The 72,089-nt window shown below is 40.7% G+C and overlaps 5 protein-coding genes across 6 annotated transcripts; 3 read left to right on the forward strand and 2 right to left on the reverse strand.

Annotated features, from left to right (window-relative positions):
• The first annotated feature begins 17,402 nt into the window (after window positions 1-17,402).
• On the forward strand, window positions 17,403-25,054 carry LOC107779942 (uncharacterized). 2 transcript variants are annotated; one of them, XM_075249793.1, is made up of 4 exons: window positions 17,403-17,748; window positions 23,194-23,341; window positions 24,401-24,471; window positions 24,544-24,681. In XM_075249793.1, the coding sequence occupies exons 1-4, from the start codon at window positions 17,542-17,544 to the stop codon at window positions 24,637-24,639; spliced, it is 522 nt and encodes a 173-aa protein (XP_075105894.1). In that variant the 5' UTR covers window positions 17,403-17,541; the 3' UTR covers window positions 24,640-24,681. The 2 variants fall into 2 exon arrangements, with proteins under 2 accessions (XP_075105894.1, XP_075105893.1); XM_075249792.1 differs by having other exon boundaries at window positions 17,405-17,748; window positions 24,591-25,054.
• Window positions 25,055-25,650: 596 nt separating this feature from the next.
• Window positions 25,651-26,229, forward strand: LOC107779941 (uncharacterized). Its single transcript, XM_016600448.2, has one exon. The coding sequence runs from the start codon at window positions 25,651-25,653 to the stop codon at window positions 26,227-26,229; it is 579 nt and encodes a 192-aa protein (XP_016455934.1).
• Window positions 26,230-27,288: 1,059 nt separating this feature from the next.
• Window positions 27,289-27,759, reverse strand: LOC142177015 (uncharacterized). Its single transcript, XM_075245456.1, has one exon. It carries the CDS (start codon window positions 27,757-27,759, stop codon window positions 27,289-27,291), a length of 471 nt encoding a protein of 156 aa, XP_075101557.1.
• Window positions 27,760-27,902: 143 nt separating this feature from the next.
• On the forward strand, window positions 27,903-30,791 carry LOC142177016 (uncharacterized). Its single transcript, XM_075245460.1, has 3 exons — window positions 27,903-27,914; window positions 28,058-28,480; window positions 30,771-30,791. Exons 1-3 carry the CDS (start codon window positions 27,903-27,905, stop codon window positions 30,789-30,791), a joined length of 456 nt encoding a protein of 151 aa, XP_075101561.1.
• Window positions 30,792-37,525: 6,734 nt separating this feature from the next.
• Window positions 37,526-41,653, reverse strand: LOC107779940 (adenylyl-sulfate kinase 3). The gene is made up of 8 exons (XM_016600445.2): window positions 41,428-41,653; window positions 41,057-41,326; window positions 40,495-40,635; window positions 38,923-39,072; window positions 38,722-38,840; window positions 38,540-38,624; window positions 38,177-38,223; window positions 37,526-37,871 (listed from the first exon to the last, which is right to left on the reverse strand). The coding sequence occupies exons 1-8, from the start codon at window positions 41,609-41,611 to the stop codon at window positions 37,773-37,775; spliced, it is 1,095 nt and encodes a 364-aa protein (XP_016455931.1). The 5' UTR covers window positions 41,612-41,653; the 3' UTR covers window positions 37,526-37,772.
• Window positions 41,654-72,089: the final 30,436 nt, after the last annotated feature.

Below are 72,089 nucleotides of genomic sequence, written 5' to 3' on the forward strand. Positions count from 1 at the left end.
AACTGCTCTGATACCAGTGTTGCATACTTAACAATGGAGGTCTAAAATTGTAAGTGAATCTAAGAGATTAGGGAAAGAATAATCCCTGGACAATACACTTCAATATACTACAGAGTAGTTGAGACTAAGAAGAGAGACAGTTTTATCGATGTCAACATATCTATCCTTTACAATGCATCTCGTATTTATAGTTATTGTCACAGCTAATGAGCTCAATCAAGTGGCTCTCTCTCTAACTAACTTCTGACAGCTAACAGTATAACTAACTTTTGAGTGAAAGTCTAGTATACCCCTTCTAACTATTTGACATATAACAAAATCACATGTGTAAATTTGAATTGAATTATATTGAGACATGGAGTGAAATTAGTTTAGTAGAGTCAACTTCATATACAATCAAACCTCTTTATAACAGCCTTGTTTGTTCCAGATATTTTTGGATGTTATAGCAAATTGCTGCTATAGAAAATATATATTATAACAGAACATGAAATTTGGTTCCGAAAAAACTTGACTTTTATAATGAAGTGCTGTTATATAAGGATGCTGTTATAGAGAGGTATGACTGTATACGATTTTAAATTCAATTACGGTGTCCTAAGTTGATTATAAGAACGTTAAATTTTAAAACTTCATCAATCTTAGATTCCTGAAATTTTGCTAATTGACTCTTAATAAATGACCTATTTTTTATTTCTCTTACAATTGACGAATCTTTTATACTACAATCTAAAGATATTTTTTGAACAAAATAAAAATTGTAAAAAAATATTAAACCATGACCTAAAAATTTTGTAAGTTATAAAAAATATTAGATCTGTTATAAGTAGAATTCTATTTAAATTCGTCTATATTTTAGAGAGATTTTATGGTTTGTTACTTGGTGACTAAGTCACTTTTACCCTATAAATAAAGGGGTACTATTCTATTGCAATTGATCACAAATCAATAAGAACTCTCTCTCTCTCTCTATATCTCTCTCTCTCTCTCTACTTTTCCCTTTAATACTCTTCTTCTTCTTTGATTATTTTATAACACGTTATCAGCACGAGACTCTAACAAATTGAGTAGAAGCTTTGGGATTGAGCATAATGATTGTCAATTGTTCCATGAACTTTTTTCATGATTAAATTCTGGATTTAAGTAAGTATTTTACTTTATTTTTCTCTTCTAAATTCTTGAAATTCTATAGTTTGATTTTAAATACCAGCAAAGACAATAAACTTTGATTATAACTCTAATAGAGTTGTAAGAAATTATAACCACTCGAAGTGGTAAAATTTTTCTGTCTTGCCATGATCAAATTCATGTATGATTGTGAGCACAAAAAGTGAAAACCTGTCCCCCATTGAATTTGCTTCATTCTCATTCCCTTAAGAGAATGTGGTAGCAATATGTAATAAGTTTGAAAGAAGACAAAATTATTTTCGTGAAGGTATCAATGGATGTGGACATGACAATAAACGAAATTATAATCGCCATCATTGTGGTAATGGGAATAATAAAAATTCTCAAAATAATCTTTCACTCTGTGAAAGCAATGTTTGTCATCAATTTGATATGAGATTTTGTAAAGCACATATAGATGATTATGGTCCATTCATGATGTGAATGTGACAATATGTAATTTATGAATATATATTCATTCTTGGAAGAATATGAATGTGCTAGTGGTAGTGAGTATGTTACACTCACCCCTAGAAAGAGGTTTGCGATTAAATAAGAAAATAATTTCATTATTATGGTATGAATGGTCATTGATCACGTACTTATTGTGATTAGCCAAAATATTATGGCAATGCGATTATTACATGGCAAAAGTAATAGAAGCAACATATCATGCCTATAATTATTTTGATCATAACCGTAATGGTATAACTTTTGTAACTACTCGGCCGGTCGTTTCATGAGTTACCGCTCAATTTCCCCCATTTCTGCTTCTTATTGCCTTGTTCAGCTGTATTATGTGTTATCGAGTTGGTTGACTCAGGTTCGGAGAGGTTTTGTTAAGGTTTGAGACACGTAGTCTCTTTTGAGTGAGCTTAAGTTGGAAAAGTCAACCGGATATTGATTTATATGATAAAGTGCTCGGATGTGAGTTTCGGTGGTTTGGAGAGCTTAGGGAGGTGATTTGGGACTTAGGAGCGTGATCAGAATGTATTTTGGAGGTCCGGAGTAGAATTAGGCTTGAATTGACGAAATTGGAATTTTGGCATTTTTCGGTTGATATGTGAGATTTTGATATAGGGGTCGGAATGGAGTTCTGGAAGTTGCAGTAAGTCGGTTGTGTCATTTGGGATGTCTGTGCAAAATTTCAGGTCATTCGGGCGTGGTTTGGTAGACATTTTGATCGAAAGCGGAATTTGGGAGTTTTTGGAATTCTTAGGCTTGAATCCGATGCAAATTTGGTGTTTTGATGTTGTTTTGAGCGTTCCAAAGGTTGGAACAAGTTTGAATGATGTTATGGAATATGTTGTCATATTTAATTGAGGTCCCGAGGGCCTCGGGTGAGTTTCGGGTGGTTGAACGGATCATTTCAAGTTGAAAAAGATTGCAGAAAATCTACTATGGTGTTGCAGACTTTTGGCCTTCGCGTTCGCGAGTGGGCCCTCGCGTTCGTGAAGGGTTAGGATGAGAGGCAGGAGGTTTGGCCTTCGCATTCGCGATGGAGGTCTCGCGTTCGCGAAGGGTTGGGGTCAGTGAGCTTCGCATTCGCTGGTGTGGTGTCGCGTTCGTGATGAGTGGGAAGGCTGAGGCTTCACGTTAGCATACGGGGTGTCGCGTTCACGATGAAGGAAAAGTGATCAACGCCAGGTTGTGCTTCGCAAACACAAGGTGTTGACCGCATTCGCAAAGAAGAGGTTTTAAGTGTTGGGCAGAATATTTTAAAAGACCAATTCCGCGATTTTTAGCCTAAGTTTCACCATTTTTGGGCGATTTTAGAGCTTTTTGAAAAGGATTGAAGAGGGAATCAAGGGGGAACACTTGGATGTAAAATTTATGGACTTAATACTCAATCCTAATGTGTTTTCTACCTAATTAATCATTGAATTTGTAGAATTTAAGCCTAAATATTGAAGAACTAGGGCTTGTAATTGGAGACCTAAAATTTGTAGATTTGAGGGGTCATTTGTGGTTGGATTTTGGTGATTTTGATATGAATGAACTCGGGGAGTGATAAGAAGTTTATTGATATAATTTTATCGGATTCCGAGATGTGGACCCGGGGGTCAGGTTTGGCCAATTTTGGGATTTGTGTTGTAATTTGATTACTTTCGAGTGAGCTTTGTTCCCTTAGCATATTTTGATGGTTGTGCACTGATTTTGGTTAGATTTGGAGCGTCTGGAGGTCGATTTGAGAGGCAAAAGCATCGCGGGCTAGAATTTGGACCGGATAGAGGTGAGTAATAATTGTAAATGTTGTCCTGATGGTATGAAACCCCGAATTTTACATCGTTGTGTTATTTTGAGGTGACGCACATGCTAGATGATGAGCGTGGGGTCGTGCACCGTTGGGGATCGTGACTTAGTCCGTCCCGTATGACTGTTTTACTGTGTATTTGATTGAAAATTGTTTGCTATCATCATGTTTTGGGCTGAATGCCATATTTGGGCCTCGTGCCAACTGTTTTGGACCCTTAGGGGATTTTTACTACTATTCCTCATTGTCTTGACTTTATATTTATACTCAGTCATGCTATATTCTACTGTTTTCATAACTCAGCCATGTTTACTCTGTTTTGACATTTTAAATGATATTTTGGGCTGAGCATCATATTTTACTGTGCCTGAGTGTCGTTTAGAGATTTCTGACTGAGTAGGGCCGAGGGCCTGTGTTGTGAGGTTAATATGGGATCGGGCTGCACGCCACAACGGTATTGTGCTAATTCATGATTATAAGGCCAAGGGCCTGAGTTGTACGCCACGAGGTGGCTTGATATGAGGTCGAGAGCCTATTAATTATGCCACGAGATGGCTTGATATTGTGCTTGGCCGTAAGGGGCCCCTCCCGGAGTCTGTACACCCCCAGTGAGCGCGGGTACCCAGTGTGAGATGTGATATAGCCCGAGGGGATGATGTTGTTCCATGTTATTGCCCGAGGGGCTGATACGAGTGATTGTGAGATAGCCCGAGGGGCTGTTTCTATCTTTTCTCCCTATTTTCATTTACTCATTTGAACTATTAAAAGATGTTTTAAAGAGGTTTTTGCTGAACTAAGGTGTTTCTATAAGTTTTTCATTGTTTTATTGCATTTTAATGGCTTTATACTGCCTCTTTGTAGCATGTTGCTGTGTTTTACGTGTTTTCTTATCGCTTAGCTGCTTTTACTTTTATTACTCACTGAGTTGGCGTACTCACACTACTCCCTGCATCCTGTGTGCAGATTCAGGAGCCTCAGGTCCTGCTAGTGAGGGTTGATTGCTTCCAGTAGGCTGTTCGAAGTTCACTAGGTAGTTGCTCGACATTCGCAGCCCAGTGCTTCTCCTTCCTATCTTTATTTTCATTTGTACTAGATTTGTAATAGACTTTGTAGTCTCTTCCTACTCTTAAACGGATATTTAGATGCTCATGACTGGTGACACCTCGATGTCGAGATGTGTTTATTTCCGCTTTTGTTCTATTTCACTTTATTTTTGGGATCTATCACTTATTAATGACTTAAATTGAATTATTATAACTGTTTAAATGGATTAGGGATTTGTGTCGGCTTGCCTTGTTTCACGATAGGCGCCATCACGCCGGGTCCGGGTTTAGGGTTGTGATAAGTTGGTATCAGAGCTTAAGTTACATAGGTCTCACGAGTCATGAGCAGGTTTAGTAGAGTCTCGAGGATCGGTACGGAGACGTTTATATTTATCCTCGGGAGGCTATAGAACCTTTAAGAAAAACTTCATATTCTTGAAATTCTTGTCGTGCAAATCTGTTAATCTGAGTACTAAACTTATGTTATTCTATTCTCTCACAGATGGTGAGGACACGTGGTATCAGTTAGGATGGACGACCACCAGTGCCACCAGCTGGGGCCACTAGAGGTCGAGGACGCGGTCGAGGTCGCAGTAGGGGCAGTGGTGTAGCCCGCACAACAGCTAGGGCAGCACCTGCAGGTCCACCAGTCGCCCCGGTTCAGGATCAGGTCCCAGTTGTGGACGCTCCAGCAGCACCAGCTATGCCCATTGTGATTTCGGGTCTTCAAGAGGCCCTGACTCAGATTCTATCAGTATGTACTGGCCTAGCTCAGGCGGTCTCAGTTATTACAGCCGCAACTACTTCTCAAGCAGGGGGAGGCACTTAAACTCCCGCCGCTCGCACACCTGAGCAGGTCATGCAGGGATTTCAAACACCGGGGGCACCTCCAGCCCAGTCGGTTGCAGCTGTTCAGGACTATGTAGCTCCTGCTATGCAAGGGGACGAGCAGTGCAGGTTGGAGAGGTTTGGTAGACTTCAGCCTCCGACTTTAGTGGTTTAGAGGGCTAGGATGCCCAGGGTTTCTTGGACAAGTATCAGAGTATTCTTCGTACATCGGGTATTCTGGAGACCAGCGGGGTCGCTTTCACTACTTTTCAGTTTTCTGGAGCTGCCTTCACTTGGTGGGAGGCTTATGAGAGGCGTAGGCCTATTGGTGCAGCACCACTTACCTGGTAGCAGTTCTCCGTTCTCTTTTTGGAGAAGTATGTGCCACAGTCTCGCAAAGAGGAGCTACATAGGTAGTTCGAGTGGTTGCATCAGGGAGAAATGACTGTGACGCAGTATGAGATGAAGTTCTCGGAGTTAGCTCATCATGTCGTTTGGTTGGTTCCTATGGAGAGAGAGAGGATTAGGAGGTTCGTTGATGGCCTCACATATCAACTTCGTATTCTCATGACCAGGGAGAGGGTGTCTGGTGCTACCTTTGAGGAGATTGTAGACATTGCTCGTGAGATTAAGTCAGTTCATCGCTAGGAGCGAGATGAGAGGGAGGCCAAGAGGCCTCGGGGATCTAGTAGTTATGGTGGTGCTCCTTCGAGGGGTCAGTTTCAGCATGGTAGAGGCCGTCCATTCAGGCATGCTCAGTCAGCTCGCCCAGGTTATCGTAGGGCATTATCGGGTCATGGTTCTCATAGTTCTCATCAGGGCCAGTCATCACTCAGTGCCCTTCCAGCCCAGAGTTCGTCCCGTGCTCCATCAGTTCAGGGCTTTTCTATGCCAGGTGCATCTGCTAGTCATTCTGGTGCTAGGGATTCCCTTCAGTTCCCGTTTCCAGCATCCAGGAGTTGCTATGAATGTGGAGAGTTGGGTCATATGTGGAGGCAGTGTCCTCGTTGTCTTGGGGGTTCATCTCAGCAGAGGAGTCAGCCATCGGCTTCAGCATCAGTTACTTCACCACCACCCACTGATAAGTTAGGATTTTAAATTGTTTATGTCCCTACTTGCCTATGCTTTGAGTATAAATTGATATAAAAACAGTCCCAAAATGCTCACAAGTTGTGCTTGATTGCAGGGTTATTGATAAAGTGACGAGATGTCAAAAATCGGCTCAAAAAGGAGTGAAACCTGCTTAAGTATCAAAGACCAAGAGAAGTGAAGAAAAAGGGGGCCTAGTGCGAACCGTGTAACAATGACCGCAGCCGCACTAGGAGGTTCAGAGACTGGACATTTTTCGATCAAGGTCACACGGCCGCGGTAGGATTCGCGCGGCCCGCGGAGAAGCTTCGCAGCTGCACTCCTTCTCTGTGCGGTCCGCGTTCATAAGGTTCAGCAAAGTGGCATTTGTTCTCATGCGGTCCGCAGTCACGTCTGCGCGGACCGCGCCAGTTGCCTTCGCAGCCGCGGTACACTCCCACGCGGTCCGCATCCCCCAGTTCAAGTCATCAAACAACTGAAACCCAAGAGCCAGTGCGGCCGAGGTCCGTTTTGTGCGGCCCGCACTAACCCCACAGTGGTATTTTTGTCCAGTTTTTCCAGCCTAGTATAAATAGCACATTTTACTATTTTTTAGGGAGGAGGTCAGATCTGAGAACAGGAGAATAGCTACGCTTGGTGTTGTAGCCATATTTGGCATATTTGCTCCCCATTAATAATAGATTATTGTAGTTTCTTCTTAGTAATTAATTAATATGTGTAGTTCTTCATCTATTTCTTCAGTTTTTTCTTTAATTATGTGTAGCTAAACCCATTAGCTAGGGTTGTGGCTCAACCCTAGTGTGGGTAATTGATGGGTGTTGCCATCTAGGGTTAGATTGACTATGGGTGTTTGTTATTTGGGTTGATTTTACGATTTAATTTAGAATTGGTGGTTGCAAACACTGATTCAAGCTTTGTGGTTTAACTCTTCTTGAGAAAAGAGAGTTTATGACCTCAAAATTGACTCAACAAGGAATTGGGATGGACTCATGAGAAATGATAGTTCCAATTAACGGGTTAAATCTCGAGAGAGTAATCACCCTACTTGAGCCCTAGTTGCTTGGTCTAATTTGCCAACCCAATTGGTCTCGATAGAGTCAATTGGGTAAAATCATTCTCTCTACCGAGAGGTGTGAGAGTGGGTAAAATTTGTGCAACGGTTATAACATAACCCCCAAACAAGTCAATCGAACCTAAGTAACATCTACCTGTCAATTAGTCACCAAGGTAATACCACAACCCTAGTGTTTTTCCTTCCCATTAATTACAACTTAGCAATATTCTCCTAGCATAATCTAGCTTTAATCCGTAGTTTTATAATATTAGTTATAAATACAAAACTCAAAAGATGATTGAAGTGACATTAGCAGCACAACCACAACTCTAGGCTAGACAGAAAATACAACTCCACTACTAGCTCCTTGTGGAAATTCGATCCAGGACCTCTATTCGGATAAAAGCTATTACGATCCGCTCTTCCTACCATAGTGTAGTGTCAAGTCGACAGCGATCACCCACCCAGCTAGCTAGGGGTAGAGGTCAGTCAGCTAGGGTTGCCCTAGAGGAGGAGGTCAATTAGGTGGCGGTCAGGCCCGTTTCTATGCACTCCCAGCTAGACCCCATGCTATTGCTTCAGATGCCGTGATCACAGGTATTGTCTCAGCCTACCACAAAGATGCCTCTGTATTATTTGATCATGGTTCCACTTATTCTTATGTGTCATCATACTTTGCTCATTATTTGGATACGCCATGTGAGTCTCTTATTTCATTTGCTCATGTATCTACTCCGGTGGGCAATACTATTATTATGGACCGTATGTATTGGTCGTGTGTACTCTTGAGCCGAGGGTCTCCTGGAAACAGCCTCTCTGCCCTTCGGGGTAGGGGTAAGGTCTGCGTACATACTACCCTCCTCAGTCCCCACTGGTGGGATTATACTGGGATGTTGTTGTTGTTGTTGTTGTTGTTGTGTACCGGTCGTGTGTGGTGACTATTGGGGGTTTGGAGACCCGAGTGGACCTATTGTTATTATGTATGGTGGACTTTGATATGATATTAGGAATGGATTGGCTATCTCTGTGTCGCGCTATTTTGGACTGTCATGCTAAGACAGTGACATTGGCTATGTCGGGTGTGCCACAGATTGAGTGGTGAGGTTCGACTAATTATATTCCCAGTAGGGTAATTTCATTCTTGAAGGCCCAGCGTATGGTTGGGAAGGGTTATCTTTCTTACTTAGCCTTTGTGAGGGATGTCGGTGTAGAGACTCCTAGTATTGATTTTGTTCCTGTTGTGAGAGATTTTCCCGATGTGTTTCCTGCAGACTTGTCGGGCATTCCACCGGACAGGGATATTGATTTTGGTATTGATCTGGTGCCCGACACTCATCCCATTTCTATTCCACCGTATCGTATGGCACCAGCGGAGTTGAAGGATTTAAAGGAGCAGTTTTAGGAACTCCTTGATAAGGGGTTTATTCGGCCTAGTATGTCGTCTTGGGGTGCACCTGTTCTATTTGTGAAGAAGAAGGATGGCACGATGAGAATGTGCATTAATTATAGGCAGATGAACAAAGTAACAATCAAGAACAAGTATCCTCTGCCTCGTATCGATGATTTGTTTGACCAGCTTCAGGGAGCGAGAGTGTTCTCCAAGATTGATCTCCGTTCAGGTTATCACCAGTTGAAAATCAGGGACTCGAATATTCTTAAGACAGCTTTCAGGTCCCGATATGGTCATTATGAGTTCTTGGTAATGTCTTTTGGGCTGACCAATGCCCCAACAGCGTTCACGCATTTGATGAACAGTGTGTTCCGGCCTTATCTCGACTCGTTTGTCATAGTTTTCATTGATGATATTCTGGTATACTCACGTAGTCAGGAGGAGCACGCAGAGCATTTGAGAGTTGTGTTGCAGAGATTGAGGGAGGAGAAGCTTTATGAAAAGTTCTCCAAGTGTGAGTTTTGGCTCAGTTCAGTGGCTTTCTTGGGGCACGTGGTGTCTAGCAAGGGTATTCAGGTTGATCCAAAGAAGATAGAGGCGATTCAGAGTTGGCCCAGATCGTTCTCAGCCATAGAGATCCGCAACTTTCTTGGTTTGGCGGGTTATTACCGCCGATTTGTTTAGGGATTCTCATCTATCGCGTCGCCCTTGACCAAGTTGACTCAAAAGGGTGCTCCATTCAGGTGGTCGAACGAGTGTGAGGAGAGCTTTCAGAAGCTTAAGACTGCCTTGACCACAACTCCAGTGTTAGTTTTTCCATCAGCTTCAGGTTCATATACCGTGTATTGTGATGCTTTGAGAGTTGGTATTGGGTGTGTGTTGATGCAGGAGGGTAGAGTTATTGCTTATGCTTCTCGTCAGTTGAAGTCCCATGAGAAGAACTATCCTATTCATGATTTGGAGTTGGCTGCCATTGTTCACGCATTGAAGATTTGGAGGCATTATTTGTATGGTGTGTCTTGTAAGGTGTTTACCGATCATCATATCCTCCAGCACTTGTTCAAGCAAAAGGATCTCAATTTGAGACAGCAGAGATGGTTAGAGTTGCTAAAGGATTATGATATTACTATTTTGTACCATCCGAGGAAGACCAATGTGGTGGTCGATGCTTTGAACCGGAAGGTTATGGGGAGTTTGGCATATATTCCAGTTGGGGAGAGACCTCTTGCAGTTGATGTTCAGGCCTTGGCTAATCGGTTCGTGAGGTTGGATATTTTGGAGCCCAGTCGGGTATTAGCTTGTGTGATTTCTCGATCTTCCTTATTTGATTGCTTCAGAGAGCGCCAATATGATGATCCTCATTTGCTTGTCCTTAAGGACAGAGTTCAGCACAATGATGTCGGAGATGTGACCATTGGTGATGATGGGGTATTGAGGATGCAAGGCCGGATACGTGTGCCCAATATGGATGGCTTTGGGAGTTGATTCTGGAGGAGGCCCATAGCTCGTGGTATTCCATTCATCTGGGTGCCGCGAAGATGTATCAGGATCTGAGACAGCATTATTGGTGGAGGAGAATGAAGAATTTTGTGGGATTTGTAGCTCGCTGTCTCAATTGTCAGTTGGTGAAATATGAGCATTAGAGACCGGGTGGCTTACTTCAATAGATGAATATTCCGGAGTAGAAGTGGGAGCGGATCACCATGGACTTTGTAGTTGGGATCCCACAGACTTTGAAGAAGTTTGATGCTATTTGGGTGATTGTGGATTGGCTGACCAAGTCCGCGCACTTCATTCCTATGTGTACTACCTATTCTTCAGAGCAGTTGGCAGAGATCTATATTCGAGAGATTGTTCGTTTGTATGGTGTCCCAGTTTCCATCATTTCAGATAGAGGTACTCAGTTTACTTTGCAGTTTTGGAGGTCTATGCAGCGAGAGTTGGGTACTCAGTTTGAGTTGAGCACAACTTTTCACCTTCAGATGGACGGGCAGTCCGAGTGCACTATTCAGATATTGGAAGACATGTCGCACGCTTGTGTCATTGATTTTGGAGGATCATGAGATCAGTTTCTACCGCTCACAGAGTTTGCTTATAACAACAACTACCAGTCGAGTATTGAGATGGCTCCATATAAGGCTTTGTATGGGAGGCGGTGTAGATCTCTAGTTGGTTGGTTTGAGCCGGGTGAGGCTAGGCTATTGGGTACAGATTTGGTGCAGGATGCTTTAGACAAGGTGGAGGTGATTTAGGAGAGACTTTGTACGGTGCAGTCAAGACAAAAGAGTTATGCTGACAGGAAGGTTCGGGATGTATCCTACACGGTTGATGAGAAGGTTCTGTTGAAGGTTTCACCCATGAAGGGTGTTATGAGATTTGGGAAGAAGGCTAAATTGAGTCCTCGGTTCATTAGGCCTTTTGAGGTACTTCGAAGGATTGGGGAGGTGGCTTATGAGCTTGCTTTGCCACCCAGCTTATTAGGGGTGCATCCGGTATTTCATGTTTCTATGTTTCGGAAGTATATTGGGGATCCGTCTCATATTTTGGACTTCAGCACAGTTCAGTTAGATGATGATTTGACTTATTATATGGAGCCAGTAGCTATTTTGGAGCGTCATGTTCGAAAGTAGAGGTCAAAAGATATAGCTTCAGTGAAAGTGCAGTGGAGAGTTCGGCCCATGGAGGACGTTGCCTAGGAGACCGAGCGGGAGATGCGGAGCAGATACCCTCACCTATTTGAGGCTTCAGGTATGTTTCTTGACTCGTTCGAGGACGAACGTTTGTTTAAGAAAGGGAGGATGTAACGTTCCGGCCGGTCGTTTCATGAGTTACCGCTCTATTTCCCCCATTTCTGCATCTTATTGCCTTGTTCAGCTGTATTATGTGTTATCGGGTTGGTTGGCTCAGGTTCGGAGAGGTTTTGGTAAGGTTTGAGACACTTAGTCTCTTTTGAGTGAGCTTAAGTTGGAAAAGTCAGTCGGATGTTGACTTATGTGGTAAAGGGCTCGGATGTGAGTTCTAGTAGTTCGGATAGCTTCGGGAGGTGATTTGGGACTTAGGATCATGATCGGAATGTGTTTTGGAGGTCCGGAGTAGATTTAGGCTTGAATTGGCGAAATTTAAATTTTGGCGTTTTCCAGTTGATAGGTGAGATTTTGATATAGGGGTCGGAATGGAGTTCCGGAAGTTGTAGTAGGTCCGTTGTGTCATTTGGGATGTATGTGCAAAATTTCAGGTCATTCGGGCGTGATTTGGCAGACTTTTTGATCGAAAGCAAAATTTGGGAGTTTTTGGAATTCTTAGGCTTGAATCCGATGCAAATTTGGTGTTTTGATGTTGTTTTGAGCGTTCTGAAGGTTGTAACAAGTTTGAATGATATTATGGGATATGTTGGCATGTTTGGTTGAGGTCCCGAGGGCCTCGGGTGAGTTTCGGGTGGTTGAACGGATCATTTCAAGTTGAAAAAGATTGCAGAAATTCTGCTGTGAGTGTTGCAGACTTTTGGCCTTCGCATTCGCGAAGGGTTAGGATGAGAGGCAGGAGGTTTGGCATTCACGTTCATGATAGAGGTCCCGCGTTTACGAAGGGTTGGGGTCAGTGAGCTTCGCATTTGCGGGTGTGGTGTCTGTTCGCGATGAGTGGGAAGGCTGAGGCTTCGCGTTCGCGATGAAGGAAAAGTAGTCAACGCCAGGTTGTGCTTCGCGAACGCGAGGCGTTGATCGCGTTCGCGAAGAAGAAGTTTTAAATGTTGGGCAGAATGTTTTAAAAGACCAATTCCGCGATTTTTAGCCTAAGTTTCACCATTTTTGGGCGATTTTAGAGCTTTTTGAAGAGGATTGAAGAGTGAATCAAGGGGGAACACTTGGAGGTAAGATTTATGGACTTAATACTCAATCCTAATGTGTTTTCTACCTAATTAATCGTGGAATTTGTAAAATTTAAGCCTAAATATAGAAGAACTACGGCTTGTAATTGGAGACCTAAAATTTGGGGATTTGAGGGGTCATTTGTGGTTAGATTTTGGTGCTTTTTATATGAATGAGCTCGGGGAGTGATAAGGAGTTTATTGATATAATTTTTATATGATTTCGAGACGTGGGCCCGAGGGTCGAGTTTTCCCAATTTCGGGATTTGTGTTATAATTTGATTACTTTCGAATAGGCTTTATTCCGTTAGCATATTTTGATGGTTGTGCACTAATTTTGGTTAGATTTGGAGCATCCAGAGGCCGATTCGAGAGGCAAAGGCATCGCGGGCTAGAGTTTGGACCGGATAGAGGTGAGTAATGATTGTAAATGTTGTCCTGAGGGTATGAAACCCCGGATTTCACAACGTTGTGCTATTTTGAGGTGACGCACACGCTAGATGACGAGTGTGGGGTCATGCACCGTTGGGGATCGTGACTATAGTCCGTCCCGTATGACTGTTTTACTGCGTATTTGATAGAAAACTGTTTGCTATCATCATGTTTTGGGCTTAATGCCATATTTGGGCCTCGTGCCAACTGTTTTGGACCCTTAGGGAATTTTTACTACTATTCCTCACTGTTTTGACTTTATAATTGTACTCAGTCATGCTATATTCTACTGTTTTCATAACTCAGCCATGTTTACTTTGTTTTGACATCTTAAATGATTGTTTAGCTGAGCATCATATTTTACTGTGGCCGAGTGGCTTTTAGAGATTTCTGACTGAGTAGGGCCGAGGGCCTATGTTGTGAGGTTATTATGGGATCGAGCTGCGCGCCGTTGCGGTATTGTGCTAATTCATGATTATGAGGCCGATGGCCTGAGTTGTACGCCACAAGGTGGCTTAATATGAGGCCGAGAGCATGTTTGCTTATGCTACGAGATAGCTTGTTATTGCGTTTGGGCCGTAAGGGGTCCCTCCCGGAATCTGTATACCCCAGTGAGCGCGGGTACCTAGTGTGAGATGTGATATAGCCCGAGGGGCTGATTGTTGTTCCATGTTATTGCCCGAGGGGCTGATGTTGTTCCATGTTATTGCCCAAGAGGCTGGTTCTATTGGTATTTTGCCCGAGGGGCTGATTCATGTTTCTATATTTTCTCCCTATTTTCATTTACTCGTTTGAACTATTAAAAGATGTTTTAAAGAGGTTTTTGCTGAACTAAGGTGTTTCTATAAGTTTTTCACTATTTTATTGCATTGTATTAGCTTTATACTGCCTCTTTATAGTATGTTGTTGTGTTTTAAGTGTTTTCTTATCGCTCAACTGCTTTTACTTTTATTACTCACTGAGTTGGTGTACTCACATTACTTCCTGCACCATGTGTGCAGATTCAGGAGCCTCGGGTCCTGCTAATGAGGGTTGATTGCTTCCAGTAGGATGTTCGGAGTTCACTAGGTAGCTGCTCGGCGTTTGCAGCCCAATGCTTCTTCTTCCTATCTTTATTTTCATTTGTACTGGATTTGTAATAGACTTTGTAGTGTCTTCCTACTCTTAAACGGATGTTTAGATACTCATGACTGGTGACACCCCGATGTCGCGCTGTGTTTATTTCCGTTTTTATTCTATTTTACTTTATTTTTGGGATATATCACTTATTAATGACTTAAATTGAATTATTATAACTATTTAAATGGATTGGGAATTTGTGTTGGCTGGCCTTGTTTCACGATAGGCGCCATCACGATCGGGTCCAGGTTTAGGGTCATGACAACTTTCTACTTGAAAGAGATATTCACCATATGGATGTTGATGAATATGTGGTAGTACAAAATTAATTGAAAGCTCTGGAAGAGACAATTATACCATTTTGGAGAAATAAAATTAATTATCAATAAGGTATTATGTCGTAGTAAGTCTCAAAGAAACTTATTTAGTTTCTAAAGTATTCGCGAAAACGGTTTGTTATATTGTGACTATAAATAAAGGAAAGAATTAATATCTTCTATTACTACAACTTATAGCGGGGTAATATGTATGTGAAAAGTTCCCGCTTTATTCTCCAGTTTGTACTACATAAATAAAAGAATGCCACAATAAAGTGGGAGTTTATTGATATAAAAACCCATATCATAATAAACTTGGCGTTTGTTGATAATTGCACACGTCATGGTGTAAACCTGAAGTTTATCAATATTAATAATTTATCCAGTTGACATAATTGATTTAGCCATGTTAATTTAAGTCTGATGTGCAAAAATAAAAGAGAAATCACATGGGTAAATTCTCTTACGTTGCTTGTTCTCATTAACTAATAGACCAACTGAAATTGGGATTGAATCCCATGAATGCTGAAAATATCAAAGGTGAATATGTGCCCATTCACCTGTCATGTATACCACATATGATGTATCTATGAGATGATTACATGTGCGATTATTATTAACCCACAACCTGATGTTTGCGAGGTAAATTGCTCAATAATTTAATTTAGAGCATAATTTTCAGATTTTCTATTCAAGGCAGTTCATCTTGATAAGTTGGTTTACATCACAGTTGGTTTAACAAAATAATTTATTGAGTGCCTCCACTTAATAGCTATACTATTACTTATGAGAACAAATTATCTATATCAGTTGATATACGTTATAAACGAAAATATATTACATTTTTCCCTCACAAGTGGTTCAGGGTCATGAACCAAATAATACCATCTTATTATTATTGATGTGCGGTGTATATTTTGATTAAAACCATAACACACAAAGATGAGTTTCAGAAAATTGAGAAAGAAAGTTAGTTTTTCTAACATGAGGGGGAGACAAGATAAAAGTTGAGAAAAAGTTACGTGGAATGAATTATCATTTGTATATCTAGATCCTCGAATATGGTAATATGAACTTGAAGTTTATAAAAAGATAATTCATCTGCAATTCAAAGCATGCCAGACGCATTTGCTGACCTAAAGAAAGCAACTATATTCTCACTAAAAATACTCCTATTAGAATAAGTCCTAGAAGGACAAAGTCTACAGTACACTTAAAGTGTATAGATAAATCGGTTTCAAATAAAATTCTTCATAAAGAAGATGAACAAATGATCATAATAAGGAGGCAAGTGATCTAGAAGATTACATGACATAACACTTCATAAAATCTCAGGAGAGGTTCATGTACCTGAAAATATGAATGAAGATATCTCTATGTTATGTATTTATGAAAAAAATATTGGTATCAATATAAAATGTTCGTCGACGACATCTATCATAACACTAAGTATAGATGAGGACCTCGAGTATGTCGAATATAGACACAAAAATATTGGCCAAATAGAAGAGACACAATTCATATAGAATTGGTTTCATATGAAAGACATTTAGTTTTGGACATGTAGTTCAAACACTTAAAAGTATAAAGTCAATGATATGTGCAATCAATTTTCAATATCTTATTTGTCTAACATGACATGAGAACTTGATATGCGTCTAATTAAAATCTATTATATGACATATTTATATGACAATCCATGAATGATTTGAAATGCTTATAGCATATACAATTCTTGGTGAATTTCTCGCTCCTGAATTACCACATCCTAAGTGTAATTTATGCACATATATATCCTGTTATAACTATATGCATAATAATATGATAGCAAGAGTTTTTACCCCTATGTGATGTTGTTGAAATGACGATTCCAACAAGATCATATGAAGACAATACATCTCTATCAGGAATGATGATTTCAAAGTACAACATATTCATTCAAGTTAATATATCTGATTTGTTTATCGAATCTCTACCAACAATCTTTTGAAGATGGTACACAAGATTGGAATGCGAACGCTCTAGGATGTGAATAAATGCTCTCATTAGGGGGAGTTAATACATGTTGTACTCTTTTTCCCTTACAAGGTTTTGTCCCGCTGGGCTTTCCTTGCAAGGTTTTTAACGACACAACCAAAAGGCGTTGTTAGATATGTGTACTCCTTTTCCTTCTCTAGACTTTTTTTCTACCGGATTTTATTTTAGCTAAGGTTTTAATGAGGCACATTATCTATTGAATATACATTCAAGGGGGAGTGTTATAAATAGAATTCTATTTAAGGTGAATGTCTATATTTTAGAGAGATTTTAGGGTTTCTTACTTGGTGACTAAGTCACTTTTCCCCTATAAATAAATAGGTTCTATTCTATTGTAATTGATCCCAAATCAATAAGTGGGCGTTTGGACATAAGAATTGTAAAATTCTAAAAAAAGTGATTTTTTTTTCAAATGAAAATGGTATTTGAAATTTAGAGTTGTGTTTGGACATGAATATGATTTTGGGTTGTTTTTGAAGTTTTGTGAGTGATTTGAGTGAAAATTTTGAAAAACAACTTTTTGGACTTTTTCAAATTTTCAAAAATTTTCAAAATGCATCTTCAAGTGAAAATTGGAAATTTTATGAACAAACGCTGACTTCGGAAAAAAGAAAAAAAAATTCTTATGTTCAAACGGGCTCTAAGTACAATATCTCTACTTTTCTATTTAATACTCTTTTTCTTCTTTTATTGTTTTATTACAAGATCACAATTAGTTTTTAAGTAAATTAAAATTATATAAGCAAACATTATCCGAAAGGAAGTAATGTTTCAAAAGTTATATTTATACCTCTTTTTAAAATAGGATAAAATCTAAACAGTAACGTAAAAAGGGGACATCTGCTTAAATCAGCCCCAATACATTAGTCTTTAGGCGCAGTACTAGTTCGCCGTCCAACGTTGGTGTCGCCGGAAACCCTGAAAAGTAACTCAGCAATCAGCGACGATGGGTGGTGATCGGAGCAATAGCACGAGCAGCAGTAGCAGCAGTGAAGAGGATGGAGATGCTGATTGGAGAGCTGCCATAGATTCTGTGGCTTCCACAACTACATTTAGCAAAACTACCGGTAAACCTCATTCCTCATCCGCTGCTATTAACGGAGAGGAAGTAGATACTAAACGACCCCAGAACCTCAAACATTATCAAATAAAGGTACTTTTGCCTTTTTCTTTCTCATTTGCTTACTTGAAGATTATTCATTGTAACCCTTGTTAACTGAATCAGCTAACGCTCCATTGATGTTATTCTAGAAATCCCCTCTTTTTGATAATTGCAGTCCCTTTCAATTACAAGGCTGGATAAAAAAAATTCAGAACTATATCTATGTAGTATGTACTGAGTCCAATCATATTGTGGTACAGTGATACTGTTGCGGAAGCCAAATGTATATAGTGTGAATAAGTCACAACTACTATACCAAAAAATTATGACAGCCACCAAATAATAAATAAGACAATAAAGCAACAATAAAAGGAACACCAAAATTTATGAGGTTCAGCTAATTTTGCCTACTCCTCGTACACAACCAATATTTTATTTCACTCTAAAAATACAAGTGAAATAATACTAAAGAGAGAAGATACAAATGCCTTAAGAAGATAAGAAGGCAAATGAGAGGTGTGTTTAAATCCTAAACATTAGGCCTTCTTTTATAGGGGGAAAAATCCCCCCCAACTCTTCTCCCAACCGATGTGGGACTTTGGCATTTTGCCAAACTTCAACAAATCTCCACCTTGGCAAAATTCCACATCTTCAATTCTCTTTCAATAACAAATTTTGGTTGTGTCTTCATCTTCAATCTTCAGTGTTCAACAATGTTGATCAAATCCAAACAATGTGAAACTTGATCGTAGTCATCACTTTTGTCAGCATATCAGCAGGATTCTCTGTAATATGAATTTTCTTCATCGTGACTCCACCTTCTTCTATGATTTCTCGTACAAAATGATACCGAACATCAATGTGCTTCGTCCTTGCATGATAAACTTGGTTCTTCGCTAATTGAATAACACTTTGACTATCACAAAAAATTGTGATACCTTTTTGTTCAACACCAAGCTCCTTTAGCAATCCTTGAAGCCAAATTGCCTCATTCACAGCCTCTGTAATAGCCATATACTCTGCCTCTGTTGTAGACAAAGCAACTGTTGACTGCAAAGTAGACTTCCAACTAACTGGTGCCTTTGCAAAAGTAAACACATAACCAGTAGTTGATCTTCGTTTGTCCAGATCACCCGCAAAATCTGAATCACAATATCCAACTACAGACTGATTGTCTTCCTGCTCAAAAACTAACCCAACATCTACAGAATTATGAATATACCGTAGAATCCACTTCACAGCTTGCCAATGCTCCTTTCCTGGATTATGCATGATGCTAATAACTCCAACAGCTTGTGAAATGTCAGGTCTCGTACAGACCATTGCATACATCAAGCTACCAACAACATTTGCGTGTGGTACCTTTGACATATACTCTCGTTCAGCTTCATCCTTTGGCGACATAGTAGTACTCAGCTTAAAATGGGGAGCAAGTGGAGTACTAACTGACTTAGTCTTGTCATCTATGCCAAAACGTTGTAGTACTCTCTTCAAATATTCTTTCTGAGATAAACAGAGTTTCTTTGAACGTCTATCTCTTATTATCTCCATGCCAAGAATTCTCTTTGCCTCACCCAGATCCTTCATCTCAAACTCCTTCTTCAGTTGAATATTCAACTTATCAATTTCTTCTGAATTCTTGGAAGCTATCAACATATCATCAACATATAGGAGAAGATATACAAAGGAACCATCTTTAAGCTTGCGCAAATACACACAATGATCGTATTTGCTTCTCTTGTACCCTTGCCGCAACATAAACTCGTCAAATCGCTTGTACCATTGTCTAGAAGATTGTTTCAATCCGTACAACGATTTTTCAAGTTTGCATACCATATTTTCTTTTCCAGCAACTTTGAATCCTTCTGGCTGAGTCATGTAGATTTCCTCCTCCAAGTTTCCATGTAAAAATGCAGTTTTTACATCCATCTGAACTAGTTCCAAATCCAATTGTGCTACCAAAGCCAACATAATTCTAATGGAGGAATGTTTTACAACTAGAGAAAACACTTCATTGTAATCAATTCCCTCCTTTTGAGCATATCCTTTGGCCACCAATCTTGCTTTGTAGCGAACATCTACTTGGTTAGGAAATCCTTCTTTCTTTGCAAATACCCATTTGCACCCAATTGCTTTCTTTCCCTTCGGGAGATTGGCCAATCTCCATGTATGATTCTGATGAAGGGACTGTATTTCATCATTCATGGCAATCCTCCACTTATCTTCTTCTGAACTTTGGACAACGTCTTTATAAGTGGTAGGAACATCATCAGCTACAATTGAGGTTGCACAAGCAACCGTCTCTATGAGACGAACATGTTTCGTTATTGTTCTTTTTGGTCTGCTGGTTGCTATTGATTCAAGTTGTTGTTGAGGTTCCTGAGTTGGAATCTCCTCTACTGGCTCTCCTTCCAGAGGGTAATCTTCATTTGTTTCCTCCTCTGCTTCTTGTGTAGGAAAAATAAATTTTCCCTCAAACTCCACCTGCTTAGAAGCACCTTCATTTTGTTTGGTATCTTCTGTTACCTTATTTACCATAGCAGATTCATCAAAGGTAACATCCCTGCTGAATATTACTTTCTTTGTCATAGGACACCATAAGCGATATCCTTTGACTCCAGAAGTAATTCCCATAAAAATAGTCTTCTTTGCCCTTGGATCCAATTTTGACTCTGTCACATGATAATATGCAGTTGAGCCAAACACGTGCAAAGAGTCATAATCTACAGCAGGCTTTCCATACCATTTTTCAAATGGTGTCTTGCCATCAATAGCAGCAGATGGTAGACGATTAATGAGGTGGCATGCATATGTAATTGCCTCAGCCCAAAATTCTTTGCCCAAGCCAGCATTGGACAACATACACCGTACCTTCTCCAGCAAGGTCCGGTTCATACGTTCTGCCACTCCATTCTGTTGTGGTGTATGTCTAACAGTGAAGTGTCGGACGATGCCATCATTTTCACAGACCTTATTGAAATGATCATTTTTGTATTCACCTCCATTGTCTGTGCGAATACACTTGATCCTCCTGCCTGTTTGATTCTCCACCATCGTCTTCCATTTGAGAAAAATTCCCAGCACTTCATCTTTGCTTTTCATCAACAAAGGTTACAAAATAGTGTTTCCCACCCAATGAAGGTGTTTTGGAAGGACCCCAAACATCAGAGTGTACATAATCCAAAATGCCTTTAGTATTATGGATCGCTGTACCAAATTTAACCCTTGTCTGTTTCCCTTTGACACAATGCTCACAAAACTCCAAGTTGCAAGCCTTTACTCCTTTTAACAATCCTTGATCTGATAGAGTTTTCAAGGATTTTCCTCCAGCATGTCCCAAGCGCATGTGCCATAGCTTGGTTGCTTCTGCCTCTTTGTCGTCACTGGATGTCACTGTCGCTGTCCCAATAACTGTACTGCCACGATAGCGGTACATATTATTATTCTTCCGATTAGCCTTCATTACCACTAGTGCACCAGAGCATACTCTCATCACTCCATTTTCTGCAATGATTTTGAACCCTTTTGATTCTAGGGCTCCTACAGAGATGAGATTCTTCTTCAAATCCGGTACAAATCGAACATCTGTTAATGTTCTGATCATTCCATCATGGTTCCTTAATCGTATTGAACCAATGCCATATGAGGTAAGAGGGCTGTTATCCGCTGTGTGGATGACTCCATATTCTCCTTCTTGAAATTCCACAAACCAGTCCCTGTTGGGACACATATGATAGCTACAAGCCGAGTCCATCAACCATATGTCTGATGATGTTGATGACTCTGTTGTAACTAATGAGAAGTCTGAATCATCACAATCAACTACATTTGAATCCATAATGGCCTTTCCATTGTTATGTTTGGCCTTATTCTTCAACTTCGGACAGTCTTTCTTCCAGTGCCCCTTTTCTCGACAAAAGGCACATTCATCTTTGCTGGGTCTGGATCTTGACTTGGATCTTCCCTTCTTTGTCCTCGTTTGATTTTGAGGACGACCCCTCACAAATAGTGCTTCTCCTTCTCCGCCCTTCTGTTTTTCTCGCTTTCTTTGTTCATAGCTGTACAAAGCCGAACAAACTTCTCTGAGAGAAACTTCGTCATTTCCATGGAGTAGAGTAGTTTCAAGGTGCTCGTACTCATCAGGAAGTGACGCCAACAACATCAAGGCCAAGTCACCATCATCATAAGTTGTATCCATATTTTGCAAATCTGTGACCAACTTATTGAAACTGGTGATATGTTCATTCATCGTGGTACCAGGAACATAGGTGAAGTGAAACAGTCTCTTCTTCATGTACAATTTATTTTGACTATTTTTCTTCAAAAATTTATCCTCCAGTGCTTTCCATAATTTACTTGCAGAAGTTTCCTTTGTGTATGGATATTTCTGCTCTCTAGCAAGGAAGGATCGAATGGTACCGCAAGCAACACGGTTGAGAATCTTCCAATCTTCTTCTCCAATAACATCTGGTTTCTTTTCTTCAATGGCCAGATCTAGCCCTTGTTGAAAAAGGACATCTAGAACCTCGCCTTGCCACATCCCAAAATGTCCGGACCCGTCAAATATTTCTACCGCAAATTTCGCATTTGACACAATTCTTGTCATAAGTGAAGATGCCAATGATGACGTATTGTTGACACTTGATATAGATTCTTCTTGTTTATTGTCTCCCATCTTTGACACAAATATTATTTAATAGCTGACGACACAATTCAAGATTATTTCCTTTCTGGTGTGGAAGGTCAGACTAAGCTGCAACCACAGAGCATACTAAGACAGAACCTTGACACAGTATCAAGATAAATCTTTTCTGATGTGGAAAATCAGACTATGCTGCAACCACAGAGCATACTTAGACAGTACCTTGGCTCTGATACCAATTGTTGCGGAAGCCAAATGTATATAGTGTGAATAAGTCACAACTACTATACCAAAAAATTATGACAGCCACCAAATAATAAATAAGACAATAAAGCAACAATAAAAGGAACATCAGAATTTATGAGGTTCGGCTAATTTTGCCTACTCCTCGGACACAACCAATATTTTATTTCACTCCAAAAATACAAGTGAAATAATACTAAAGAGAGAAGATACAAATGCCTTAAGAAGATAAGAAGGCAAATGAGAGGTGTGTTTAAATCCTAAACATCAGGCCTTCTTTTATAGGGGGAAAAATCCCCCCAACTCTTCTCCCAACCGATGTGGGACTTTGGCATTTTGCCAAACTTCAACAGATCAAAGGTTCCACATCTATCTTCAAGAGTAAGGTTGGACAGTTTAGGCTGTAAAGATACACTCTACCATTTATGGTAGATTTTTGTAAGTCCAAATACATAGAGAAAATTAAAACTAATGATGTTTTGAAAATACATGTCTTTCATGGTGCAACATTATAGTAATTTTCCCCAAGGGCCTTCAACCACTTTTTTGTCCAACATCTTTTTGCTTCTACGGTCATTGCTTGATGAATCATATTCAATGAACATTGACAGGCCCAGAAGACTTTGGAAGACATCTTAGACAAGACTATAGAAATAGTGAGAGACAATGATCATGCTTTGCAGGAAGCTCCCTCGACTAATGGAGGCGGAATCCGATTATTCAAGCGTGCTCCACTCGGGATTGTATTTGATCACACAGGTAAAAGAAAATAAAATCTCAAGCAAGTAATTTGGCGGTTGTTACATCCCTGTGCTGCTAAATTTGTTTGTTGGTTTTTCAACATGCTTAAATTCCAAATTTGACTGGATTAAAAAAAAATCATTGATGCCTTGTTTAATAGAAATAGAAGGCTAAGGTTGAGATTATGTTAATTTGCTTCCACTTATAGGATAAAAATTTATTAAATGCATAATGGAAAAGCCATGCTACAGTGTACAGGCATATTGCTAACCTATTTATTTATTCTTGCTAAATCAAAATAATGTGACTGATGAATACCACGTCGGTGTCAAAAGTATATACAATGTGGGTGCAGACAAATTTTTTACCAGCACCAAGAAAGGAGGTTGGACCTGCTTGACAATTACTCAAATAGTTGATAATAGTTTTACGCCTTTTTGTTTTCTAACAAAAGGAATAATCTGCGAAATTACTACCTTTATATGTTGCTGCGGCCAAATTCCATCAGAAAATTGTTTTGAGGAGCCAACTGACCAAAATACAGAAGTTTTTTTTGGGGGGGTGGGGGGTGACGAGGGGAAGGAGTTGTTTAGTGCATTCCTCTCTACTTAGTACACTAATATGCTTGGAATTTGTTTTGATGGTCACTGCTTAGACGGAGAAAGTCCATGATGTGATTGAAAGGAATTGATGAAAAATGCATTTAAAGCTGACGGAGTAAGAGGAAAAGTATTAGGCATATAGTGGGGTGAACACTTGATGTGTGGACATAAACTTGGACTTCTCCCTTTTCTGATTTTATTTTTGACAAGGGAGCATGGGAAGGACGGGCATGGAGAACTAACTGTACTTGGACGAATACGCAGCAGAACGAATTCTTTCCTCAATGACTTACAGGAGGGAGGAACTAGGTGAATGGGGTGGGTTTCAACCGTTACTTGCCCTCCTTCCTTCACACATTAATATGAGAGCAACTATAGCTGCATATTAATGAGAGAGTGCATATTATGTAAATCCCTCATATCGTAATAAGACTAGAGTCTAAAGCTAAAACATTAATGTCCTTCTTTTTGCTAGATCAACTCCAACAACCCAGAAAGAAACCAAGAATTCATCCTGGGAAGGGAATTGAGGAGAAGTCAAAAGAGGTTTGCCTTTTCTACTTGTTCTGATTCATAGTTCGTCAAAACTTTTATTTAGAATTCTCTTTCCACCTGCAGTGTTATGTTATTTCAGCTTCTCACTTCCCCAGTTATGGTTGCCTCAGTTTAAATACCAAATCAAGTCCGTTGCTGTTGATGGGATGGATATTTTAGCTGCATCAAAAAATGCTTGCCAGAAATCGTTGGCTAGACTAGAAGCAAGAGAAGCAGCAGTTAAAGCTGCTGCTAAAAGAGAGGAAGAAAGAGTTGCAGCACTAAAAGGAATTAGGGGGGAGAGATGGCTCCCTTCTGTGGCCAGAGATATGCAATTAAGGCTTCAACGACGTTGACACCTGTAGATGGACTAGGCTTCCATTATTCAGCACTCATATTTCATTCTTTTACTCTTCAAGGTTTCTATTGCTCATTTCAGCCTCTGTTTTATGTTAGGCTACCTGAGCCGTTGTCATTGTCATTTCCAGAAAAAGATAGTGACACTGTTCAGTATTGCCAAAAAAGAAAAGTTTCTTCTGATTAAGCTATTTACATTTCTGTATTAAAGTTAAAGTCTGGTTATTGGACTGCCAAACAATTGGTGTCAAGGCAAAGCATTTCTGTATTCATTTGCTTCTGAAGATCGCTCGTGATCATAAATGCCAGCCAGTGATTCGATGGTCTGTATAATGTGTCTAGCGTGCTTATAGTACATCAGAATTTCAGATCTAATTGAGCTGTCTTCTTGATGATTTAGGTAGTTGGTATATGTGCCTAAAGGCATGATATTTGAACGAGCAAAATGACTTGAGTTTCTGAAATAGAAGGAGCATCAATCGAAGGTTTTGAGTGCCATGAGAATATTAATAACGATGTCGAGCTTTGATAAGTAGACCATGTACAAGTCAAATAGATGGAAACAAGAAGCTAACAATACATGTGGAATCTCAACTAAACAACTCTTCTTCTATTGTTCCCATCTCTGTTACAATGACAAATCAGATACAGCCAAAAGTATCTCAGAAAACTTAAACAGAAAGTATTGAATTTCCTAATCCTTGGTTAATCCGAAACCACCTAGGAATAATCTCCGACTGGTGTTTCTTCAATGTGCAATCATCGACACTCATGGTGTAAATACCTTCAAAACCTCCCCTTAATTCTTCTCAGCATATCTGAAGAAATTGAACCATGGGATGCTGCACCCCAAAGATTAAAAAGGCCCTCAAAATAGGTTGTGGCATTACAGCAATTCTCCTAATTATTCTTCTAGTCGTTGGTATTATTCTATATTTCACAATCCTTAAGCCAAAAGATCCAAAAGTCACAATTCAGTCTGTCACATTAGAGTCCATTAGATTTGAGCCATTTCCAGCATTTCACCTCAACATAACAATTGGACTAATCCTCACTATCCATAACAGGAATTATGGAAGCTTCAAGTATGATAGTAGCAGAGCTTATGTGAGTTATCACGACGATCCAGCAGCTGAAGCACCAATTGAAGCAGACACCATCCCAGCTAGAAAAGATCATGATGTGAACACAACTGTGCTAATTAAATCAGATGGTTTCTCTAAGAATCCTAATTTCTTAGGAGATTTTATTTCTGGGTGCTTGAATTTTACTTCGTCAACCACTTTACACGGGAAAGTCACTGTGTTGAAAGTCTTGAAGCTCAAAGCCACAACTGTTAGCACATGTGACATCTCAGTTTTCACCAAATTCCAGAATGCAAGTTCTCTTTGCAAATCCAAAATTAAGTTCTGATTTTTTTTTTTTAATTTTATGATTCTGCTATAGTGCTATTGTTTTGTCTAATGTTTCCCGTTGATTGGTTAGATGAAGTATCCATATCAATAAAATAGCAAGAGCCCATTTTTTTTATTTGGAAACCAAACCCAAAGGCCAAAATAATCCGTCTTGCTTTTCGAAATTAAACAGGAATAGGTTCACTTCGAATAAGATCAGGGGATTAAGAAGACATCCGCAAAGTTTAGATGTGTAAGAAGTTTCAGAACTCAAGTTTAGGGAGCAAAATATCTATTTTTCCTTTCTAAATTCTACTACTGTATAACACTTTGAATCTAAGAACATTCAGCTACTTACGCTTTGCATGACTGCGTGCGTTCATGAGGATGCTTCTTTAAAAATATTTGTACATTGACAATTACTCGTGTTTCTTTTCGTGATACGTAAACTATATTGTGATTATTCGTATAACATTGATAGTTATCCATTCAAGCGTTTCGTCTAAAATATAGGAGGATATTCTGGTTGCCTTAAGCTGTTACTTGATACATAACACATAATGTCTGAGGGCTTTAGGGCATCTCCAAACCTTTACCCCCATTTTGGTTCTCAAAATGGGGATTTCCTTTGGTCCCCCATTTTGGGAACAAGTTACTCCAACCATTTCCCTATTTTTTCTTTCAAAAGAGAATATTCTTTTTTATATTCTTCTCTCTCTTCTATATTATATTATTATCTTTCATTTCAATTTTATTTTTTAATTTTCATTAAACAAATTCCATCTTTTATTTTCATTAATTTGTAATTTCCATTAAAATAATTCCATAAAATTTTAAATAATATTATTTGTAAGCAATTATTATAGATTAACTAATAATTCAAATAAAAGTAAAATCATTGCTATACAAGATTAATTAAATACATATTACATAACGATAAAATTCATTCGAAATACTACATAAATATCCAACTTCAACCTCTAGTATTCTCCCATAAATGATCTATTAATGCATTACGAAGTGCAAAATGAGCATCTTTGTCCTTAATTCTTCTATGTCGAGTTAAAAATTCATGAAATCATTCATTTTCATCTACTGCTATTTCTACTGTTGGAGGTGGACCTTTCAAATCATCTTGAATTGGTGCATTAAGATCACGTTCATTCTCGATTATCATGTTGTACAGTATAATACATGTAGTCATTATATCATGTAGCACTTCTTTTTGCCAAAAATGTGAGGGTCCTGCGACAATTGCAAAGCGTTGTTGCAAAACTCCGAATGCATGTTCAACATCTTTTCGACATGATTCTTGTTTCATTGCAAAATATTTCTTCTTTACCGAACGTGGCTCACGAATAGTTTGCACAAGGGCTGACCATTTTGGATATATACCGTCAGCTAAATAATAGCCCATATTATATTCTTGTCCTTGAATAACATAATGGACGGGAGGAGCAGTACCTGCAACAAGATCGAAAAACAAATGTGATGACTCTAAAACATTAATATCATTATTGGTGCCGGGCATGCCATATCCAAAGGTCATAATCAGCCACAACTTCAAGAATAATTGTTGGGGATCCACTACGACCTTCATATTGTCCAGCCCATGCTGTAGATGCATACAACAATACAAAGGAAGATTTTTTGGAGAGTCGCACCAAGAAATTGTTTCAACACCGAATGCAAATGATTGAGAAGGTAGTAAGAAAATTAAACGGATGCGTACGTCAAGTAGAAAATTTGCGTCCTAGTGGTGCTTCTGAGCAGGATATTGTGATTGTAGTTGCTTATATTTAATTTGTATAATACTTACTGTTTTTTAATTTTTTTTAATATTGCAGCTTACACAAGCAAAAGCTTTACTTTTGCAAGATCCGAACTTCAAAAAGGGTTATAAATTTGATCATGTGTGGGCTATAATGAAGGATTTTGAGAAGTTTAACGATGACGATTTTGGAAGAAAAAAACCAAGAAAGCAAGGCTATACTAATATATCATCGGAGTCTGAGAATTCTACCCCTGATTCACCCTATCTATCATCTCATAACTCATCATCATTTTTACTAAATTTAAATGAGGATGTTGCAGGTGATTCCACAACATCACAACGACCTAGTGGGGTGAAGAAAGCAAAAATGAAGAGAAAAATTGACGAAGATTATATGAAGACAATCCAATCAGAAAATAATGAGATGGTTGCGGTGATGAATAATGCAACCGAGGCAAAAAAAGAAGTTTTGACTGTTCAAAAAGAAAAACTAAGAGTAAAAGAAATGAAAGAAGAAAATAAAGTTCTAATGATGGATGTGGATTCTATTGTCGATCCGACTCATCGTGAATTTATGCGACAAGAACAACAACGAATAATGTATAAAAGAAGTCAACAATATCCACAGTCACAACCATAACAATCCTCGTCCCCATTCACTCAATACTATAATAATTTTGGTGTATCTGGAAACGACATATCTCCCTACTAAGTTATTATGCTATTTATCGTAGTTTTAATTTTTATGTATTTTAATTTAATGTATTTTCAATTTTCATGTATTTCCAATTTTAATGTATTTTCATTTAATGTATTTTCAATTTTCACTTTTATATTTTAGCAACATCTAATATTTTATATTCACATCTTTCAATTTTAGTAACGTCTAATATTTTATATTTGCACCATTCATTTTTTGAGATAATTATATATTTTTTGTACAATTATAACTTATAATAAATTTAACTTACAATTTTACATACAAATAATAAATGCACGAAAATTAATTTATCAAAATTATACGCCAAAGTTAAGATATAAAATTAATATTATAAAGATATTACATAAACATAATTAGGTATATATAAAGAGATAAATTAAAAGAGTTAAATAATAAAATAATAATAAAATATGCATGAATAGTAATGGGGGAAATGAATAGTGTACCCCCTTATTTGGGGGAACACTATTCATCCCCCATTTTGGGGGCAAAAATGGGGAAGGTTGGAGCTTCATTATTGCAAAAGTTGCTCCAATTATGGAAAAATGTGGGAGGGTTGGAGATGGCGTTATATTACATTCGATGATTAACGAAAAGAAACAAAATAAATGGAGTATATAACTTTGATAATTGTGCCAATGTGTTGTCAAAATTTACCATTTTGAATGCTTCCATAAGCCAGACATCACAAATCTTTTTACATGACATAACACAATATGGAGGAAACTTCTCAATCACTTGCTTACCTAGCGCACAACAAATGCAAATAGATTAGCTTTCCAGCACTGGTATTTTTTAGCAGTAAAAGCATATTCTAACTTTGAGGGTGTGTTTGGTATAATGGAAAATGTTTTTCGTGGAAAATATTTTTCAAAAAATTATTTTCTTGGAAAACAAGTCATAATCTTATTTATTTTTCGGTGTTTGGTATGCAAATTAAGGAAAATGACTTCTCAAGAGTATTCATAAATAATTTAGATATAATAAACATAAAGCCATAAACTTTCTAACCAACAACCTTCCGAACCCACCAATTTCATAAACTTTCGAACTACTAAACTTTCAAAATTGCAGAATTTCGAACCCGTAAACTTTATAATTTCTAAACCCGTAAACCTCCGAACTCATAACTTTGGAACTTATAAAATTTTGAATCTTTAAACCGATAAATAAAAAAACTAAAACTGAAAAATATTTTTTTCCCGGGGAGGGAGGGAGGCTCGGGAGGGGGGAGCAAAAAAACGAAAAAAATAAAAATTTAAAATTACAAAAAAAAAATTTAAAAAAAATTTTGTTTTACGGGGGAGGGGGGGGGGTGAGGGGGGGCGGGGAGTGCAAGAAAACGAAAAAATAAAAATTGAAATTGCAAAAAAAAAGGTAAAAAAATTATTTTTTTTGCGGGAGGAGGGGAGTTGGGGTGGGGTGGGGTAGATGAGTAGTAGGGTGGGTGGTAACGGAAAAACTAAAATTTGAAAAAAAGGAGTCTTTTTTGAGAGAGGGGATAAGGTGAGTTGGTGAAGGTGGGGAAGGTTGAGAAGGAGTTTTGGAAATTATTTTCCCTTTTCTTGATAAGGAAAACATTTTCCTCCAATTGGATGAAAATAAGTTCATAAGTGTATGGGTCAAAATTTGTCCACACGTGGATTAGTGCTAAAAGGAATGGTAAGGGGTCGACTGAGCCGTGGTCGTACTCACAAGGTATAATAACGATAAGCATCTCGGTCACTGCCGAGATCGAGCCATCATCGAGCTTGTACGGCAAAACATGTGTCGTAATGCTCGAGGGGAACAAAGAAAAGTATAATCAAGAGAAGGTATTCTAGCTAAAGACCGTTGGACAAAGGGGAACATTCATAATATAAATAGAAGGTAAGAAGGCAAGAAAAGGGGACCGACTCCCTCTGGAGAGAGAAGGATAGAAGAACAGGAGGAGACCTCCAACAACAAAGCAAAAGCCTAGGTTTTGACCGCAAACCCTTGTAATCGACATGGCTGAGCCAGAAAAGATATATCTCATAGCTATCGATGGAGTTCCATTCTTTCCTTCTTTACTCTTACATTACAGAACAATATATCAAAGATGTAAGCTTGTCATTTATGTCTGATATCTTTCAACAATCTTAAAAAAAGTTATATAAATTCGGTTGTATTTGATTCTCGTATTTAACATGCTTTGATCTAGAGCTAATTATCTTTGGTTAAGATTTGCCCTCCCTTTCATCATTAATTAGTTTAACGAAAAGCTTAACACTTTTTGGTCAAATAATATGGCGCCGTCTGTGGGAATTTCTTAGCCAAATCTTTAGTTTCCTTTAGATATAAAACCAGACAAGTATCATCTCCAGGTTGCCATAGCCTCACCATCTCGGCACAAACGCCAGCTCGAAAAAGTGACAGATAAGCTTTTGAGATGACCAAACCAATCCGGGTCAGATCTCTACATGAAATCGAAATCATGTCCGACGTCTGTGCAAAATCCACGCCTCATCTGTAGCGATGGGTTTGGCACGTCATATGCATGTTCAAAGTAAGACCACAATCACTATGCACCTAGCATGACTGCAGTCCTATCTAACATGTTTACTCTATATACCGGTCTGTACTCCCACCTCTTAGGAAAGGATGCATATTGAGTGATTCTCTGAGATAATGGGTGTATCTTGCCTTATTTTCGTACCCACACGCGCTGTGTGATTTATGAACGAGTATAACATGTTTCCCTTGTTGTTTGCACATATCGAGCGGGATCAGATTGGGACTCAGACTCGAGATCCCACAGGCGAAGTAGGTCCAGCCCACGAGAAGCCTAGATGTGACCAACGACAAAGTCAAATGCGGCTACCAAATTTGAAACCGCCATTCGAGCACGGGGCGAAGCTAGTAACCCTACAATGCCTCTCCCCCTTTACCGACTTTCCAGGTCAAGGTAACATGCAATTCCGTTCGAATTTAACTTATCAGAATCTCTTTGGCTCAGAACAGGAACACAAGCATTCTCATGGGTACATGAACATGGAACAAACGCCACCTAACACACCAAAAAATGTTCCACAATGTACCATCTCACAAGCAATGACCGAACAAAGACCTCTGTGCCATATCGTATCATAAATAACAAAAACAACCCAGAACAGGCCGACATTATTAATAAATAACCTCCGGAACCAGGGACTGAGCAACGGGTACATGAAACGTATAGTCTCCCCAATCGACAAAGCATGGGCTGAAAAAGCCTAGTGCCTAGTAACCCGAACAAGAAGTTCATCATCCGTCTCGCCAGCAGCCTTTCCGGGCCGAGCAACGAAGGGACTGGATAAACTGGGACTTCATCGACGCATACAAACTATGCAACGACGCACAGTACTCTCCAATGAGCAAAATTAAGCAAACCAGGACTCACCCCGATGCACGCATAAACAATGCGGTAACCAGTAATGATCTCTAATAAAAGCAATACAACAGACAACTCTCACCATCCCTCCAAACCCGCACATCGCCAAATGGGTTATAATTCGACCTCGCTCGAGTTAACACCTTCACGGCCATAGGCTATCTCCAAATGGGTTATAATTCGACCTCGCTTGAGTTAACACCTTTACGTCCATAGGCCATCGTCAAATGAGTTACAATTCGACCGCGCTCGAGTTAACACCTTCATGGCCATAGGCCATCGCCAAATGGGTTACAATTAGACCTCGCTCGAATTAACACCTTCACGGCCATATGCCATCGCCAAATGGGTTACAATTCGACCTCGCTCAAGTTAACACCTTCACGGCCATAGGCCATTGCCAAATGGGTTACAATTCGACCTCACTCGAGTTAACACCTTCACGGCCATAGGCCATCGCCAAATGGGTTACAATTCGACCTCGCTCAAATTAACACCTTTACGACCATAGGCCATCACCAAATGGGTTACACTTCGACCTCGCTCGAGTTAACACCTTCACGGCCATAGGCCATCATCAAATGGGTTACAAATCAACCTCACTCGAATAAACACCTTTACGGCCATCGTCAAATGGGTTACGATTCGACCTCGCTCGAGTTAACACCTTCACGGCCATTGGCCATCGCCAAATAAAAGGAAATTTCAACCTTTCTCGAATTTAGAACGAATCACAATTTTGATCTCTCAAATTTACATCCCTACGGCCGTCGGTCATCGCCAAGTAAAAGTAAATATTTGCCCACCCGAATCGACAGATTGAAGTTCGACCTCGCTCGAACATGTAAGTCAAAATTGACTTCGCCTAAGTTGGCAACTCCAAGTTTGACCTCGCTCGAACATATAAGTCAAATTGACTTCACCTAAGTTGGCAATTTCAAGTTCGACCTCGTTCGAGTATATTGGGCAAAATTGACTTCGCCCAAATTGGTAAGTCTAAATTCCATCCCACTCGAATATACAAGTCAAAACTGACTTCACCCAAGTCTGCAAGTCTGAATTCGACCTCGTTCGAATATCCAAACTGAGGTTGATTCTGCCCAAGTTGGCAATTCAGAAGTCAACCTCGCCCGAACTTACAGATCCAAAGTGACTTCATTCTAACTCACACGACGAGATCCTACTCGATCCGGGCAAGGTCGGATTCCCAATTAAAAGACCAGGGACTCATCATGGAAAAATTCAAAGATCTTCTCCCCAAGAAAGAAAAAAAAGCGGTAGAGAAGCATAAAGAAAGTCAAAAGATACACAAACAAAGGCGAAGCAACTATTTTGTTCAAATGTACATTCGCAACAGTCGCGTCTTACAAAATGGCCAAAATGGGCCCTTAGAAAAAAATGAAAACAAACAACAGAAAGGACACAAAAAAAAACTAAGTACAAAAGCTGCAACAAAATTTCACTCGGCGTCATCTCCACCGCCGTTCTCCCCATCATCATCATCAGGAAGCCTATCCTCAATATCAACGCCATCACCAACCTCCGGTGTCGCAGGGTCGTAACCGTAGGAAACACGAGCCTCGTATGCCTTCGCCCGAGCATCTTCAAAGGCAGCCTCAGGAACACTTCCAGCCTCCCACAAGCCCTTGTATATATCTTGTTGGGCCTCGACATGGACCTATAACTCATACAAGTGGCAAGGAACATCGGCAGAGACAGATTCAACCTGAGCCAACAGTTGCGCCTTCTATGCCTCGAGAGTTGGGACCCGGTCTCTCAGGTTCGAAGCTTCCTGGTCAATTTCACCAATACGCTCCTCAAGCCGCGCCTCCCTCATCGTGGTCGTCGCCCTCTTAGATTCCTACTCGGACCTAAGGACATAGATAGTGTCTTCTAGCGCCGCAGCCCTCGCCAAAGCTGACACTCGAGCATCCTCATCTTTCTCCAACTCAGCCACTTTCTTTTCCAGCTCGTCCACCTTCTCCGCCCATTCTGCACTGAGAGCGTCAACCCTAGAAGCATTTTGTTCAAGCTCAGCTCGTAAAGAAAGCACTTTTGCTTTAGGTCCTCACATTCTGCGACAACCCTTTTGCCACCTCGAGCTCCTCGTTCTTGACATGAAGTAGCTCCTCAAGCTCACTGCATCTGCGGATATACTGCATCAGGTCCTCATCTCTTTTCTCCAACTCCTCCTTGGCGGACTGGGTACTAGCGCCCGCTCTAAGATGCTCACGTATCTCCTAGAACCTGTTATGATACTGCTGATACTTTTCGACCATTTTCAGAAAAATCTCGGCCCGTGTCTCAGCCCTACGAGCGCTCTCGATCTCCATCATGTAAGTCTACAAAAAACGAGAGGAGAAAGAGTCAATTAAGATAAGAGTCGCAAAATAGAGAAAACAAAAGGGAGCTCTCCCTTAGGCCCATCGCGTGATAGTTGAGAATCACTGACTTCCTGAAGAGCTCTGCTTTCAGCGGCGGAGCAAAGAAAATCAAACTGCGGCACAAAATCCACCGTATCCTGCAACAGGTTGAGATCCAACGGGATTTCGAGTATGCGGGAAGGGCCTTCCGCCCTTACCTCAGTCCTAGTGAAGCCCTCCTCGAACATCCTCATGTCTTCAGGGTCAATGTTGGACTCAGTTTCATAATCCTCAACCATGACGCCTTTCCCTTTCTCATCGGCCGAAGAAGGGGTGCAGTTCTGCCGGGATGACGATGGTCTGCTCGGAACAACTACGGCGGCCTCGGGATTCCACCCCTCTGCTACATTAGCCTCTTGAATGCTCGCAACGGGCGTCGCCTCCACCTCCTAGCTAGCCCCTCAGGCGGTTTCAGGAACCATCGAAACAAGGTTGCCCCTCAAAGACATTTCGGCTATAGAAGCCCCTTTCAACACTACCCTTCGTCTCTTCGATGAGGCCTCTCCACTACCGATGTGAGAAGATTCGCCCGTTGAACAAACTGCGGGGACCAGAGTCTCCGGTTGAGAAGCAACCTCCAAGCGTACAGCTTCGGCCACGGGCGCGGTCTGATGAGCAGCCAGGCTCTCCACGCCCTCGCCTGCGGTAACTCTTGGCACAAGCCGGGCAGAGGGCGCCGGTTGACGGAATGCGAGCGGAGGAGCCCTTATCCTTCTCACTTCCCTCCGACCTGTTAACAAGAGAAGATTTGATCATATAATGACGAGGTTAAAGAAACTACGAAGCAGAGAAAAAAGCAAAACCACAACGAGCCAACTCACCAGTAAGAGGCTTGCGCCCAAACTTCTTATGGAAAGGCGCCAACTCACGAATCCCCATCGTGTGGGGGAGAATCGCGCTCGCCCACTCGCGGATATCGGAAACTAGAGGGGGAGGTAATCTCTCGGCTGCAAAAGCAAAAACAAATCCTCAGCAAAGTCGTTAAAGGAAGACGATCGACGACCGTCTTAAGAAAAATTGCATAAAGTAAAAAGGAAAACTTACGAGCGAAATTCCACGTCTCAAGGAACGCTGCTGGATTCAACATGATGTGCTCTGTTCGGACATAGAAGTAGCTCTCCTAAAAGCGGCAATTGGCCTTGTCGTCCATTTTCACCACCAAACTCTTGGTTCCTCGATGACGCATGTGAATCATCGTACCCCGAAGAAAATGGGGGGCGAAGAGGTGGAGAATGTGCCCTAGAGAAATCCCTTGGCCGGCTAGCTCCATGTACTTGATGAGCATGAGGAAGAGCTTGTAGGCATACGTGGAGAGTTGAGCCGGACACACTTCATAGAAGCGGCAGAAATCCGCCACCAGGGAAGGAAGAGGAAGCGTGTATCCAATAACAAAGGGATACACGTAAAATGCGCAATAGCCCGGGCGGTGTAAATGTACTATGTCCCGAACCGCCGACACCATTTCGATATGATCGGGGATTCCCCACTTGGACTTGAGCGCCGTAATCGCCGCAACATCCATAGTAGAAGGAACGAGCGTCGGTTCATCTCCGGAAGGGCTATTAAAATCAGTCCTCGTCTTTCCTGGGCGGGGAACCACCTCATCCACCATCGGTAACCCTTCATCTTCCACCACCTTCACTCCCTCTTCAAGTAGGGATACATCATTTTCTGGCACCGGAGCACCAACAGCCTTGTCAGAATAGGAAGAAGTACTAGTCATTTGTTGTCTTTGATCGAAAGAAACGAAAAGATGAAGGAAAAAAGACAATGGTCACAACGAATTCTAGCAGAAGCAGAAGTATGAGAGACTAGAGAAGGAGGAGAAAATTTGCAAAGCTCTTTCTTAAAACAATTGAAAAGCGCAACATTCAAATGAGAGGCTCCCCCTCTATTTATAAGGGTATAAATGTCCTGAACGGAAAATCAAGAGCCACCAGTTAGAAAATGGATAGGGCACAGGAAACGACACGATGCCTAGGAAACATGCGCCATAATGACGCATGAGAAGTATTTATGACATCCTGAATTGACGTGACGATCCAATCCCGAATTGACGTAACGATTCGACGCAATTCTTGAAGCGTCACGTCGCTACCTCGCCATGAGGATCTCGCCTATCGTGTAAGGCATTCAGATTTCTCCCAATTTTTGAATCAACAGAGTCCGCCCATCGAGCTTGCCAAGAGGCGACCCCAACGGTCGGGGGGACTAACTATATGGGTCAAAATCTGTCCACACGTGGATTAGCGCTAAAAGGAATGGTAAGAGGTCGACTGAGCCGTGGTCGTACTCACAGGGCATAATAACGATAAGCATCTCGGCCACTGCTGAGATCGAGCCATCATCAAGCTTGTACGACAAAACATGTGTCGTAATGCTCGAGGGGAACAGAGAAAAGTATAATCAAGAGAGGGTATTTTGGCTAAAGACCGTTGGACAAAGGGGAACATTCGTAATATAAATAGAAGGTAAGAAGGCAAGAAAAGGGAACCGGCTCCCTCTGGAGAGAGAAGGATAGAAGAACAGGAGGAGACCTCCAACAACAAAGCAAAAGCGTAGGTTTTGACCGCAATCCCTTGTAAGCGACATTGCTGAGCCAGAAAAGATAGATCCCATAGCTATCGATGACGTTCCATCCTTTCCTTCTTTGCTCTCACATTACGGAACAATATATCAAAAATGTAAGCTTGCCATTTATGTTTGATATCTTTCAACAATCTTAAGAAGAGTTATATAAATTCAGCTGTATTCGATTCTTGTATTTAACATGCTTTGATCTAGAGCTAATTATCTTTGATTAAAATTTGCCCTCCCTTTCATCATTAATTAGTTTAACAAAAAGCTCAACACTTTTTAGTCAAACAATAAGGAAAATGTTTCCAAAACATTTAAGCCAACCAAACATGAGAAAATTGAAAAATATTTTCCTTCAGACCAAACACACCCTGAGCCTATGGCGGACGGAATCTTTCCTCACAACTTATAGCTTATGGGGAGGGGATATCTCATTATTTTAATGTTTTTATCTTTGTTTGGGATGTCGACAGGGTGGATTGGCACATGAATGCAGTGCTTCTTTCTGCGATCAGATCCTAACCTTGTACAACAAAAGTGCTAGGGCCTATCGAACATAATGTCCGCAAGTTTAGTTTACAGATTAACTCAATCTACATATACATTATGATCCACTTATTCACAAGGGAAACACAGCTCTCTCGAAATCTCAGTTTGAGCATAAGGTCATGAGCAGTTATGCTTTCAGGTATCCATTTTTGTCCAAGTATGAGATCACTACATCAGCCAAGTCATTAGGAGAATCACATAGCCCTTGGTTCTGACGCAAGACTATCTGCACAATAAAGAGATACAAGACCAGGAATAATCAGAATTTAGAGAAGAGCCGTGAGTTCTGTTCCTTTCATCTTTATTAAAGCATGATGGAATTGAATCTGCTCCAAGAAAGCTGAGGTGATTGAAAGATTACATTAACTTATAGTATAAATTGCTTATTTGGTTTATCCCAAATTTAAAAATATAGGTGAAGTCATGCAGTCAGGAAATGCTTATTATCTGGATATTGAAACTGCCGAATTTAGCAGTCAATCCTCAATCAATGTAGCATATCATTTAAAGAAGAAGAGAGACTTGTCTTACCTCTGATTTCAGGGGTGGCTCATATGGATCATCAATACCAGTAAAACCTGCAAAATTGCGTAAGTACCATATTATGATAATCCTCAAGAGCTAAGACTGAAGCGGATGCAACAAAGCTGAAAACAACATAGGAGAGGAGGATCTCTGCCTACTACAGTAGGGCCACAAAAATTCGAGTAACAGGTAACTTAATAGCTAAGAGTGAAGCAAACTCAAGTCTCACCACCTATTTGACATGATCTTACTTTTCAAATTAACCAAATTCATAGGTGCAAGATCGTAAACAGCTAGTATATAATATATTCTCCTAGTTCACAAAAAAGAAAAAGAAAAAAGAGGAGATGCTGATATAACAGATAGCACCTTTTATCTTTCCAGCTCGAGCAAGCTTATACAATCCCTTAGGGTCCCTTGCCTCACATACACGTAGAGGAACATCCATGAACACCTAAAAATTAGCCAGCTCAATCAGCTTTTTAGATGTGCCAAACAAGCAAGCTCTCACTTGAGAAGCTAATCCTTTGGGTACCATTCCTATTACGAACCTCAATGAAATCCCCTTCAGGTAGTAAAGCACGGCAGGCATCTCGCTCCTTTCTGTAGGGAGATATCAAACTGGCAATGCAAATAACTCCAGCATCCGCCAAAAGCTTAGACACTTCTCCTGTGAAATAACCATATGCAATTGTCAGATCCCAGAAGGAACAACACGATGGGATTACAACATGGGAAAGGTAGAAACCAACCAATTCGTCTTATATTTTCTGCTCGATCTTCAGCTCCAAAACTAAGGTCACGATTCAGACCATGGCGAACATTATCACCATCAAGGATGTAGGTGAGTTTTCCTCTAGCATGTAAGCCACGACTTAGAGAACATGCCAAAGTGCTCTTCCCTGAAATCATGTTTAATATTTAAAAATGGAAAAATATAGTGTGTGAATTCAAACAGCTCATAGACTGAAGAAAGAAACCAGGCAATAAGAGCTATAAGGATAACAGTACTGCTTGATGACTTTTTCTTTTAAGGTTTTTTTTTTGGGGGGTGGGGGGTGGGGTGGGGTAATGTGGTTGGTGCTAATAAAAAAGAAAAAACAAAGAATTTAAGCAATGAAAACAAAATTAGTGGTCGTGTATTAAGATGGTTTTGCCACAATCATTCATGTGCTTCCAAGTATGTCTACTCGGATAATAACTTTAAACCAGCTTGTTCACAGATAATGTTTGAATTCAACAGGTTGAAATTGCATTCATGTGCACCATTTGATGCTGACATGTTTGACACACTGTTTTCCAGTATTTTAGCTACAGCTCCAGGTTTTCAGATACTTATTCCCTGGTCTACTGATGAATGGCTTCTTAGATAAAACAGTATTCATCAAGCAAAATGCTCGTAGGATAAATATCCAAATCTGGTAGACATATGATTCTGTCATTTCTTAATGTTGTATTGTAATTGGCTAAGCATGACCGGAGAAAATAAAACTGCAGGAGTATATTATAGCTGAATGCTGTCATGCTGATCTATGATTTCAAGTAGCAAAGCAGTTAGCATGACTTCCAGAATAACCATATAATAACTAAAAGAATAATAACCAAATATCAACATGCTATTGCAAATGAGATCGTTACAAATACCCTGAATGTGATGCCTAAAGAAAGACAGCCTATTCTTTTGATTTACAAAAAGCATTCTGAACTCTGCTAGTTTCAGATGAATCCATTGACCAATCCCGAAAAGAGAAAAAGAACAAGTAAATATAGAAACACAATCTAATTAGTACTTCAAAATCAATAAAATATGAGATTGCAACATTTAAGTCTTGAATTCACATTCAGACACACAGTATGTTGGCAAAATAGCTGATGGAGAAACTAGAAATGCTTTTCTTGGTAACAAAATGGAAGGTTAATTAGCACTTCAGACTTGTTCACTAGCTTTAAATAGATTTGTGGGGAACAACCCATTTAAAGGTCTCCCATTGTCTTTTTCCAAAGGAAGACATATCTCTAAAACTCCCCGACACATTGAATCCGACATTATCCTTAGTTTCTAAGACTTCTTCAATTTACTTCATTGGATATTTACCATTTGACTTAGTACATCACAAATATTTCAAGTCATATAGCACCCAATTGTGTTTCCTTGTACATAGTGCATTGTTCTGGAGTATCACACGCATGTACAGAATACAAAACAAAAAAAACAGAAAATACAGAAACGGCCAGTACATCATATGAAAAATATATCCACAAAAATATAAAGTGGCAGAGAGGAATTTGATAGCTGCCATGAGCTTATGAGATGTTAAACAAACCTGAACCACTGAGACCTGTAATCCATATAACACAACCCCTTTGCTGAAGCAACTCCTCTCTGTCACTTTTCTCTACAGAACATTTGTGCCAAACAATGTTCGTTGAATTCCCGTTTGTAGAAATCCGAGGTATACTTTTACCTAGTTAAATCATCCATTACATCAGTAACTGCAACTTTTTTGACACCAAAACTACCTTCACTCAAATCGTTGTCTCATTCAGGTAACCAAGGAAAAATTTATGTCCAAACAATCCAGGAAAATCAGATGTAAACAACTTCTAATGCTTTTACAGGACACAACAGGAAATAGCAATAAGGCAGGAATAATTTAACAGTTGTTCCATAGAAAGACAGATTCAAGATTTAAAGCCAGCACGCGAGTGCTAATTGCATCAACTACTTTTTCATGATAACGGGCTCAGATTTCAGATCATAGTTAAGTATACATTGTTAAATTTTCTTCTTCAACATGCATTGTTAATTTTCTTTTAGCTATATATAGTTTGTCGAAAATCGTGCCCTATGCTGAAAAGCTACAAACAAAAGCGAAATATAAATACCAGAAAAGCCAGGACAATCATTTGCAGTCACTTGATCGTTTGAATTGTATCCTGGCTGATGAACATTTTCGGCTTTTCCATTGATATGAGAAGTTCTAGAAGCCTCCATTGCCCTTAAAGGCGGTAAGCCCAATAACTTAGCTTTGCAAAAATTACATGCCCGAAGCTTTAGAACTCCTAACTTTTCAGACGAGGTGTCAGCACCATCAAATTTTGACGGAGTACGATAAAACAACGAACCATTTCCGATGGCACTCGTCATTGAAACATCTAAAATTCAACCAATATGCCTTTGAATTATTATACAAGATGTACAAATAATGCAAAAGAAAAAAAGAATAATCGATTGAATAGGAGAAAAATGTTATTACTATCAATTAGAAGACAGAGAGAAATGACGGTTTTATGACGAACAATTGAATTGATTTTGTATGTACAAAAGGGAAGGAGATTTAAGAAAAGAAAAATGGAAGTTGATGACGGTGTTTGAGTTTTTGGTGGTGGAGGGAGGAGGTAGGTGGAGATGAGATGGCATATAATATATAGCATATACATGTCGTGAACACGACAAAGAGGAATTGCTGGCAGGATAGAATCCTCTCTCAGATATACTAATGAAGTGCGGAACTGAGCTCATATGCCACGCTCCGTTGTTGGAGTGTTTTTTTTTTTTTTTTTCGTTTTGAATAATTAACCTAAACTACCATACATTCAATCACCTAAATTAAAAATAATCTCTTCTCCCCCCCATATATATATATATATATTGGGCTATCTCCGAGTCCGGGCGACTCGAGGTAGAGGTCAGACCCGGTTGGAGGATACACGCCTCGAGGAAGCAGATCGAAGACTTGGCGCGACCTACATCGAGGACAGTGCGATCTCGAGGGCACTCAAGAAAGAGCGGGAATTTCTCAAGGATACGTGGGTCAGGGCATAAATTAAAGGTTAAGATTTGTACAAAATGGTACAAGTCTGTACTAGGTTATTATACACATGTACCAATAGAATTCTTGACTATAATTAGGAATGTACTATGTTAGGATTTTCTCCTCCTATATAAAGGGGACCTCAACCATTTTGTAAAGAACATCTCACATTATTCACTGCAATAGAACATTCCATTCTGCTTTTCTTGCTTAACGTGCTCAACATTTGTTCTTCAGTTTTATTATCTTTACTTTATTGTCCATACTTGTCACGACCCCGGTTCGCCCTCCGTGAACCATCGTGATGGCACCTAAAATGTGCCACCCAGCATACACCATATTTAACTCTCAATATCAAAACATAAATCCAAGACCCGGAAACCCACGAATCACAAGCTAAGAAGTACGACATAGCTCTAACTCCGGAATGTCTAAATAGAACAGAAAAATATAGAAGGGCTAAATACTAAAAAGCAGGAATAGAAAGGGACTTCTCGGTCTGCGGACGTGGCAGATGTACCTCGAAGTCTCTAGAGCAGTCGCCTCCTCAAGGATGATAGGCCTGAGTAGCGGTACCTGGATATGCACATGAAAAACATGCGCAGAAGGGGCATGAGTACACCACAACGGTAATCAGTAAGTGCCAAGCCTAACCTCAGTTGGGTAGTGACGAGGAAGGTCGGGGCCCTACTGAGATTAAATAAGTATAAAGATGACAGGATAAAATAAGCAGTACAATTGAGAATCTACAGTAAGAATCTATACAGGAAAATAAGAGTACAATAACGGAAACAGAGATGAAGGCAAAGCACATGGAAGTACCACTCATAACAAGGATGATAACCGGGGATCTCTTGGTATCCCGAGGATCTCTTGGTATCCTCAATATATGCTAGGGATCTCTTGGTATCCCGAGGATCTCTTGGTATCCTCAATATATGCTAGGGATCTCTCGGTATCCCGAGGATCTCTTGGTATCCTCAATATATGTTCCAGGGGTCTCTTGGTATCCCACACCTCAGTTCAGATCATAAATATGTACAGGGGATCTCCCGGGATACCGTCCCGTAGTCCCAAAGTAAAAACACACAACAACACAAGAATACCCAATTAAGCTAAATTTCATACCAAGTAAACGGTTAATTCTAGCCTAACATGCTTCACGTAATGCAATTAAGGCAGTTTAAGCAAATAGACAATTACGCCAACTAAACATGCTTTTCTAAACTAGCAACAGGCTAAATTCACAAGTAGAATAAAACAGGAAAAAGAACTCAATTGAAATACTTAAGGAAAAATCGGATTTTCAATAATTAGCTCAAGTACGCGCTCGTCACCTCACGTACAAGGCATTTCAATTATCAAATATATCATATCCTACGGGGAAGGTCCCTCACACAAGGTTAGACAAGCGACTTACCTCGAACCGGCTCAAAATCAACCCGAAACCACGCTCTTTCCACGAGTACTCGACTCCAAATGGCCCAAATCTATTCAATTCAATTGCATAATGTAAATAACACTTCAAGTAACCGATTCTACAATTAAATCCTAAGCTAATGCAAAATTTTGTAAAATGACCAAAACGCCCCTCGGGCCCAAGTCTCGGAATCGGGTAAATTTATATTTCCAGAACCCTCGCACTCTCACGAGTTCAGTGACCTCAATTTGTCCCTCAAATCATCACTCAAAGGTCTCTAATTAGACAACCCTAACCCCCAAATTACCTCTGATTTTCCTAAATTTTTCATGCTTAGATTGATAAAAATCATTCCAATAACGAGTTTAGAGACCAAAGACCTTACCCCAATGAACTCCTCTGAGAATCTCTCTTGAAAAGTGCTCCCCAAGCTTTTTCCCGTTTTGAAAAAAAAGATGAAAAAAGAATTTTCGCGAAGGCAAGAATTTATATGTTCTGCCCAGCGATTTCCGCATTTGCGGGCCCTGATGCGGTCCCGCTTCTGCAGAACTAACATCGCATCTACGACCTTTCGCTTAATGGCCAATTTTCGCATCTGCGATTCCCAATCCGCAGATGCGGTACCGCTTCTGCGGAATTACCACCGCTTCTGCGGTTCTTGAAGAAGTCCCCAATTTCCGCTTCTACGACCATTGAGCCGCTTCTGCGGCGTCGCACCTGCGGAACCCAAACCGCATGTGCGGTTATGACAGAACCAGCAGCTGAAGCTGCAACTTAAATTCCAAAATCTTTTCGTCAACCATCGGAATTCATCCCGAGACCTCCAGGACCTCAACCAAAGGCACAAACAAGTCACAAACAACTATCCAAACTTGTACCAATCCTTAGAACACCTAAAACAACATCGAAACCTCGAATTAACCATGGATTCAAGCGTAAGTACTCCAAAATCCTCAAAATACTCTTTCGATCAAAAAGTCTATCAAACCTCGTCCGAATGACCTGAAATTTTGTACACACGTCAAATTCAACACTACAGATCCACTCCAACTTCCGGAGTTTTATTCCGACCCTCATATCAAAATCTCACTATCAGACCGGAAACTCCAAAAATTCAACTTTCAGCATTTCAAGCCTAAGTTAACTACGGACCTCCAAAACACAATCCGATCACGCCCCTAAGCCCGAAATCACCCAACGGAGCTAACAGAACCATCAGATTCCCATTCCGAGGTCGTCTTTACACTATTCCGACTACGATCAACTTTCCAATACTTAAGCTCTCATTTAGGGACTAAGTGTCCCAAAACTCTCCGAAACTCAAAATCGAACATCCCGGTAAATCAAAATAGCAGAATTAAACTTGGGAAAAGCAGTTAATAGGAGATCGAGGCGTAAATTTTTAAGACGATCGGCCGGGTCGTCAGAATACTTTATTGTGCCTAGCTGACCTCGAGGTCCCTGGGATAATCAAGCTCGAGGCCCCTATTGCTTCAACAACATTGATTTGGTTCATCAAATCTTCTTACTTAAGCTTAATACTACTTGTATAATCACTAACATTAGAATATATCACGTATCTTTAAAACCACAAATTACCTTTAATTGTTACTCACATTTTTCGAGGTAAATAGTTTGGCGCCCACCGTGAGGCTAAAGATAATAGTGATTATTTTAGTGCTAGTTTTCTGATAACACACGTTATTCTTCACACTTTTTCTTGTCAAAGATTTTTTGATTTCAGGCCAAAATATGTCTAGCACACAAAACACACCTGCTCATGACAGTGAGGGACTCGGAGAAACAGTGGTATAGGGGTTGGTGTACCACCCATAAACCCTGAGGGAGCACCAAATGTGGAACCAGTTGATATCAGTTCGCACAACGCTCTAAAAACTGATGCAAGCATAGACCCCGTAAGGAATGCACACAGGGAAGCCCGAGCAGGAGTCTAGGAAACACGAGGGATGGAAGAAGGATGAGTCAGCCTCCAAGTGATATTCGAGATGCTGCAAGCTCAAGAAATCGCCATCGTTCACTTCATAGTCAGAACAAAACTCCTAACACCGCCGAACCAGTAGACGCCCGGCACGAGCCAGCGCTAGGAAGGCCCGATGAAAGCGGCCCCCGAGGACTGACCCCACAATCATAAAAATGCTCGAGGAACTGACTAAAAGAATCGAGTTAGGAGAAAGAAGATAGAAGGCAACGATAAGAAGGTAGAAACTTATAACTCCCAGGTAGACCAAATACCGGGAGCACCTCCAGTTTTGAGAGGTCTAGATGCCAAAAAATTCATACAAACGATGCCAAAAAATTCATACAAAAACCTTTCCCCTCAAGGGAAACTCCGATGTCCATTCCCAAGAAATTTCGCATGCCCGATATACCAAAATACAATGGAACAACTGACCCTAACGAACATATTACTTAATATACTTGTGGAATAAAAGGAAATGACTTGAATAACGATGAAATCGAGTCGGTGTTATTGAAAAAGTTTGGGGAAACATTATCAAAAGGAGCCATGGTATGGTATTACAATATAGATCCTAACTCAATAGATTCATTTGCTATGTTGGCGGACGCCTTCCTAAAAGCACATGCTGGGGCTATAAAGGCGGTCACAAGAAAATCGGACGTCTTCAAAATAAAACAAAGGGATGGCGAGATGCTAAGAGAGTTCGTGTCCCGGTTTCAGATGGAAAGGATGGAATTACCACCTGTCTCTGATGACTGGGCAGTTCAGGCCTTTATGCAAGGTTTGAATGAAAGAAGCTCGATTGCATCTCGATAGCTGAAGCGGAACTTGATTAAATATCCAGTTGTGACATGGTTGGATGTGCACAATCATTATCAGCAAAAAAATTAGGGTATAGGATGACTAGTAATCATCCTAATAGATTTGCAGCCAAGCCCCTGAGGGACATAAACTGGGGATTAAGATTCAACAAAGAATGGTATCAACCATATGCCGATCGAAGGAACAATGGCCCGAGTCACAACACCTCTCGGAGCAATCGAAAAAGTGACCGGGGACAAGGTTCACAAGGGCTCATGATCAAGAACGAGTTCGATAAGCACGCCGACCCTGCCGAGGTCCCCCGATTATCAGAATACAACTTCAACATAGATGCATCAGGGATCGTCTCAGCTATTGGGAGAAACAAAGATACTAAGTGGCCCAAGGAATACAGACCGATACCTTCCAAAGGAACCCGAACTTAATGTGCAAGTATCATGGCACGCATGGTCATAGAACGGAGGATTGCAGGCAGCTAAGGGAGGAAGTGGCTAGGTTATTCAATGAGGGACACCTTCGAGAATTCCTGAGTGATTGGGCTAAGAATCACTTCAGGGAAAGAGATGCAGGTAGAAAGAATGAACTTGAAGAACCTCAACACGTCATTCACATGATCATCAGCGGAGTCGACATCCCATAGGAACATGTATTCAAACGTACCAAGGTATCCATCACAAGGGAGAAACGAACTCGGGATTACGTGCCCAAGGACACCCTCACATTCAGCGAGGAAGACATCAAGGTTTTATCTCAACCTCACAACGATGCACTGGTAATTTCTATCCTTTTAAATAAAGTTCAAGTTAAACGTGTTCTCATGGATCCAGGTAGTTTGGCAAATATAATCAGGTCAAGGGTCGTGGAGCAGCTCGGACTGCTCGATCAAATCATACCGACATCTCGGGTCTTGAATGGCTTTAACATGGAAAGCAAAATAACGAAGGGAGAAATCATCCTCCCAGTCAACATGTTTGGAACCATACAAGACACCAAATTTCATGTCATCGAAGGTGACATGAGGTATAATGCTTTGCTTGGAAGGCTATGGATCCATAGCATGAGGGCGGTGCCATCGACCCTTCATCAGATGAAGAAGTTTCCAACGAAGGATGGCGTGAAAACAATATATAGAGAGCAACATGCAGCTAAGGAGATGTTTGTAGTGCATGACTTGGCACCAGTATCGACACCATCCACATGGAAAAAATCGAAGGACGAACAAGTGGCCAAATAGCAATCATAGCCCGTGCCCTCGGTTGAGCCTGAGGGACAGGTGCTCGATGAACAGGTGGCTAAGGACGAAGAAGAAGATTTCCTCATCCCCCAAACCTTCTTTGCCCCCGAGGAGTGGGATGCGACGAAGTCCATGGTCGAAGAACTCGAGCAGGTCATAGTGATCAAACATCTTCCAGAACGAAAGGTATGCCTGGGGACGGGGTTAACCCCCAAACTCAGGAAAAAACCCATTCAGTTTCTCATACATAATATTGATTGCTTCTCTTGGTCCCACTTAGATATGACAGGTATCCCACCGGAGATAACTACCCATCGACTAAGTGTCAGTCCTAGATTTAAATCGGTAAAGCAAAAGAGGAAACCTCAGTCCGAGGTAAAGCATGCATTCATCAAAGAAGAGGTAACCAAACTTCTCAAAATAGGATCCATCAGGGAAGTAAAAGATCCCGAATGACTAGCTAACGTAGTGGTAGTACCTAAAAAGGGGAATAAACTTAGAATGTGTGTAGACTACAAAGATTTAAACAAAGCATGCCCTAAAGATTCTTTCCCATTGTCCAACATCGATCGTTTGATCGATGATACAGTTGGCCACAAGATCCTACCTTTCTCGATGCCTACTCCGGGTACAACCAAATTCAAATGAACCCGAAGGATCGGGAAAAAACTTCATTCATCACGAAGTATGGTACGTATTGTTATAATGTAATGCCTTTTTGGGCTAAAGAATGCAGGAGCCACATATCAACGCCGAGTTAATAAGATGTTCGAACATCAAATAGGCAAGTCCATGGAAGTTTATATTGATGACATGCTAGTTAAGTCCCTACGCGCAGAGGACCATTTTACCAATTTGCAGGTAACATTCGACATTCTAAGAAAGTACAACATGAAGCTCAACCCCGAGAAATGTGCTTTTGGAGTCGGCTCGGGCAAGTTCTTGGGCTTCGTGGTATCGAACAGAGGTATCGAGATCAACCCCGATAACATCAAAGCCATTGAGGAAATCACCGTGGTGAACAATGTAAAAGTCGTACAACGGCTGACCGGACGAATAACTGCCCTAGGTTGGTTTATCTTGAGGTCTTCAGATCGGAGCCATCACTTCTTTTTCCCTACTCAAAAAGAAGAACAACTTCGCATGGACTCCGGAGTGCCAACAAGCCTTGAAAGAATTAAAGTGGTATCTCTCGAGCCCACTCTTGCTATATACTCCAAAGGAGGATGAAACACTCTACTTGTATCTATCCGTGTCCGAGGTAGCGGTAAGTGGCATGTTGGTTCGAGAAGAGCAAGGTATGCAATTTCCTGTCTATTATGTGAGTCGCACCCTAGGAGATGCTGAAACCAGGTATCCACATTTAGAAAAGTTAGCTCTTGCATTAATAAGTGCATCTAGGAAGTTAAAACCATATTTTCAATGTCATCCTATATGTTTACTAACTACATACCCGCTTTGGAATGTCTTGCATAAGCCCGAATTATCGGGCAGATGGCTAAATGGGCCATCGAACTTAGAGGGTATGATATCGAATATCAGCCTCAAACGGCTATCAAGTCTCAAGTTTTGGCTAACTTTGTGGCCGATTTTGCGCCTATCCTCATCCCGAAGTAGAAAAGGAGCTCTTGCTAAAAACGGGTACATCATTAGGGGTATGGAACCTCTTCATGGACGGTGCCTCGAATGTGAAAGGGTTCAGGCTCGGCACCGTCTACGGGCAATATTATTAGGCAATCTATCAAAACTTCTAAATTAACTAACAATGAGGCCGAGTATGAGGCCATGATTGCAGGTCTTGAACTAGCCAAGGGCCTCGGAGCAGAGGTCATCATGGCAAAGTGTGATTCCCTTTTGATAGTAAATCATATAAACGGAAGCTTCGAGGTTCGAGACGATCGAATGCAAAGGTACTTAGACAAACTTCAAATGACATTGCACCGCTTCAAGGAATGGACACTGGACCATGTACCTCGAGAACAGAATAGCGAGGCCGATGCACTTGCAAACTTGGGATCATCAATTGAAGAAGAGGATATCGTCCCGGGGACTGTCGTTCAATTGTCGAGGCCAGTGGTCGAAGAAGGCCATGCAGAGATTAATTCAACAAGTTTGACATGGGATTGGAGGAATAAGTACGTCGACTACTTAAAGCATGGGAAGCTCCCCGCGGACCCAAAAGAGTCAAGAACACTTCGAACCAAAGCAACTCGATTCTCACTCGATAAAAATGGAACGTTGTACAAAAGAACCTTCGATGGACCACTGACATTGTGGTTGGGACCCGGGGATACTGATTACGTACTACGAGAAATCTACGAGGGTACTTACGGGAACCATTCTGGTGCAGACTCTTTGGTTCGCAAGGTGATCAGAGCAGGGTACTATTGGGATACCATGGAAAAGGATACCAAGGAGTTCATTTAAAAGTGTGATAAATTCCAAAAATTTGCACCGATGATCCATCAACCTGGTGAACAACTCCATTCGGTCCTATCCCCGTGGCCATTCATGAAATGGGGGATGGACATCGTCGGCCCCCTACCAACGGCGCCAGGTAAAGCTAGATTTATTTTGTTTATGACTGACTACTTCTCAAAATAAGTAGAAGCGCTGGCCTTTGAGAAGGTAAGAGAAAAAGAAGTCATCAACTTCATATGGGACCACATCATATGTCGGTTCGGGATACCCGCCGAATAGCATGTGACAATGGAAAGCAGTTCATCGGCAGCAAGGTAACAAAATTCCTCGAGGACCATAAAATCAAAAGGATTCTATCAGCACCTTACCACCCGAGTGCAAATGGTCAGGCTGAGTCCACAAACAAAACCATCATTGAAAACTTAAAGAAAAGGTTAGGTGATGCTAAGGGGAAATGGAGAGAAGTGCTGTCCGAGGTGCTATGGGCTTATCGAACAACTTCGAAGTCGAGCACATGGGAGACCCCATTTTCTTTGGTATACATGGATCCCAAGCATTGATCCCAATCGAAGTTGGGGAACCTAGCATCAGGTTTTAGCACGCCACCGAGGACTCAAATCACGAGGCTATGAACACTTCTCTCGAACTACTTGATGAAAAACGTGAGGCCGCGTCAATCCGAATGGCCACACAAAAACAAAGGATCGAAAGGTATTACAACAGAAGGACGAACCTTCGACATTTTGGAGTCGAGGACTTAGTCCTAAGGAAAGTCACTCTCAATACCCGGGACCCAAATGAAGGGAAGCTAGGTCCTAATTGGGAAGGACCGTACCGTGTCCTCGGATTCGTAGGGAAAAGATCCTACAAACTTAGCACGATGCTTAGGCGATACTACTGCTGAGGTATGACCTTCTCCACTTTTCCATTTGTATTTAAAAATAACTCCTTGCAGATGTTCGATAGGAGATATCGAGGCATATTTCAGCTCGAAGACCTTAGGTTTGAAAGCATGCATTGCACTCTTTTTCCCTTAGATCGGAGTTTATCCCAAATGGGTTTTACCGGCAAGGTTTTTAACGAGGCAACACCTATATGCTACCTCAGGAACATTCAACAAGTATTCAAGGCTTCTTTTCAATCAACCTCGAATACTGGGGGTCATCACCCTCAGAGGTTACATTTTTGAGAAAGATACTTCGCGCCTAAGAAGGCCTCGATAAGAGAACTTTGTAATGGGCCAAACAGTCAAATGAACCGTGTCCATATAGAATAGTGGAGCCCCAATGGCAAAACATGTACGCATGTATCAACTATTTAAAAAAGCATTCTGGTTATATCAACAGCACTTTGTATCTCATACGAGCTCTACACTTACAATCCTACGGGAAGCGGCTCAAGGGCCAAAGCACCTCGAAATACTCGGGGACTGTCATTGATAGTCAATGCATCCGAGTCACTAAAAATTCGGATTCATAAGTCCTCAAAGAGGCACCCCCTCAAAACAAAGGCCAAGGCCAATATACTCGGGGACTAACTTTTTGAACAAGTTCGGAAAGTTATCGGAAAATAAGTTCAAGTGACAAACCCGAAGGCTATGACCATACTAAAAGCTACAGTCACGTAAAGGCTACGGCTAAAATAATGCGATTCGGAGACGTTCGACTTCTGCTATAAAATTAAAGGCCTTCAAACATTGAAAAACCTGTTAAATCAGGCTACCCCCGGCAAAAGCAAAATCTAAGGGGCCTCGATAAATTCAGCCCCCGAAAAATTTAAGGGTTTCGATAAATTAGCCCTTGAATAATACAAAGGCTTCAATAACACCAGCCTTCGGAAAAACCTTAAGAGGTATTCGATTATGTCTACACAAACGAAATGACTAATAAGGTTCCGATACATCGAGCCTTTGAAAAACCCAACGGGTACAGAAACACATGCTAAAGCATAACTAAAATTTCACTAAGTCATTTAGCCGAAATGAGGGAAAATTATATAGCCATTTTAGAGGCCGAAATGGCCCAATTTAAAGAACCTAAGGGCCAATTTTAAAAGAGCCTAAGAGCCGATATATAAGAGCCTACGGGCCAGCTTAAAAATGATATAGGGCCAAAAGCTTATGAGAACCCGAGACTCTGTTCTCATTTATCTCGGACCCAAAGGCCCCATTGTTCCGTGCTCGTATCAAAGTAATTTTAAGCTTAGCTCGAAGATCATCTAAACCTTATGGGGTATGATCTTGAGCAATAAAAACCTAAGGGTTTATTACGAGTCTAGACCGATACTCAAGCTTAGTATTTAAATCATCAGAATTTTTCATAAATAAGGACAAAATAAAAGTCAACACAAATCAAGGAAAGAGCAAAAAGATAATTTATGTTCATTAAGGAAATTAACAAAACATATTACAATGCCTACAAGGGGCCCATTGCACAAAAAAGGAACCTAATCTATTTTCGGGGCCACATCCTCGAGAGTGTCGTCTTCATCTTCAGCGGCTTTATCTTCAGGAGTCTCTTCCCCTTCAGGAACATCTTCTTCACCTTCCTCGTCCCCGGAGCCACTCACCACATCCTCGTCATCAGAGGAGACAAGAAACCTAGCATCAGTTTCCCGCACCTTTGCTTTGACTATCTCCCCGGTGAGGTTGAACCCTCGGGCATGGATTTCTTCGAGACTCTCCCTCCGGGCTTGGAACTTAGCCAATTCATTGCTCCATCTCTCCTGGTCGGAGGCCTCCCTTAACTTAGCTTGGACGGTCACGGCTTCCCTCATATATATAGCAATGGATTTATCAGCCGCAACTTACATCTTCTCAGCTTCAGCCCTGGCCTGTACAACTTCAGCCTTAGCCTGTACAGCTTCGGCCTGGGCTTTATCTAGCTCGGCCTCCAACCCCTCGATCTTCCTGGCGTGAGACAGAACCTTCACTTCAACACCTCAAAGCTGAGCTTCAGCCGAGGCTAGCTGGGCCACAATAGCTTCCTTGTCGGCAGCAAGTTGATCCATGTTCTTTTTCCACTGGTGACAATCAGACTGAACTTGATCTACCTCACCCCCGAGCTTCCCAATTATATTTAGCTTTTGCTGTAGCTGAGATATCAAAGTATTAGCCTCCGAAGTAGGGCCAAGAAGGCCTAACTCTGTTAAAATTACAGTTACCTGCTCGTCTAGCTCGGACTCGCTTTTTTGAGCCTTGGCAAATGCGGTTCGGAAATTCTTAAACTCCTCTTCCTTTTGGCTGCAGAGGAGACTTAGGGCCTTCTCTTCGCCTGAAACTTTCTTAAGCTCGGCCTCACTTTGGCTCAGCTCGGCTCTAAACTTTGAAATGGCCTATACATGAAATGGAGACATATCAGTCGAAAGAAAAAATTGCAAAAACTAAAGGTGAGTACTTACTCGAGAAAGGAGATGATGAGCCTCTTCAAAGATAGCAGACGCATCATTCAAGTCATCGGCGTCCTCAATCCCAGTGTAGCAACCCTAGAAAGGATCATCCTCGATGACTTTGCTTAGATCGAGCTTAGGCAGAGCGTTGGCTTCTTCAATTGTCCCCTCGGAATAGGTCGACAAAGAAAGGGAATGACCTGTTGTCGCGTCCCCGAGTTCTTCACTCGGGGCATTCTCATTAGCATTAGGGGACTCAGTGTTTACCCCCTCCGGTATAGTCATTGGAGACGGTGAGACAATCTCAACCTCCGGGGACATAAGGGCCTTGCCTGTTTCTTCCCTCCGAGCCTCCTCACCACGGGATGGGTTTTCTAGTTCAGAAGGCTCGACAGCCTCGACTGGCTTCCTGGTTCAAGTCACCAGCGCCTATTCTTCATCATCATTTTCCTCACCATCCGGGGAGTCATGGGCCAAGTCTGTGCCCGTTTGAGCAAACCTTTTCCGCAGCCTTCGAGTGGAGGTTTTCTTGTCTTGAGGGTTTTCGTGTTTCGAGACCCTCTTTCCTTTGTTGTCCTTCTCGAGCTTTGGGTTTGAAGGCTTGGTTGTTGCTCCGCGCGGGGCCGATCTCATCTCGGATGCATCTTCAAGGCCTGCATAGGCAAGCGTGAGTAAGTAAAAATATTGCCAAATGTATGGAAAGTATTGAAACTATATAAAGGCACTTACCGTGGTTCTTGGCCTCCCACTGGCCCTTCATTAATTTGCGCCACTTGCGCTTATCGTAGGAAGAAGTGGCAGCTAACTTTCTGACCCAATCCTCGAGGTCCGGCATCGCTAGAGGCGCCCAAGCATTGTCTGCCAAAAGAAAGATAAGAGTGTTATAGAATATGAAAGAATATGAATATATACAAGAAATACGAACTCCACTTATGGTTAAAGTTCCACTTCTCCGGGAACGGCATTGTTTCCTCGGGGATGATGTCCGAAGTTCTTACTCTAACGAAGCGGCTCATCTAACCCCGGTCTTTGGGTTCGTCGGTGTTGGCGAAAAAGGATTTCATTGTTCGATGTTGCAGCTTGATGAGCCTTCGAAATAACTAGGGCCGATACAACCGAACCAGGTGGCTGAGGGCAAATTCCAAACCCTCGACTTTTTCAAAAAAGTACCGCAACATGATCACGATACACTAAAAAGAAGGGTGGATTTGACTGAGGGTGACTTCGTACGTCTTGCAGAAGTCGATCACCACCAGATTGAGGGGACCTAGTGTGAAGGGGTAAGTGTAAACACTCAAAAAACCCCTCCTTGTGGGTAGTTATGCTTTCATCAGGCCTCAGGATCTGAACCTCGACCTCATCTCCCCACCGACAATCCTTCTTTACTTCCTTGGTGAGCTGCTTCGTTATCAGGCTAATGTATCGGGATACATGCTCATATCGGCCTTCGACATCGGGAGGATTCTCGATACCAAAGCCCTTCTTGATGATGCAATCACCAGGGGTGATTTCCTCAAGTGTTGGCGGCACTATCGGTTTGGCCGGCCGGGAGGTGGAGGAAGATGATGCTTTATCCTTTTTGGGGAATGTCTTGGAAGTTTTAGCCATGGTTGTAAGCTAAAGAATGTGGGTGCACATGGATGAGGTGTTTCCGGCAAGATCTTGGTGTTTTCCGGCGCTTAAAGAGGCGGAGGAAGCGAGTAATTAAAGAAAGAGATGAAGATGGGAAAGGATTGAAGAAATGGTAAAGTTTTTTACTTAGAGAAAACATCTCATATTTATAGAGGGGCAGCGACGGTTCGGTGGCATTAGTGGCCGACGAACGCTGGCGTGCATTCAATGTTTTTGAGGAAGTGGGCTGATGGGATATTTCAGTCACTTTGAACGCCGGCATAACGAGGATGACATCATCACTAAGGGCTTCGGGAGTCCAAATCATTTCATATCATTTCATTCTAAGAAACACAGGGACTATCTATATACGGTCAAACTCAAGGAGCCCAATTTTGAAGTCTTAAATTGGGCTATGAGTCCGAGTCCGGGTGACTCGAGATAGAGGTTAGACCCGGTTGGAGGACACACACCTCGAGAAAGCAGATAGAAGACCTGGCGCGACCTATATCGAAGATAATGCGATCTCGAGGGCACTCAAGAAAGAGCGGAAATTTCTCAAGGACACGTGGGTCAGGGCATAAATTAAAGGAAAAGGTTTGTACGAAATGGTACAAGTCTGTACTAGGTTATTGTACACATGTAACAATAGAATTCTTGACTACAATTAGTGTCACGACCCAAAAACCGACCCTGTTGTAATGGCGCATATCGTGAAACTAGGCCAGCCGACACAACTCCCAAATCAACCATTTTCCAATAAAAAAGTTGTTTTATACCATTTATAAACCAATAATCTCATAATAAAACTCAAAAGTAAAGTGCGGAATAATAACACAAGCCCGACATCGGGGTGTCACTAGTCATGAGCATCTACGAAGGTCTGAATACAACAAAAACAGTCAAAAATATACTAAGTACAGTAATGAAAATGAGAGGAAGGAAGTAGTGCTGTGAACGTCGTGCAGCCACCTTGCTAACTCTATTGACTCCGTGTCTGAGCAATCAATACCCGCTACCGGGTTCCGAAATACCTGAATTTGCACACGAGGAGTAGGGAGTAATGTGAGTACTCCAACCCAGTAAGTATAAGAGTAAATAAAGACTGAGCAGTAGGAAACAATGAATCCACATTTATGATAAACTCAATAAGCACAACAGGCTTTCAAATCAGAATACGAGCCAATTGTCTCATTTAAAATCCAGCTTTTGGTAAAAATCATTTGAAAATGCTTTCCAATAGTGTCAGTAGGGGTTCAATACCGTTATAAGAAAAGAGATGAAAGCCATAATCGGCCCCTCGGGCAAAACATAGTTCGTAAACAGCCCCTCAGGCAAAACAGGAATCATAAACACCTCATAACATAAAAATCTTAGTGGAAATAACAACGCCAAATCAGTGATTAAATATCGAATATTTCATAGAAACTCCAACTTATATGAAAGTTGTTTAAAAACATTTGTTCAATATTTTCAACAGAGGCTCAGTATAAAAAGGAGTGAAAACAGCAGTTACATCAAAACAAGCCCCTCGGGCAAAACATCACTCATATATGTGTACAGCTCCTCGGGCAAGCCTCTCAGTCACTCGAGACTCAACTCTCATCAGTCAATGCTCATACTCAACACTCACACTCAATGAGTACCATATAATAATCGTTGCGGCATGCAACCCGACCCATATATCGCTGCGACATGCAGCCCGATCCATATATATAGTCAACTGCACTCACTGGGGGTGTGCAGACTCCAGAGGGGCTCCTACAACCCAAGTCCATATATCACTGCGGCGTGCAACCCGATCCATATATCGCTGCGGCGTGCAGCCCGATCCATATACATATACATATATATATATATATATATATATATATATATATATATATATATATATATATATATATATATATATATATATATATATATGCGTCGTGCAACCCGATCCAAATATATATAATCCTCACAACCAGGCCCTCGGCCTCTCTCAGTCATTAACCTCACTATCAGACCCTCGGTCTATCTCAGTCATTAACCTCACAATCAGACTCTCGGTCTATCTCAGTCAATACCCTCACAATCAGACCCTAAGTCTATCTCAGTCAATACCCTCACAATCAGACCCTCGGTCTATCTAAGTCATCAACCTCACAATCATTCGGGACCATCAGTAAAACATGGAACTTAGCCCAAACCGTTTTTACATTTTAAGAATTAAAGTGATAAAACCAGGTTTAAACAATAAACAGGTAAATCATGATTGTGGATATGCTTTCAAAACAAATAGAGTGAGGAAAATAGTAAAAATGCCCCTAAGGGTCTCAACAAGTCAGCACAAGGCCCCAAACATGGCATACAACCTAAAATATAATATCAATCTATAAAATATGGAATATCATAAGATTTCAAATCAAATACGCGACTTAACAGTCGTACGGGATGGACCAAATCACAATCCCCAACGATGCATGACTCCATGCTCATCATCTAGCGTGTGCATCACCTCAAAGTAGCACAACGATGTGAAATCTGGGGTTTCAAACCCTCAGGACAACATTTACAATTATTACTTACCTCAATCCGGTCCAAACTCTAGCCCCTGATGCCTTTGCCCTCATGAATCGACCTCTGGATGCTCCAAATCTAGCCACAATCAGTACATAACTATTAAGATATGCTAAGAGAACAAAGCCCACTTGAAAATATCCAATTTGCATAAAAAATTACAAAATTGCTCAAACCCGGCCCCCGGACTACGTCTCGGAATCCGATAAAAATCACATCAATAAAATCCTCTTTCACTCACGAGTCTACCCATATCAATTTCGTCAAAATCCGATCTCAATTGCCCATTCAAATCCCCAAAAGAAATCTCAAACTTTCCTTCCATTTTACCTAATTTTCACTCTAATTTCTCAAATTAAATGATGAAATTCAAGACCAAATCATGGAATTTAACCAAATATGAGTGAAGAATACTTACCCCAATAGCTCCACTGAAAATCTCCTCAAATTCCACCTTCTCCCGAGCTCTCCAATGGTTTTTATGAAATTGGACTTAAACCCTCGATTTAAAAATATAAACTGCCTTCCCAGATATTTCTTCATCGCAAACGCGGCATATCCCTCACGTTCACGAAGCACACTGCTTCACTGATCGGAATCTCTTCTACGCGAACGTGAGAAAGCTCTCACGAACACGATGCACAACACACTCAACACCTCGCGATCGCGACCCCAACTACGCGAACGCGTAGAACAAATGCACTGAGGACCCAACTGTCCTTCTTCCTTTATGCGAACGCGACCTGAACCTCGCGAACGCGATGACCAAAGACCTCACACCTTCGCGATCGCGGAACCATTCTCGCGAACGCGATGGCCAACTTCACAGCCTCGCACCATAACTCTTCGCGAACGCTGGACATGCGTCGCGAACGCGAAGGTCAAAAATCTGCAACACCAACAACAACAAATTCTGCAATTTCTCACAACATGAAATGCTCTGATTGACCACCCGAAACTCACCCGAGGCCCTTTGGACCTCAACCAAACATGCCAACATATCCCATAACATCATTCAAACTTGTTCCAACCTTCAGAACGCTCAACACAACATTACAACACCAAATTTGCATGGAATTCAAGCCTAAGAATTCCAAAATCTTCCGAATTATGCTTTTGATCAAAAACCCGACAAAACAACGTCCGAATGACCTGAAATTTTGTACACACGTCACAAATGACACAACGGAGCTACTGAAACTTTTGGAATTCAATTCCGACCCCTATATCAAAATCTCACCTATCAACCGGAAAACGCCAAAATATCAATTTCGCCAATTCAAGCCTAAACCTTCCAATGGACTTCCAAAATGCATTCCGATCACGCTCCTAAGTCCTAAATCACCTAACGGAGCTAACCAAATCATAAATTTTTGATCCAAGATCATATACTAACAAGTCAAATATTGGTCAAACTTTTCATATTTCAAGCTTCAAACTGGGAACTGTTCTTCCAAATTTATTCCAATTACCCTGAAAACCAAAACCAACGAATAAGTCATAATCCATCACATGCGGCAAGTCATGCCCGAGAACCGACGAGCAAAGTGCAAAAGCTCAAAACGACCTGTCAAGTTGTTACATCCTCCCCCACTTAAACATACGTTCGTCGTCGAACGTGCCCAGAGTTGTTCCAAAAGCCAACCAATCGCTGAATAACCTTACCATGAACATACCCGGGGGTGATCCCACGTTACCCTATCTCGTATAGGTCCGATAACACAATGTAACTAAAATTTCACAGTCTAACCTAGCCCTTGAACCTTAGAACCACATTTCCACTTTTGAAACCATTCACAAGATCAAAATCTCACATCACTACTCTGACTAAGCCCGAACAAGCTATGCTAACCCATACCTGCAACCTCAGTGCAATTACATGATATACCACATAACTCAAACGCTTGCAGCGATAACTTCTAATCACAGCAGCTGCACACAACAATCGAATATCGATAGGAAACCTCTTATCAACTAGAGTCTCATTCCAACACTTTCATATACTGCCAATGATAAATGAGACACGCAGTAAGCCATAACCGTTTTTCTCAGATCAACCATTCATGAAGCCACTTCTCTTTTGGCAAAGACCATAGCAAATTTCTGAGTTGATCCTCGATATTATCCTTCCAACATGCTGAAATCAAATTCGTTTGCAGTCATTAAAGATCCCGACGATCTCATCTAATCCAACACAACTACTCTGGTGACATTGACACATCAATACAGACTAAAGCCACGATTTGTGCAATCCGTGCACCAATAAGCCATAATCCGAACTTACTCAATTCATGAAAATGACTCAAATGAAAGAGCTGTACCGCAAGCTCACTAGTACTACCACAACACAAGGCTAAGAACCTGCCATACATTGTCGAAACAGAACATATAAATCTAACCCGTAGGATCATACTTCCACATAGCTTCGCTCCAATGCGCGACCCCATCCAAACACTAGTCCACATGAGACACCTTAAGTTACTATGCTCAAAATTGACAACCGTGTGCAATATGATGTCTAAAACCGAATCAATCATCATAACCACCGCGAGGCAATTACATAACACCACACAACTCGAAAGGAGATAACCGATACGCCATCCACCGAGCAATAACCAGTGCTCTTCCCGCACGAATTTCAGTGAGAGGCCCTAATAACACCACACCACGTGTGCCTATAATCAACAAATACTAACGGCTCGCAACACGAAAAGGTAACTCATAGATCCCCATGATTACTAATAGCCCAATAATAACTAAATCAACACATCCCTCACCAATGGCAACTCGAAGTCAACAAAGCCGTCTCGATACAAAACACACATCCATATTGGTCTACCAATGAACCACCCATCAACTCTAGTCACACACAATAGATAAAAATCCTCCGAAGGTTCACAATGACTGGATCATAGCACACACTCTCATCTGAATAACTTACCCACATCTTTGCCATCCACAACCACGAGCTAACCTGTATATGAAAACTTCTAGTCTCCAAGTCCATAAAGCCCATGAATTACCATATCTGATCCCAATTCCACCGCTCGTATATATGACATACCTCTAGTACTCAATCATCTCATGAGAGGTACATCTATAATTCTTTTGTGCCATCAAGCAGGCTCGAATATCATCAGACGATCAGACAAGATAGTGCCACAATACCAATAAAGCATCCATAACTCAAACACATCGCCCTATCTGAAATGTATATCCTCATCAAGCCACACCAATCAGTGATCTCATTTATCTAGTCACCTGAAATTGCCTATGCTATTTAAGAATTTATGACCTTTCTTTCAAAATTGAATTGTGACCTTACACATGCAAATCTCAATCCTACACAACATACCGCATAATCTGTACCATCCTAGGATAACCATGAGAACTTCATATCCTTTTCGAACCACAAGCAACTATGTACTCCACTAGCTAAGAACTTCCCATTGATCCCATCTAGAGGTAAATCACTATACATCCCATGCTCCTCACGTCCAATAGGAAAAATATACCTCTCTAACGGTGGTAGAAACCATCTAGAGCTCTCAGAATTCCATTTGCACACCACTAAATCGTCAGGATTGAATCCTTCTAACTTAACCAAGCTACGCAGGCCACTAAAACCCAAGAGCATTGTCGCAAAACACTTGTATAAACTCATTATCTCATAAGCATCCAAAGAACTAATCATATCCTCACCACACCGATCCGGCCTACTGCCAAGCTATCCCATCTATTTGAGTTTCCTTCTGATTTACCTTTAACTTGATACTCCTTCTTGCTATAACACTACAATTACTCAACCCAGACTCACCACGCGAGACCCAAACATAAAACCACATCGTCTAAGACTTATAAGCCGTTGATTACTCTCTTAAGTATTCCCAAAAGCGCCACATTCAAAATACTTTACTCTGAAGAGACTTCTTGCGAAACAAAATCCGTTACCTTCACCTTCCTGCTACTAATATATAGAATCCCATAATTAATATAGAAAATACCACAAGTCTTGACATCTTCCAATGAAAACTCAGTTTCTAGCCACATATACAACTTGAAAATACCTAATTGTTACATGTAAAATCTTGAACACATTAGAACCATTCTCGAGAGTCATTCATTCTATTCAAACTGCAATTAGCCTGATCCAACGAGCAAAGCACCCGTGCCCCAATAGTACCCCAACATCGCAGAGTGTAACCTCATCCTAGAACAACCAAGCAACTTCCTGCTCTATGCACTGAGCATCCATTACCAACAACAACTCAAGACATTCCGTGATTCTCATACACCTATGAAGCATGACATAACCTTTGTCAAAATTTTCCTTTACTCGAGCCATCCTCGGTCTCAATCTCCGTAAGCCATAACTGATTCACCTGCACGCCTCAAACTGGAACCAACATAGTTCATAACCGTGCAATCAACTAATCAATAACAGACTCCCCCACTTGGCTCGAAGCCATAGAACAAAACACACTCAATAACTCATAACACATATACTCACGTAATACCATATTGAGATTAAACTCAATCCTTCATAAGCTTGTGAAACACAAACCATCTGGTACTTTAACTCTTATGCAAATCTAGCATTCACTCTCGTAACAGTTAAACCCACTCTCTTGAGCGACCCAAATTTAAATTGCAACACAGATATTTCACTTATAATTGAGATCTTCTAACTAACAACATAAGGATCACACAACCCCAGAACACTCCACAGGAGGTAACCCACCTACTTTGCCTCAAACTAGCATTTCTGTATACCTTCCACCGTCATAAACGTTACGCAGTCACTTAATCTTTCTGAGTCTGAACTCATATCGCACATGAAATTTACTTCATTCCCATTTAGGACACATGAAAAAATTCTTCACACACCCATAACTTGGGGCTATCCTCAAATCAAGATGGAAATCAAGCACCTAATAGTTCTTCTATCCTCCAGCAGACCCTTCTTGTCGCTTCCAAATCATATGGATACATCTCGTAGCCATAACATACTCATTACATAGCCATTCAGCCATCACTTCTACCTATAGGGAACTACCAAATATATAAGTTCAAAAACACTTGCTCACACAATCAGCACCTCGGTGCTCAAGCTATAGGCAATAATTCGGCCTCGAGTCCTCCAGACTAGCCCAACATCAACACATAGAGATCACATCTCGCCCCTCGATCAGGGAATCACAAGCCATCGATGCACATCTGATACCGAGCGTTCATGCACACATACGAACGCATGGAAGGAATTCAAAGAGTTACTTTTCAAGCCGAATCAAGGACGCACGATAAGAATTCAAGAATGTGAATTTTTCCTAAAGGTTCTGCAGCCTCTCGAGGATAAATACAGACGTTTCCGTACCGATCCGCGAGACTCTACTAAACCTACTCATAACTCGTGAGACCTATGTAACCTAGGCTCTGATACCAACTTGTCACGACCCAAAAATCGACCCGGTCGTGATGGCGCCTATCGTGAAACTAGGCCAGCCGACACAACTCCTGAATCAACTATTTTCCAATAAAAGCTGTTTTTATACCATCTATAAACCAATAATCTTATAATAAAACTCAAAAATAAAGTGCGGAATAATTACACAAGCCCGACATCGGGGTGTCACTAGTCATGAGCATCTACCAAGGTCTGAATACAACAAAAATAGTCAAAAATGTACTAAGTACAATAATGAAAATGAGAGGAAGGAAGCAGTGCTGTGAACGTCGTGCAGCCACCTTACTAACTCTGATGACTCCTCATCGGAGCAATCAACACCCGCTACTGGGTTGCAAAATACTTGAATCTGCACACGAGGTGCATGGAGTAATGCGAGTACTCCAACCCAGTAAGTAATAAGAGTAAATAAAGACTGAGCAGTAGGAAACGATGAATCCATATTTATGATAAACTCAATAAGCACAACATGCTTTCAAATCAGAATACGAGTCAATCGTCTCGTTTAAAATCCAGCTTTTGGAAAAAATCATTCGAAAATGCTTTCCAACAGTTTCAGTAGGGGTTCAATACCATTATAAGAAAAGAGATGGAAGCCATAATCGGCCCCTCGGGCAAAACATAGTTCGTAAACAGCCCCTCAAGCAAAATAGGAATCATAAACACCTCATAACATAAAAATCTTAGTGGAAATAACAAAGCCAAATCAGTGATTAAATACCGAATATTTCATAAAAAGTCCAACTTATATGAAAGTTGTTTAAAAATATTTCTTCAACATTTTCAACAGAGGTTCTGTATAAAGAGGAGTGAAAATAGCAATTACATCAAAACAAGCCCCTTGGGCAAAGCATCAGTCATATATGTATACAGCCCCTCGGGCAAGCCTCTCAGTCACTCGAGACTCAACTCTCATCAGTCAGCACACTCTCTCAGCACTCACACACAATAAGTACCATATAGTAACCGCTGCGGTGTACAGCCCGACCCATATATCGTTGTGGCGTGCAGCCTGATCCATATATATAGTCGACTGCGCTCACTGGGGGTGTGCAGACTCCGGAGGGGCTCCTACAGCCCAAGCGCTATATCGCTGCGGCGTGTAGCCCGATCCAATATATGTTGTGGCATGCAACCCGATCCATATACATACATATATATATATATATATATATATATATATTGCTGCAACGTGCAACTCGATATAAATATATAATCCTCACAACCAGGCCCTCGGCTTCTCTCAGTCATTAACCTCACTATCAGACCCTCGGTCTATCTCAGTCATTAACCTCACAATAAGACCTTCGGTCTATCTCAGTCAATACCCTCACAATCAGACCTTCAGTCTATCTCAGTCAATACCCGCACAATCAGACCCTCGGTCTATCTCAGTCCAAACCGTTTTCACATTTTAAGAATTAAAGTGATAAAACCAGGTTTAAGCAATAAACATGTAAATCACGACTGAGGATATGCTTTCAAAACAAATAGAGTGAGGAAAAATAGTAAAAATACCCCTAAGGGTCTCAACAGGTCGGCACAAGGCCCCAAACATGGCATACAACCCAAAATATATTATCAATCTATAAAATATGGAATATCATAATATTTCAAATCAAATACGCGACTTAATAGTTGTACGAGACGGACCAAGTCACAATCCCCAACGGTGCACGACTCCACGCTCCTCATCTAGCGTGTGCGTCACCTCAAAGTAGCACAACGATGTGAAATCCGAGGTTTCAAACCCTCAGGATAATATTTACAATCATTACTTACCTCGATCCAGTCCAAACTCTAGCCCGTGATTCCTTTGCCCTCATGAATCGACCTCTGAATGCTCCAAATCTAGCATCAATCAGTACATAACTATTAAAATATGCTAAGGGAACAAAGCCCACTCGAAAATATCCAATTTGCATAAAAAATCATGAAATTGCTCAAACTCGGCCCCGGCCCTATGTCTCGGAATCCGATAAAAATCACATCAATAAAATCCTCGTTCACTCACGAGTCTACCCATATCAAATTCGTCAAAATCCGATCTCAATTGCCCATTAAAATCCCCAAAAGAAATCTCAAACTTTTCTTCCATTTTTCTCCAATTTTCACTCTAATTTCTCAAATTAAATGATGAAATTCAATACCAAATCATGGAATTAAACCAAATATGAGTGAAGAATACTTACCCCAATAGCTCCACTGAAAATCTCCTCAAATTCCACCTTTTCCCGAGCTCTCCAATGGTTTTTATGAAATTGGACTTAAAACCTCGATTTAAAAATATAAATTGGCTGCCCAGACATTTTTTCATCGTGAACGCGGCATATCCCTCGCGTTCGAGAAGCACACTGCTTCACTGATCGGAATCTCTTCTACGCGAACGCAAGAAAGCTCTCGCGAACGTGATGCACAACACATTCAACACCTCGCGATCACGACCCCAACTACGCGAACGCGTAGAACAAATGCACTGAGGACCCAACTATCCTTCTTCCTCTATGCGAATGCGACCTGAACCTCGCGAACACGATGACCAAAGACCTCACACCTTCGTGATTGCGGAACCATTCTCGCGAACGCGAAGGCCAACTTCACAGCCTCACACCTTAACCCTTCGCGAACACGGGACATGCATCATGAACGCGAAGGTCAAAAACCTGCAACACCAATAACAGCAAATTCTGCAATTTCTCACAACATGAAATGGTCCGATTGACCACCCGAAACTCACCCAGGCCCTCGGGACCTCAATCAAACATGTCAACATATCCCATAACATCATTCAAACTTGTTCCAACCTTCGGAATACTTAAAACAACATTACAACACCAAATTTGCATCGAATTCAAGCCAAAGAAATTTCAAAATCTTCCGAATTATGCTTTTGATAAAAAACCCGACCAAACAACGTCCGAATGACCTGAACTTTTGCACACACACGTCACAAATGACACAATGGAGCTATTGCAACTTCCGAAATTCCATTCCGACCCCTATATCAAAATCTCACCTATCAACTGGAAAACGCTAAAATCTTAATTTCGCCATTTCAAGCCTAAACCTTCCACGGACTTCCAAAATGCATTCCGATCACGCTTCTAAGTCCCAAATCACCTAACGGAGCTAACCAAATCATAAAAATTTTGATCCGAGATCATATTCTAACAAGTCAAATCTTGGTCAAACTTTTCAAATTTCAAGCTTCAAACTGGGAACTGTTCATCCAAATTCATTTCGATTACCCTGAAAACCAAAACCAACAATTTACGTAAGTCATAATCCATCACACGGGTCAAGTCATGACGAGAACCGACGAGCAAAGTGCAAAAGCTCAAAATGACCTGTCGGGTCGTTACATCCTCCCCCACTTAAACATACGTTCGTCCTTGAACGTGCCCAGAGTTGTTCTAAAAGCCAACCAATCGCTGAATAACCTTACCATGAACATACCCAGGGGTGATCCCATGTCACCCTATCTCGTATAGGTTCGATAACACAATGTAACTGAAATTTCACAGTCCAACCTAGCCTATGAACCTTAGAACCACATTTCCACTTCTGAAACCATCCACAAGATCAAAATCTCACATCTATACTCTGACTAAGCCCGAACAAGCTGTAATAACCCATACCCGCAACCTCGATGCAATTACATGATATACCACATAACTCAAACGCTTGCAACGATAACTTTTAATCATAATAGCTACACACAAACACCCGAATATCGATAGGAAACCTCTTATCAACTAGAGTCTCATTCAAACACTTTAATATACTGCCAAAGATAAATGAAACACGCAGTAAGCCATAACCGTTTTTCTCAGATCAACCATTCATGAAGCCACTTCTCCTTTGGCAAAGCCCATAGCAAATTTCTGAGTTGAAACTCGATATTATCCTTCCAACATGCTGAAATCAAATCTGTTTGCAGTCATTAAAGATCCCAACGATCTCATCTAATCTAACACAACTACTCTAGTGACATTGACTCATCAATACAAACTAAAGCCACGATTTGTGCAATCCGTGCAGCAATAAGCCACAATCCGAACTTACTCAATTCATGAAAATGACTCAAATAAAAGAGCTATACCGCAAGCTCACTAGTACCACTACAACACAAGGCTGAGAACCCGCCACACATTGTAGAAACAGAACACACAAATCTAACTCGCAGGATCATACTTCCACATAGCTTTCCTCCAATGCGCGACCCCATCCAAACACTGGTCCACATGAGACACCTTAAGTTACTATGCTTAAAATCGACAACCGTGCGTAATATGATGTCTAAAACCAAAGCAATCATCATAAACACCACGAGGCAATTATATAACACCACACAACTCGAAAGGACATAACCGATACGCCATCCACCGAGCAATACCCAGTGCTCTTCCCGCTCGAATTCCATTGAGAGGCCCTAATAACACCACACCACGTGTGCCTATAATCAACAAATCCTAAAGGATCGCAACACAGAAAGGTAACTCATAGATCCCCCTGATTACTAATAGCTCAATAACAACCGAATCAACACATCCCTCACCAATGACAACTCGAAGTCAACAAAGCCATCTCGATGCAAAACACACATCCATATAGGTCAACCAATGAACCACCTATCAACTCTAGTCACACACAACAGATAAAAATCCTCCGAAGGTTCACAATGACTGGATCATAGAACACACTATCATCTGACTAACTTACCCACATCTTTGCCGTCCACAATGTCTGGATCATAGCTCGAGGCCCCTATTGCTTTAACAATATTGATTTAGTTCATCAACTCTTCTTACTTAAGCTTAATATTACTTGTATAATCACTAGTATTAGAATATATTATGTATCTTTAAAATCACAAATTATCTTTATATATATATATATATATATATATATATATATATATATATATATATATATATATATATATATATAGAGAGAGAGAGAGAGAGAGAGAGAGAGAGAGAGAGAGAATTATATCATCAATATATAATTTAATATCAGCTAAAAACAATATTCAATCAATTTGATTGAATATTTGTGTAAAGATCCCCTATCTTTTTCTTACATGCTTTTTCTTTTCTATGAGCGTAGACGTGAAAAGGAACAGAAAGGAAGAAAATATTTTGTATAACCCTAGTACTATATATTTTCCCTATTACAAGTACACTTTAAAAACAACTTTTGATCCTACTATAGTTATTTTCTTATTTCTTCTATCACTAAAGGGTGTGATGGAACAAATTTTAATCCTTCTTATTTTAATTGAAGATTTCAAGTTCGAGTTTTAAAAATGTAAAAACTCTTAATAAAAATATTTTCTCTTTAGTGGTTCTAAACGATGTGCATTGAATTATGATGTAATATTGATTATAATTAAATCTTTTTGGTTGTCAATTGTAAATGTTAGATTATAAATCTAATCTCTTTTTGTTTCTTGTTTTAATTAAAAATTATGATTATCGTATAATAATTTTAACATGACTAAATATTATTTTTGACCAAATATGAGAGTTGCAGAATTGAAACTTCGGTTCTCTTTTCAAGTCACGACCTTATCTGTCCCCTAAAAGAACAAAATCTTAAAGTCCTAGTCATTATCTTTTGGCATGTTCATGAGTGGAGTGACTAGGACTAAATTTGGAAGATCCCACTCAATTTGTACTCGTTTAGTTTTCTTTCCATTAAGTTGTTGTGGGTGAAAATACAATTACAGTTGAAAATTAAAATGAAGAAAATAAAATATTTTCAGGCTGAGGCGCATATATCTCGCTCTCTTTGAGGAGATTCAAGCCCACTGCAGCAAAGTCTTCACTGGTCCAGCAGTATTCATCTTGACTTGTCTCTCCTAGGATACAACAGCCCGATCAGGTCGTATGATTCGAACAAATTCTGGACAAGTTGTTGAGTCCAAAGCTCCACCAAGATGAACACCTTCCTTCAACAAAAGTAAAAACTCTCTTCTTCTTTTTTACAACTTTAACCTCACTTTATTGAAACACTCTCAATTATTTTTCACATCCACATTCTGGAAGAAAGACTCCTATTTATAGGTGTAGGAATTTTTCCTTGAATTAAATTGAAAGAAAATAGGGTAATAAGTTATGAAATTAAGGAGAACATGGGATAATTAGTGTTTAATTAGTGGAGAACATGGGAGAAGAGTTACAAAAGAGTTATGGCCATTTTCTACATCATGGAGTAGTGGAGTTATGAGAGTTATGGCATATTTTATTTTAATAATAAAATGCTAAAACTATAACATTCCCCCACTCATTTTAATATTAAAATAAGAGAGTTTACCAGTTGAAGGGAGACTATTATGCATAATGAAGGTGTGCTCTGCATTGAACCTTCACTTAGCAAAACAACGATCTTTACTCCAGAGTCAGTAGTGGTCTCAGACTTGAACTATGACTGCTTTAGGAAAATAAATTAACATTGCTTAGACATAATAATCAAGGTGTTGACATGATCTTTATTAGCCAGCACATTACGACCTTGTGCTATCCCGGTTTTCATGAGTTTTTTTTAGAACAAGCCCAATTCTCATAGGAATCCGCCTACTTCCAAACTCACATAAGTGAAATCTATCACGGGTGCTCTTGTAACTCTGACACTGCACTCATACGAGCTACAGATTTTCATTAAGAATTAATAAAACTGTGACAACTCAGCCAGTCATCCCATGAGTTACTGCTTCGTTTTTTCCATTTCTGCTTCTTATTGCTTTATCTATCGGTTCTATATGTGATCGGGTCGGATTGAATCTGGAAAGGATTTGGCAAGGTTTGAGACACTTAGTTTCTTTAGAGTGAGTTTAAGTTGGAAAAGTCAATCAGATATTGATTTATGTGTTAGAGGGATCGGATGTGAGTTCTGATGGTTCGTCTAGCTTCGGGAGGTAATTTGTGGCTTAGAAGCGTGATCGGAATGAATTTGGAGGTTCGTAGTAGATTTAGGCTTGAATTGGCGAAGTTGATAGTTTGGCGATTTTCGGTTGATAGGCGAGATTTTGATATAGTGGTCAGAATGGAATTCTGAGAGTTGCAATAGTTCTGTTGTGTCATTTGGGATGTGTGTGCAAAATTTCAGGTCATTCGGACGTGGTTTGGTTGGGTTTTTGATCGAAAGCGTAATTTTGAAGATTTTAGAAAGTTGGCTTGAATACGATGTGTTTTGGGTGATCTAATGTTGTTTGAGGTGTTTTGGTGATTGGAACAAGTTTGAATAAGGTATTGGAATATGTTTGTGCTTTTGATTGAGGTCCGAGGGGCCTCAGGGTGATTTCGGGTGCTTAACGGAGAGTTGAGATGTTATTGCAACTGCTGAAATTGTTGCTTCTGGTATTACAACTGCGATTTGGGGACCGCAGGTGCGGTGCCGCATGTGCAAGAGAGTGGCCGCAGAAGCAGATTATGGGGATTTGTTAGGGACCGCAGAAGCGGCTAAGAGGACCGCATCTATGGAGTCGCAGATGCGGACGGATGATCGCAGATGCGGATGTGGTTGGTTAAGTGATTTCCACAGAAGCGGAATAATGACCGAAAATGCAGTACCGCAGATGCGGTTGAAGTACCGTAGATGCGGAAAGGCCTAGGCAGAACATATAAGTTATTTCATTCGCGATTTTGAGTTATTTCACAATTTTTGACTTCGGCTTGGGAGCTTTTTGGGCGATTTGAGAGAGAGATTTCAAGAGAACTTTATTGAGGTAAGGGATTCAGAGCTAAAACTCGTCCCTATGCTATTATTTCATGGATTAGAGCTAGAAATTATGGAAATCAAAGGTTTAAATTGGGGAAACTAGGGCTTAGAAACTTAGGCCTTTAATTGTGGATTTGAAGGACCATTTGGGGTCAGATTTGAGAACTTTTGATATATATGAACTCGTGGGGAGATAAGGAACCTATTGATGTAAAAATTATCGAATTCCGAGGCATGGACCCGAGGGTCAGGTTTTGGTAATTTCGGGATTTGTGCCCTTTATTGATTGTTTTCGCTTGGGCTTCGTTCCCTTAGCATATTTTGACGTCCTCGTTCTGATTTTGGATAGATTCGATGTGCGTAGAGGCCGATTTGAGAGGCAAAGGAGTCGCGAGCTAGAGATTTAGCCAGTTCGAGGTGAGTAATGATTGTAAATGATGCTCTGAGGGTTTGAAACCCCGGATTGCACATCATAGTGCTATATTGAGGTGAGGCACATGCTTGATGACGAGCGTGGGATCGCACACTATTGGGGATTGTGACTTGGTCCATCCCGATTGATGATTTTACCGTGTATTTGATTGAAAACTATTTGCTATCATCATTATTTGGGCTGAATGCCATATTTGGGCTTCGTGCCAACTATTTGAACCCTTCGAGGCTTTTTACTGATATTTCCTCACTGTTTGACTTTGTATTTGAACTCAGTCATGCTATTTTCCCACTGTTTTCATACTCAACCATGTTTACTCAGTTTTATTACTTAAATAATATTTTAAATGATGTTTGGTCTGAGAAACATTGTTTTACTATTGCCCGAGGGGCTTGTGAGGATTTTCGATTGAGTAAGGCGAGGGCCTATATTGTGAGGAAAAACTGATATTGATTTGAGGCCGAGGGCCTGAGATATGTACGCCACGAGGTGGCTTGATTGATATGAGGCCGAGGGCCTAGTTTTGATGCCACGAGATGGCTTGTTATTGCGCTTGGGCCGTAAGGTGACCCTCTAGGAGTCTGCACACCCCCAGTAAAGCGCGGGGTACCCATTGTGATGTGAGATTGAGCCCGAGGGGCTGGTATTGTTCTATATGATTGCCCGAGGGGCTGGTACTATTCTGAGATGTTGCTCGAGGGGCGGATTTGTTGATACTGTGCTCGAGGGGCGAGCCTTTATGTGTTTACTTTTCATAATTGACTGTCAATTACCTGCTTAATCATTGAAAAGGGCTTTTTATGAAGTTAAATTTTGAGTTAAAGGATTTTACCTATTTTTCACTGTTTTACTATTTTGAAATAATTTTACTGCTTCATTATAGAATGCTTTGTGCCTTACGTAATTTCCTGCTTTCAGTCTTTATTTACATTTGTTACTTACTGAGTTGGAGTACTCACTTTACTCCCTGCACCCTGTATTCAGGCATAGCTGGTTCCGCTCCCGAGTGTTGATCCCTCCAGCTTCAGGAGGACATTTGGAGCTCAC

The sequence above is a fragment of the Nicotiana tabacum genome, chromosome 3 (genome assembly GCF_000715075.1).
Source record: "Nicotiana tabacum cultivar K326 chromosome 3, ASM71507v2, whole genome shotgun sequence".
NCBI lineage: Eukaryota > Viridiplantae > Streptophyta > Magnoliopsida > Solanales > Solanaceae > Nicotiana > Nicotiana tabacum.

What these genes read in the sequence shown, in the direction of transcription:
- LOC142177016 (XM_075245460.1), top strand. An exon ending in TTCAAAAAGAAAAACTAAGA is followed by an intron (nt 28,481 to 30,770) that starts GTAAAAGAAATG and finishes CTTACATTACAG; the next exon opens with AACAATATATCAAAGATGTA.
- LOC107779940 (XM_016600445.2), bottom strand. Translation starts at nt 41,611, where the DNA reads ATGTATATGCTATATATTATATGCCATCTCATCTCCACCTACCTCCTC. An exon ending in TCTCTGTCTTCTAATTGATA is followed by an intron (nt 41,327 to 41,427) that starts GTAATAACATTT and finishes GTTGAATTTTAG; the next exon opens with ATGTTTCAATGACGAGTGCC. An exon ending in AGCCACCCCTGAAATCAGAG is followed by an intron (nt 37,872 to 38,176) that starts GTAAGACAAGTC and finishes TTTATTGTGCAG; the next exon opens with ATAGTCTTGCGTCAGAACCA.
- LOC107779941 (XM_016600448.2), top strand. Translation starts at nt 25,651, where the DNA reads ATGGGATGCTGCACCCCAAAGATTAAAAAGGCCCTCAAAATAGGTTGT.
- LOC107779942 (XM_075249792.1), top strand. Translation starts at nt 17,542, where the DNA reads ATGGGTGGTGATCGGAGCAATAGCACGAGCAGCAGTAGCAGCAGTGAA. An exon ending in TCAAACATTATCAAATAAAG is followed by an intron (nt 17,749 to 23,193) that starts GTACTTTTGCCT and finishes GAACATTGACAG; the next exon opens with GCCCAGAAGACTTTGGAAGA. An exon ending in TTGAGGAGAAGTCAAAAGAG is followed by an intron (nt 24,472 to 24,590) that starts GTTTGCCTTTTC and finishes TGGTTGCCTCAG; the next exon opens with TTTAAATACCAAATCAAGTC.
- LOC142177015 (XM_075245456.1), bottom strand. Translation starts at nt 27,759, where the DNA reads ATGACCTTTGGATATGGCATGCCCGGCACCAATAATGATATTAATGTT.